Genomic DNA, 72,089 nt, shown 5'->3' with positions numbered 1-72,089 from the left:
CAGGCAATGTAAAACAGAGCTGGGAAACCGGCGTCGTACTTTGGTTCTGAATTGAAGTTTGTTTTGTAACATTGCCAAACCAACTGCATGAAGCAGAAGTGAACCACAAGCAAAAGCTTGACAGCAAGAACTCATGAAACTAATCTCCAGCTAATGTTGGCAAGGTAGAACTGAGTTTTTGTTTTACAGTTTGTGAGTTAAGTTTATGTGCACGCTTAGTCCTTAGGAATTTAGAAACTTCTAATGAGGTACAGGTCACTGGTCTCCACCAATTCATCCCTTGCCACCTCAGCAAGAGGCAAAACTTAATTAACGGATGGTTTGTGGGCAGGTAGGAGTGTTTTTTAGTAAGTTTTTTTCTTCTGTGTACCAGAAAATTAAAATAAGATCTTACCTGAAATACATTGACTTCATTATTTCCTTTCAGCCTTTTTTTTTAATACTTTTTTGTTGCTCAAGCTGTTTGTGTCGTTCTATAAGTGTGTGGAGTCAGCCATACTTGTTTCTCTGTTCGGTAGTTGGACTAATAATAATACGTTACATTTATATAGCGCTTTTCTCAGTACTCAAAGCGCTATCCACACAGGGAGGAACCGGGAAGCAAACCCACAATCTTCCACAGTCTCCTTACTGCAAAGCAGCAGCACTACCACTGTGCCACCTGTGAGGACTAGAAAGCATAAACATGAAGGTTTAAGTATGGAAGGTGTGTGGCCTAATCTCTGAGCAATGTGATCCTTTTACATTGATATCAGAAGTGGGTGGGAAATATAAGTGGGTAAGAATGTAACTGTGATTTGACAGACCACTTTAAAGAAATTATGGGCTTTTTTTTTAGAAAAATACTGAAAAGGAGTCAAAAGTTGCCTTGGTCAAAACCTGAAAAGTCAAGAGATTTCTCATCAGGCAAAAATAAAGTAAACTGATGCATGATCAAAAATAAAACTCAATATCAGAAAATGTTTCACTAAAAGGTCACTCAAAAAATTTCTTGCTAGGTCTTTCCTTGTCGACTATTTAATTTGCATTGCCATCTTCTGTAACATGCCCACAGTAATATCATTGGTCATGTGACACATGTATAGCAACCAGGTAGAATAACGGTGACAACACACACAAAATAATGGTGGTGCCAATGAAACATATTTTACAAATATCTAAAAAAAAATAATGTCCGAAATTTTGAAGGAATAATAAAAGTTCTAAAATGAAAATGGAATGTTATTTGCACAGTCTTGACAGTAACACAGTGAACAATTAAATGTTTTTTTGAGTGATGCAGCCATACCACCCCTCTGCAGTGAAGAAGACAGACTGTAGATTCCAGAGTTTCAGGAATTTTCGTTTGTCTGTATAGGCTGTCATTCATTTTCCTACATTGCAGCACAATGTCATGAGTTCAAGTCAAGCAGAATGTTGCTATCCTATTAAATTTTATAGGCAAACGATAGCTGGGATAGGGTTCACCTTCTCCAAGACCGTGTATGTGTATGTGTATGTATGTATGTATGTCTGTGAAACAGTATACAAAGATTACACAACACATGTTTCGCCTTTATTGGGGCTCGTCAGGTGCATACACTTTTGCATCCCCTTACAGGGATCAAACCTCGGATGTCAGCACCTGAAGCGAAGCCTCTAACGTCTGTGCCAAGGCAGCTGTTATGCTTATTTGATAGGTTGAAGATCGGAGTATTAAATTCTAAGATCTGAGTCACAATCTGATTATTTGGGTGGTTACCTAACAGGTGTGTGTATATATGTATATGTATATGTATGTATATGTATGTATGTATATGTATATATATGTTTATGTATATGTGTATATATGTATATATATGTTGTGGGATATGGCCGGCCATTCATCCTGGCCAGTACCCCCAGGCCGCTAGATGGAGCCCTCCTTGCAACGTGGAGATGCCCCGAATTCAAGCAGGGCATCATGGACTATGGAGTTTTAATACACAGCCCTGCTGGATAACGTAGGGGGTGCCAGGGGACGCTGCAGGGAGACGCAGAGATGTTTATTTTCCATACAGCCCAGAAGTAGATCCCAGTCACATGATTGGAAGAAATAAAGTGCTTCCGGGCTGATGAAGAAAAGGAGTTTTTATCTGACCGGGAAGTGTTAACAGTGATATGGACAGAGAGAGAAACACTTCCGGGTCAAGGACTATAAAAGGACTGTGGGAGATCCCAGACATTGAGCTGAGCTGGGTGGAAGGGTGGCAACGCATCTGGGAGTGGAGGATTGATTATTGTAGTGTTATTGTTATAGTTTATGAGTATTGTGGAGTGGAGGGTGTTTGGTGCACGTATTTATTATAATAAAGTCAATTATTGGACTTTTACCTGGTGTCTGGCATTTGATCCGAGGGTCCAAGGGAGCGAGAGCGCCCCCTATCTGTTACAATGTATATGTATATATATGTATATGTATATGTATGTATATATGTATATGTATGTATATATGTATATATATACTTGGGGGCTCTGCCGCCTGCTCGCTTCGCTCGCCAACCCCCAGGCGGGCACTACGCACTAGCCCCTTCACGGCTCTGCTACTCGCGTATGGGGAAGCGGATGTATAATTTAAATAGATTGTTATTTTCATGGGAATTGTTACATATGCATAATAGACCTAACTATTTTTCATTACAGCAAGTGATTAACCATAGTAAAAACTAGTAAAATGTAATAAATTGAAAGAAAATTATGTTTCATGTTGCTTTAGAGGTACTTGTTGCGTTATATGCTTTTGTTCTGTTTGGCTTTGAAAATAACGTGCAAATACTTTTTAAACTTACACTTTTACTGTAAAATTTCAGTACAAACAATATTTGGAATTAACTTTTCATCAATATTGCATTTAATTTTGATTCCGTGTTTGGAGTTACATCGTGACAAAGCAACATATAACTGCCCATGAGTGAATATCGTTTCTTTCTCTCTAATAAATAAACCGACTTTTTCGAATGTTTGTCCCTGTGATTTGTTAATTGTCACAGCTAAAGCTATTCTAAAAGGAAACTGTAAACATTTTAATACGAACAACATATCAAGATCTCCTTTGGTGTCTAATGTTGTCTGCGGAAGATGTACTACATTACCTTTCTTGTCGCCTGTTAAAATTTTACATTGTCATTTACCAATAAGCTCAATTATAAAATGTATGGGTGGGCTACTTATTTTTTAAAATGTATAAAATATGCTTCAATTTAGAATGCATTTTCATGTGCCACATCAATATATACCATGATTGTCGAGAAATACCTTTGACTTGAAAAATATCAAACTTATTCTTTAAGTAATTTTTTTTCTATGTAGCAATACTATTATAAGTACTTCCTCAAACTCTGCAAGTGGTATTGGTGGACATCTAATTTAGTGGAAAGTCAAATGCCCTGCATTTTGCTTTGATGGAGGCAGATTTTTTTCTTCTGGTGAGATAAAATTGAAACATAACTACATAAGAAATTTAACAAACAAGAGAAAAACTTTTGGTCCATTCAACTTATTTAGTTAGTTAACAGTTAAGTTATCCTAATATCTCATCTTGATACTTTTAGAACACTTCAGCTTCTGTACATGACTCATTAGTTTACTTCTCTGTGTGAAGAACAGTTTCTAGTTTTGTCTTAAATGCATTCTCTTAATTTTCACTAGTGTCCTTGAGTACATAATTCAGCATTTAATGAAAAGACTTCAGAGAATCAGCTTTATTGACACCTTTGGGAATTTTGAAGACCTGAATAAGTATCCCACACTGCTTTGTCTACTCGATGCTAAAGAGGTTACCTATTTCGTTTTGAGGGAGTCTGATTTTGAGCCATTCTGTTCTTTTTGATTTGGATGCCAATGTTTTTTTTTTTGCCTTCCAGTGTTTCCACCTTAGCTGTGTCCAAATTACTCTGTTTTGCCCAACAGTGCATCTGCCACACTCTAGTTTAAGCTCTCTGATCTGACCTTCATGGAAAAATCAAAACTGTTCCAACGCAGCGACAACATCGGGAGCGGCCTTTCCTCTTCGATGCAGCCCTGAGGATTTCCAAACATCTAAATTGTCGCAGGTGGCCTGAAAAAGTGCCACTTGTAATAATGTGCCCTTCACCACAGCATTCACGCATTCCTACTCTTAGATGGGAATCACACTTTATGTCAAACCTGAGGTGTCATAAGTGGGGAAAAAAAATGAGAGTGGAAAGCCTGAAATATAGTAGAGCAGATACTGGTGTGCACTGGAGATTAATGGTCCAAGGTTTTTTTTTTCTTTTGAGTTACATGTAGAGGCACTGTTATGTCAGCTTAGCAAGGCAGGAAATGAAGCTAGTAATTAGCATTGCCTAGGAACGATGCCAATTACGCAGTTGAGGTAGACTCTGGCAAGGCCAATGTGGTTTATTTTGTGGCTGACAAAGTCAGTTTCTTTGACACAGGCTATGTGCTTCTCTGTATTTAAAGTGACGTTCAGTTAGGTCCAGGACACACTATAGGCAAATATCTTCTTGTTGCTGGGTGGGGCCATTGACAACAATATCACATAAGTAAATTGATAAACCAGAGACGTTTTCAAGTGGAAGCATCAGGATCTACTGGAAGCAAAAAGCTCAGGCTGTAAGTCAAGAGTCTCAGGTGAATTAAATGATGGTGAATCTGCTGATTAAATTAGTTCCTTAAGCAATAAAACCTTCAACCCATTGATCATCGATAACTTAAGTGTCATTTGACCTATCAAGAACATGAAATACTGCGATTAAGACCATGGACAATGCAAAGTGATTAGTCTTTGCTGTAAAGTTTTATGTACAGGAGCAGAACAGAAATTTGAAGGATTGTATTACTGTGACAGCAATGTTTGTCCATTTTTGCTAGTTGATGCAGAGTAACATCCTTTGTAATGTGCTAACCCGAACTTTTAGACATTGATGCCATGACCAGGGTTACAATCTGCCAGTGAGCCTCGGGTTCAGCATTGTAGTCTTGAAAGGATGCACTGTACTTCTACTCTCATAAAGTGCCACTTCCTAGTATCCACCATTTCTTCCAAATATAACTCAGAAGAATTAATCCATCAACGCCATGGCATAGGCAGCTCCCCCAGGACCAACAGGAAAGGATTATAGAGTAGAAGGGCAAAGTCAGCCATGCCGGTCTGCCAAATGCTGAGTTCAAAAGGAAAAAGCGACTTTCGTATGTTTTCCCAACACACTTTCTTTTTTCTTCACACCTTATGGAAACTGCCATGTACCTGTCGTGTATATTCAAACTACTTAGGAAACACAGAATTCGTTGAAGGAACAGAGTGCCACTTGTCAGAAACCTACCAGCAGGGTTGTCAGTTTCTCAGCACACAAAAACCTTTGATTTCTTATGTGAATTAATATTGTTGGCAGGTTGGGAGATGATGCAGTACATTTTTGCAAATGCAGTTTTGTGCATCCCAGGAGGAGCATCTGGGTAGAGTGTAACGCTTTACAAAGTCAATGGCAATAAAGAAGGTGGTGATTTTTTTTAAGACTCTTGTATGTGCAGATGTTTTTAATTTTCACTTTTAAAAGCAAGTCTTGTTGTCAACCTTTGGGCAGGTCTGGGTCATCAAACCTCAGGCCCCTAGGCACATATGTATGGTAGGCCCCTAATTTGTAGCTATGCTGTACTGGTAAGAGAAAGTTCAAATATGTTGATAAATCATTTGTTTTAGTTAAGTAGGATAACTACGTAAAATAATCTGAAGAACAGTTATGGTGAAGAAAACTATTCTCACTTGTTGTGGGTCCTCTCTGACCTCAACCTATGTACTGTATTGCTAGTGAGAGTAGCTTGTTAAGTAGTACCCTCTCTTTTCTGTTTTGACTTAATTTCAGTCCATGTTCTCTTGCTTTTAACTGTTAATAACATCCACATAAAAATTTATATTAAATATAATACATAAGATTAATACTTTTTCTTAAATAAATTCAGTTTCTATTATTGACTAATTAGTATAGTCTGATTTATGAGAGGGACGAAATTCTCAAATACATTTTTCCTGTCCTTGCCCATTCGGCACCCCTAAGATGTTATTGTTATGGCTGCACAAATATTCCATTTTTGTTTTGTAATTTACTAGTCATTGCTGGCATTACTCATTCATATGAATATTTGTACAATAAGTTAATGGGTTAAGGAAAGAAAGCAAAGATGTATGTGTTTTTTAAATAGTGACCCTGTTGTTACTGCTTCCTGTCCCATCTGTCATCCACTCTACCTCTTTATCAGTGTTTCTGCTATCGTGAGTCAAGCGTTTGTTGTTTTGGGGTCTGATTGGTTTCCAGAATTCCAGAAACCCAGGTTTCCTTAAGGTTCTGCAACCATGAACAGTGTCTGAGTCATGCTCTTGGCTCAAGGTGGACAGTTCATAGAGCTTAAATGGAAGAGAAACACCCACAAAGCAGGAGTTAAACAACAACAGCAGCAAAATTTATTTCTATAGCATATTTTCATAAAAGGATGTAGCTCAAAGTGCTTTTTCAACATGTCAAAAGTAGTTACATGCAAAAGAAAAACAAACTTAGATAAGAATAATAATGAACAGTTTACAAAATATAAATAATGCACAAAACAACTACCCTTTGGTTTTCTTTTGTGTTGTGCTGCATTTCTACTCTCAATCAAGCTTCACTCAGCACCCCTCATAAAAGAGTATAATAGTCCTCTTTATATTACAGTAGATAGAAGCAGCATGTGATGTTGCCCAGTTAAGTAATGTTAAGCTCTGGTCATTTTGTCTGCTAGTCTGGCCTGTTCATATGTTTCACTTGCTCTGAACCAGCAGGTGGCACTGGCATGTAAACTGTAGCACATAGGGGGAAAAAAAATCCCACTGGGACCCCCAGGGTCGACAGTTTGGTTTCCATCTTGTTCACATAGTCATTGAGAGCAACTATGCAAAATTTGGTCCAAATCGGTCAAAGGGTGTAGGATTGCATAGAGAATATACACAGAGACAGACAGGCATTGTATTTTACAAAAACAATAATAAAATATAATTAAATAACACAAAACAAAAAACACAGCAAATACGATAATATGACCAGAGAAACTCCATCAGAGTTCAGAATTCAGAAAGCTAGAAGATAACATTGCCCTATCTAAAATGGTTCTTCATATAGAATTAAACGGCAAATAAATAAAAATAATAAAAATTCAGCACAAGCCATGGTTACTTTAGAATTACATTATTTTTTTAACCAAATACTACAAAAAATTCTAACAGGTCCTTACTGAAAGGATTATATGTTTATCCAATTTGAGCAAATATAGAGCATCGCTTTCCCATTGAGTGATAGAAGGGGGATTAGGATTCTTCCAGTTGAGCAAAGTCAGTCTTTGTGTAAGCATTGTAGTATAGGATATCACAATAGATTTAATAAAGTACAATGTTATCCCATTTTATTCCAAACACTGCAGTTAAAACATAAAGAGTGATTTTAGATGTAAAGGCCATCCAAGAGACATACAGCTATTTTGTCCAAAATACAAACTCCATTTCCAGAAAATGCAACAAAAACAAAAATCTGTGATTTGTTAATTCTCTTGATCAATTTTTTAACCACCAAAAGTACAAAGGAATGGTTTTCAATAACCAGCTTAATTTTATTGTGTAAATATAAACAACTTTTTAATTTGATACCCATAATACACTCAAAAACAGTTGGGACAGAGGCTTGTTTACCACTGCACAACATCACTTTTCCATTTAATTGTGCTTTTTTTTTATCATTATCGAACTGAAGATACTAATTGTTGTGGTTTTTCAAGTGGGATTTTTCCCCATTCTTGCTTGATGCAAGACTTCAGCTACTTAATATTCCGTGGTCACCATTGCCTGATTCTCCTCTTCATAATATGCCTTACTTTTTCCAATAGGAGACAAATCTTTACTACTGGCAGGCCAGCCAGGCACACTCACTCTGTGTCTACGAAGTCATGCTATTATAGGACATACAAAATTAGGCCAGGAAGTGTCCTGCTGAAATAACCATGGACTTCCCTGGAAAAGAGCTTACCTTGATGGAACCACAGGTCTCTCTAGAATCCAAATATGCCCCTCTGCATCAGTGGTACTTTCACACATATACAAGTCTTTCATGCCATCACAGATGCTGGCTTTTGTACCTTTGTTGATAAACTCTGGATGGTCTTTAATGTGTTTGGCGCAGAGAACTCAACATTTGTACTTTCCCAAAACAAACTGAAACATAGATTCATCTGACCACAGCACACGTTCACACTGTCTATTCTTCCATCTGAGATGTGCTCAGGCTAAGAGAACTCAACAACGTTTCTGCATAAAATTGATATATTAGTTCCCTCTTGCATAATAGAGCTTCAGAATGCATTTCCGCATGCAGCGGCGGACTGTGTTAAGTGACAGTAGTTCTCCAAAGTTTTCCCAAGCCCATGTGGCTATAATTATCACAGTACCCTGACAGTTTCTCACACAATGCAGCTTGAGGGCTTGAAGATCACATACATTCAGCAACCTACTTCTTCTGATTCCCTGAATCATTTCACAAAATTGCATATTGTAGATGGTGAAAGACCTAAAGTCTTTGCAATCTTTCATTATCTCACGAAGTATGGCACAAAGTGGTGACCCATGACCAATGTTCCCTCTAAGCTGAGCGCGTGAGCGATTGCTCACACGAATTCAGAGCGTTGCTCATACTTCCCACACGATCGCTCGTTCCGACGGCGTCGCTCGTACTTATCGCACGATCGCTCACTCCGACCGTCGGAATTGGTGCTCATAAATTTTTGGCTTAAACAAAATGTCGCTCATAAACAATGTTTTTTGCTCACTATATGCTACTCCTTAGAGGGAACATTGCCCATGACCCATCCTTGCTTGCAAAGGCTGAGCCTTTGATGGATACTCCTTTTATACCCAATTATGATAGCCTTACCTGTTAGCAGTTAACTGGCTTATTGTGGAACCTTCTTTGAAAATTCTTCTTCTTTGAAATTGAATAAATGAAATTCGGGACTCCCAAAACAATGATTTATCAAAGATATGATGCAACACAGCAGCCACATTATAAAAGATACCTGCATACATTTAACAGCGTTCAGACTTTGTTAAAAAAATAAATGAGTGCTTCCATGAAAAAAGCTACCTTTTGAGCTCTCTTCGAATGTAGAATTTTCTGATATTGTTTCTAGTTTTGCTTTTCATCATATAGTAGTTTGCTCTATTTTGACCTGAGAAATGATTGTGTTTTGACTAAAGCCATTTTTCTTTCTTTCTGTAACTTCCAAAAAATCTCTGAAACTCAATTAATTTAAAGTGACTTGTTAGACCTTTATGGAAAAATCTAGGCATTGACAACAGTTGGAGGTCCTTGGGCACATGCTTTTAAACCCTTCACATGAACCAGATCATTTGATGAATACAGGTTCTGTGTTCTAATCTATAATTTATTTATTTGAATCAGTAATATTTTTTCCATTTTTTTAGATAGATAGATAGATAGATAGATAGATAGATAGATAGATAGATAGATAGATAGATAGATAGATAGATAGATACTTTATTAATCCCAAGGGGTAAATCAGTTATTTACAGTTTATGGATAAAATTATTTCAGTTTTGCTTGTCTGTAGTTTGTGTTTCTCATTTCACTGATGGCCAGTCATGTAATATTGACATTATGTGTCAACAGCTTGTGAGTATGTAATTCTGTTAAGCTTTTGGTTGAGATTAAATATTTTACTCTAGGACATATACAGCCACTGCCATATTGAATAAGCTACCATATTATTGCACTATATATAATTTATACCAATAAAAAAATCGATAACAAAACAATAAAGCAGATAACACCTAATAGGACACCAACCACAAACTCTTAAGCTTTGAATCAAAACGAGTCCATGGCTAAAGCAAGCTAGTTAGTGATGAGTTAACACTGGACCACAGGAATTTGGGTTCTGTTTTAAGTAGGGCTGATGCAACTGGTGATTAGTGTACCGATGTGACTAGTAGTAAAACACTGCATGCAGTAATGTGTATAGTTAAGTTACTGCATTAATTAAGTAGATGCATCTAAAACACAAGATAAACATTTTTAAGAAAAGTAGAGATATGTACATAAGGGATGTCTACTACAGCAAGTATTGTTAGCTGCTCTGCTACCTCAAACTCGAAGTCGTTTATTCCTAGGAGACTGCTTACCTGCTATGCACTAAAGAAGCAGAGTTGCTCATTTGTGGGTAATTTAGACAGACAGTGTGCAATGAAAAATAAACGCATGTTTCTGTCCGCTTGTACAGTAATGGGATTGTGACACTGAAAAATGTGGTTTAGCAGAAAAACTGCAGAGTTCCCACATTCTCTGTTAAATGAAGGACAGACATGCAGGCTTTCACCAGTGTGTGTAACCTACAGCGTGTGAACAAGGTAGGGCTCAGAGCCAATGTGGACCAGCTTGTAATTGTCACACTGGAACAAATGACAAAGACAAAGATACGGTATCTTTCTGAGCCTATTATGTAACAAAGAAAAGGGAATTCAAAGAAAGGTCAAAATTAAGCAAAGGGCTTTTCTTTGAATTCTGACTTAATTTGTTATCAGCTTTTGATTTTCCTTTCAAGTTAATCCTTATTTGACATCTGCAGACCTATTTATTGCAGCTATCCTGGTTATACTAGTTTGTCAGCTCATCACTGAAAAACTTTTTATAAAAAAAAATGTGTGGTGAATGGATGTAGAAACTATAACTATTAAATGTAGCTTTATTTTTCATAAACCAAATCTTTATGATTTAAAAATTCTATTCTGGCTATCTCTACATTTCCAGTTACTGCAGTGACTTTTACATTTTTCCAGCTGACCACAGTGCCATGCAATTGATGTCCTTTAGTCAAATTAATTGACCTCAAAATGATAATTCCTTATCAGCCATGAGTGGTCTCTTCTGCAGTGCTGGTTTGTGTCTCAGTACTGTATATTAACTAATTAGATTTCCACATTAAGTTATTAACCTGTGCAGTCAAGCTCAAAATTTTACCATTGTGTGGGATTGTGCTCTATCATTTCAATGACTAATGTTTAGAAAAATACATTTGTAATTTTCTGCATCTGATGACAAATCCAGACAACAACATAGCCATGTGTGAACTGGTCATGAGCTATTCTAATGGACTAATCGGTGACATTCATTAGAGAAAGGGATAGAACTTTTTGTCCTCAGGTGGAAATTTGGCACCTTAAATAAATAAATATATTCACTGTAAAAGAGAAACAAAGGCAGAAAAAGTTTTGGGGGGATCCGCCCCATATATTGTGCTGGAAAACAACAAAATATGACGGCAACTCCGCAGAATAATCAATATAGACTGAGTCTCCAACAAAAGAAAGACTGAAAACAAAGGTTATGCAGGTGGTTTAAATAGCCCCGAAGAAGGAAGACGCGAGATAATGAGTAAATTCCAGGAAATTAGGTCATCATGTGTATGGTGAGGAACAGGAAGAGGAAGATTCGGTCTGGCTATTCTCTTCCGAGGATCTGAGAAAAGGGGAAGAAGAAGTGTTAGTCCACTCATTTAGCCCCTGTCCTAGCAATTTAATCCCCAAGCTGTCTCCGAAGTGCATGTGTGTGACAAGACACCCACATGCGTACACACATATACTATGGTCTGAACACACAACAGAATGATTAAAAAAAAGAAAGTTAAAATGAAAGAAAAACTTCAGACTTGGCTGTTGCAATCACAGTGAGGCATTACACAGGTGTATCACTTTTGGTATAATGAAGCCCAGTAGTGTTTCTTGACGCACTTCTGCTAAATGATTCGTTGGCTGAAAGTCCTCAGTGTTAGTGTTTCAGAGAAAGGATGTACAGCATTGTTCATAAAGGCACTTAGTTCTGTTTTAATCCTCTCCTTTGCTATGACCTCCAGGGGGTCCAGAGTGTGCCGAATAACTGAGCCTGCCCTTTTAATTAGCTTGTTGATTTAGTTGGCCTCTCCTGAAATGATGTTACTAGCCCAGCACATCACAGCCTAGAAAATTACACTAGCCATCACAGAGTTATAGAAGATGTGAAGGATGTCACTTCCCACATTAAAGGATCACGGTCTCCTAAGGGAAAAGAGCCCACTCTGCCCTTTCTTATACAGTTTGTCTGTGTTCCAAAATGAGTCCTACCTGTCATTGATGTTGACCCTCAAGTACTTGTAGGACTGGGCCACCTCTACATCCACTCCTTGAATAGTGACTGGACATAGAGGCTCTTTGGTGCAACAACAGGTAATAACCAGTTCCTTCATTTTGCTGATGTTAACCGCAGACAATTCTTTCTGCACCAAGATTCCAAGTTCTCCATCTGATTCCTATACTCTGTCTCATCCCCCTTATCAATTACACCCCATAAGTGCGGGAATCATCTGAGAATTTCTGCAAGTGGCATGACCTGCTGTTATATTTATATTCTGAGGTGTATAGAGTGAAGAGAAAAGGAGACAGGACTGTTCCTTGTGGTGCTCCAATGTTGCTCACATCCATATCAGAGACACTGTCCTTGAGTCTCACAAACTGCGGTTTGCCTAACAGATAGATTCATTGAGTTATTAATAAATTAATCAGGTGCTTTCTCAATAAAAATATAATCTCAGCCTTTGAAAGATGCCAATTTGAGTTCAAATGTTATTAAATTAAACATTTTGGAAAGACTCTAAATTAGAAACAGAAGCGCTTAATGACTTGTGCTTTCCATTAAACTTTCATTGTAAAAAACATACTAATATACTGAAGGTTTTCTAGAACTGCAGTGGGAGAATCAATGTAGTTTAGTTTATTCTTATAATTTTGCACTTACTAGCCCAGTGTGCATAACACTTTAAATTCTATTAGCAAGAAAGAGTGGATAAAAGAAAACTGAAAATTACAAGCAATGAAAACACAAAAAATACAATGTTAAACACACAAAACACCTTATAATATGCATATAGTAGCACACATATATACATAAATCTAGTAAATGCATATAGTAAACTACAGTCAGTCAGTATCCAACCGGCTATATCCTAACACAGGGGTCTGCTGGAGCCAATCCCAGCCAACACAGGAACAAATCCCGGGCAGGGCGCCAGCCCACCGCAGGGCACACACACACAGAGCACACACACCCACCCACACACACTAAGGACAATTTAGGATCACCAGTGCACCTAACCTGCATGTCTTTGGACTGTGGGAGGAAACCGGAGCACCCGGAGGAAACCCACACAGACACTGGGAGAACATACAAACTCCAAGCGAACCCAGGTCTCCTTACTGCGAAGCAGCAGCACTACCACTGCGCCACCGTGCCGCCATATAAACTAGAGTACATGGAATAAAATATTAAGTCATCATATTCATACATGTATTTCAACAAGTTTAATTAGTTGAGAAAATGGTAAATGTTATTTAATCCAAACTTTCTGATGATTTGTTGGCAGTTGATGGAGTGATCATTGGCTGTTGTAGAAAAACGCAAACAAATCCCCAAGAGGTATATATAACTGAGGTGCTTTCCTAGATGAAGCATATTTGCAGTTCTTATTTGAGTCTTCTGTAGGATTAAAGTGTCCTCCAGCCTTTTACTACTAGGCTCCCAAGTTTCAACTGGAATATCAAAGTGACCTTTGTTTCCATGTGCATTTTTAGTTTTACTTTTGTGTAATTGCTGTAATTCTGTACAGGATATATGTTTGCCTCTTCACTGTGCTTCACTGTGCTCACCTCCAGTATGCACGAAAAGCCAGCAACAAGTAATGTGTAGACGTGATATTGCAAAAGACATTTGAGAGCAAAAACAAAAGTAAAAATACAAGGGAAATTCAGTCTTGAATAGATAAATTAGATTAAATGTGCATGTTATAGGTGTAAAAAATGTTGAAGAAGACAGGAACATCCTGGTGTCTAATCTTAAAGAAGGATTAAATAAGACTTCACTGTTCTTTCTTTCCTTATTTGGAAGTCAAATTCAATTATTTGGCAAATTCGGGTATTCAATATAGGTATATAAAGCTCAATCAGGAAATATTAAAAAAATGTACTCATCTTTAGAGTGCTTCTAACAGGGTTTCATGGACATCTAAGACTTAATTCTGTATGGGCAAATCTATCAACCGTGTAGCAACCAGAATTTTTTTCAGTATATTTCTTAACACAATAATAGACATTAAAGGCTATTATAGACATTGATCATCCATAGAGATTTGGATATTTCCAGACTTGCTACTCCTTAACAGAACCTTGCTCATCATCACATCGTCAGGAGTCCTGCTTTGCCCACCTCTACCCCTGAAGCCAAGTGACTGCTGGTTTTAAGATGCCATGAAGTTTACAGAGCAATCAAAAACCCAGAGCCTGGCTGCACTCCTTTTTCTCTCTCCCACACACGTACGCACGCACGCACACATATACACACACACACACACACACACACACACACACACACACACACACACACACATACACACACACACACACACACACACACATACACACACGTCTGTAGCATAAGAACTACAGTAAAAGAAACAGAAACACAGTATGTCCCAGTTTTCCATCTGGCCCTTGTCACTTACATGTATAGGGTCTGTCAGAAATGGCAGCATGTGGCATGTACTTTCAAACATTAGCAACACCTGCACGCATAAATAGGTTACATTCAGGGGCAATGAGTGAAGTCATCGGTCCCCTGACAGTCTGTGTTGAGAGAACGTTTACCACAAGCTGACTTACCTTCCCAGCTCGAGAAAGGGGCTTTATGCTCACAATATTCTGACAGGGCATGCCATTGCATGGCAAATTCATTCTTGATGCAATCAGAATTTCCTTTGCTGCCGCCCAGGAAGATTTGTTCAGTTAATTAACTAGCTGTGCCAAGGGTAGAGGGAGAAGGAGACAATGCTTGAAAATCAGACTGCTGACACTTAAAATAAATAAAGCAGGCATACTGATTTACTGAAACTAGTGGACTGGTTTATTTCTTTCAATTGTCAGGAATTCTTAAGAAAACTCTACATATTTAGTGATACACATAGCTGAGTTAAGCCCTGCTTTAGGCTGCTAGAAGACAGTTTTTTTTTTAAATCCAATGCAAAAAGTCACTACTAACTCATACTATGCAGCATTTGGCCAGTAGATGATGCTGTTCTCAATAATACTGTAAGTGTCCACTTGAACTTCAAGTAACTAATCTGGTTGTGAGCATCTACTGAAATTAAATGATAGGTGAAAAACAAAAAATAATAACTAAAAGCAAAATAAAACAAATTGGAAAAGGAAAAGAAAACATTTTATCCACAGTGCCTGCCATTTGAAACACTTCCAGATGGTATGAGGAGAAGAGTTACTAATTGGAAGTTAAAGCTGCAGAAATCAAATTATATTTGGATGTGAGGGTGTATCACAGTTCAGAGCCTTACTTGGATATGATGCCAAGAAGAAAATTAAATTACATTAATAAAGCATTAAAAGCTGTATCAATCATAACAAACTGGAGAAATGGAAATGAAGGAACTGATTTATAAGTGTGAGCTTGGCTCCTTGCTGAGACATATTATTGTTATTGCTTAATTTTGATAATTATCCAAATTGGAGAGACTGTAACTTACATTAATGAGGAAGATTAATTGAAAGGGAAATCATTAGCTGAGCCGCCACATTTTTCTTACAACACATTTTGGCCTGTGATGCGGGTGTTTAGCTGAGTGTCCTTAGTGGATTTACTTACTCTGACCTTCGACCTTGAGGTGACTGTTGGAGAAGTCTGCTAGCAGTTATTAGGTGAGAACCCAAAGCAACTGTTGGTGTGAGTATAAGTAAGGGGAAACGTTCTCAGAAAAAATAAAGAGCCCAAGTGAAGCTTAATTATTGTAAGAACTCATTTACTTGACCTTCATAATTACTGCATTTCCAAAGTATATAAAACATTTAGTGGACTAGTGCACTGCAAATTCTGGACTCCTTTTAACATGATACATTTAGATTTAATATGATACATTTAGATTAGTATTTTTCAGGGCTATGTCTTTTAAACTTATGAGTTATTTTATGCCTTATAAAAGTCGATGAATTATGTATGGTATGTACTCATTAGTCAACTGGCACAGCTGGCATCTGTGCATTTATGTAATGGTGCCAAAATATCTCCTCCTAGGACTTCTTAAACATTATCAAAAAACCTTGGGAAAAAATCTGTAACATTGCTGTTATGATTTTTTTTGTTCTTTATTTCACTTTATACAATTTCTTGTATTAGGAATTTGGTAGTTTTTGCATACCCCTTGGGGTCAGAGCGCAGGGTCAGCCATTGTACAGCGCCCCTGGAGCAATTACAGGTTAAGGGCCTTGCTCAAGGGCCCAGCAGAGCAGGATCTCTTTTGGCAGTGACGGGGATTCGAACCGGCAACCAGCGCAGATCCTTAGCCTCAGAGCCACCACTCCTCCTTAAATTTTGGAATACAGAGGATTCATTTTGTTTTTAATTTGGTTAATTGAAGTTAATTTTATATCTCTTTATATTTTACTTTTTATTTTACATGACACCATTTCTATTCCTTATTTTGGTGATGTGTGTTGCCATTTTGTGAAGTTTATTGTTGGTTACGGTGCTCGTTGCCCTCACAGGACTTCTACAAGTTGATGTGTGTGATGTCAGTCGGCCCAGTTATAAGAAATGGCTGGCATTGCCTGTAATCATCCAAAATTGTGGATTTCAATTCTAAAAGATTTGGTAATGTTAGGTTGTGCTTCAGTGTATATGGTTATTGACTTAAAGCAATATTTTTGGGCAAGGATTTCTGGTTAATGTTTTGGTGACTTCAGTTTATTAGTGTGGGTCTCCTGGTCCATGTCATAATCTGGACTTTGTTTTTATTTTTAGTTTATTTTGTCCTTTTCCTAGGCTTGCTAAAATAATGGAGGTATTACTTTGAGAGTTTTAGAGCTCAAGAAATTTATTTTCATCAGTTTGTTGTGCTGCAATTTCTTGTTTGTTACTGAGGATTGTTAGGCTGTTTCCAGGCAAAACTTCCCAGAGTCTTCGATGCCTGACATGTATAAATGCACTCTTTTACTGATGGAGTTTGTGACTAATTCTATATGTGAAAGTCTAGCAGCATTATTTTAAAATTCTCATGGGCTCCAAGTTGTTTTCTGTTCTTTGACTCTGGTTTACCTCCTGCGTTTTAACTTGGGCTACGTGAAATATTCTGAAATTTGAGTTTCTCTCTACGACTGTCAACTTTCGATTTTGTCTCACGCCCTGACCGTTGTTTATTTTTATCATGTCCTCTCAGCTTTGATTTTGGCTCACGGTTACTATCATGTTATGTTTCCTGATTCCATCCTACTTGAAACTGCTGCCATCATGTGCAGTTTTTACAGTCCATTTTTGAAACGTACATCATGTTGCATCCTTTTCACAGAACAGCTATATGTCTTTTTGTTATTGAGCATCATCACAAGTGTACTGAGCATTATGTACTAAATGTTATGCCCAAATTAAGCACTTTTTCATCTAAATGATATCTGGATTGATTTTCTCAAGCCATTTGTGCTAAGCCATAAAACTTACACTTACCATGACAGCTCGACATTTTGGGTACATGGCACACCTGTTATCTTCTGAAATGGTTCTAGATTATATTGAATTTCTAAAAATTGTATTGAGTTTTCTGCACTGAAGCCATTGTTTATCTTATGTATGCAAATGCTATGAAACAAACTTTCCTAAATTAAATTTGTGATGGTGAGAAATAAATGCAGGTATATGTGTGTGTGTTATAGTGGAATATGTAACAGACCAGGAAAAAAGGAAAGATAAAAGAAAGGAGCAACATGAGTTAAATACCTGTTTAAAGAGGTAAATATCACAACCAGAGATATATTGTATATGGTGGCAATTATAAAAGAGAAACTATATCAAATCAAAGAAAAGACAAAAAGCAGTTAAATGACGACACGTGAACAACGTGAAACAGTGGTGAAAAATTAAAATTAACAGTAGGGCTTGCCTTTTAACTATAATTAAAGTGAAAGAGGAGAAAAATCACAGGTATAAAATCTAACTACAAGAATGGAAAACACAAAAATGAAACTAATAAACTAAAAGAAGGTAGATATAATGGTATGTTACAAAAGAGTGAAAATTACCAGAAAATGAGGTGATAAGTCCATAAGCCCAATGCCTCAGTGAGAGAGCACTAAGAATGTCGGAAGGTTTCATTTAAAGAACACAGGAGAAGTCTTTAATACCTCTACTGTGCATGTAACATCTGAAAAGAAATGATGTGCCTGGTTAATGTTTTAGTGACTTCATTTTATTAATACAGATCTCCTGGTCCATATCATTGCCTGGACTTTAAATCATAAAACTGGGTGTTTTTTAGTGATTGTGTTCTTAAAGTGTGAAAAGTTCTCCTAGTATATAATAATGAACAGGGGCATAATAAAACCTATATAACATCCTTAGTGCTGCAATTTGGTTCTGTGTCAAAGATATATATTGCCTTTCGGAGTCCGAATTTAGTGACCTCTGAGTGCATTGTTACAACAGCTGCAGTGACAGCAGGGAAATTGACCAAAATTGAGATGTTTGGAAATAGTACAAGGATGTTTTAGAAAAGAATTATGAATATGGCTTGCCACAAAATCTTTACTATTATGACACCAAGAATAAGTAAATATGGTGTTTAAAAAAAAACAGAATTCAGTGCCAATGAAGTATATGCCAATGTCTTAAAGTAATTAATTGTATCTGGCTGGCATATGTGGAATAAGTAAGACTGCAAGCAATCCTATTTTTTCTAGTGAATATACTGTGAGTATGACTAAGTCTCCATTAATAAATGTTGCACATTTAAAATCTTTTCCTATGTCTTTGTTTTGAATAGCCCTTTTCTAAAAGACAAAGTTTAAGATCAAGAGCTGTTTTATTGAAAACGTGTTCATCAGGACGAGTACATCCTACTCAGAAAAACTGAGAAACGGGAGGGTCATTAGCAAAAACTAATAGTGTGAAGTGAATTATCACTGTTCTTAGGTTTCCTGTACAGAGAAATTTGAAAGAATAATTTTTAATTATATTTAATTAAGAGTAAACATTAGATGAGGGCTACTTTTGTTAATAAATTCATGAAAACGAAGCAATGAGTCAGTCTCTGTTTAAAAAAGGAAAGACATATCTTTATTCAATCATATAAAATTATGCTAAAAAAATACTCTATCAGAAGGGTAATTTTTTTTTCTCAAATTTATAGACCTACACATTAAAACAATGAAGGAACTAAAGACAGCATTCATTGCTACACCTTTATGTTGATGATAAAAATGGTTGTTAAATACAAAAACATTCCAAGTAAGATCAATAACAGTGAGTTCACAAATCAATAAAGCGTGATTATTAAGCAGAAAATGTAACAACATATTCAAAACAATATTTTTAGCGGCACTTTGTGGGATGTTAGCCTATAATGATTTTATACCCATAGTTGCTATGATAAAACCATTATCATACATAATGTTTTGTAAGAAACTCAAATTATGTAAGTGGTGAAAGTATAAGTTATTAGTAGAAGCTATTGGCCTGTGAGGAGGAATATGGAAATTATTTTCTATCTTTTGTGGTGAAAAAAGAGCTATACAGGTGTGCAGATTATGTAAAAACATTTCTAACTTTGTATCAATTAATTCCACAGAACGTGGTTTGTGACAGGTGTAACATATTTATAAGCATTATAACTCTCCCTTTTTATGCAGATTGTATAGTGATACTGGAATCCTGGCGTAAAGAAAATAAAGCATTGCATTCATTGCAAGTAATATTTTAAAAAGTATTTTTTTTTCTTTTTCCTTTTATTCCCCCACACATTGTTAAACTAGTTGACATACCATTCCATTTTGGATCTTAAATACACGGTACTTGAAGTAGTGATATCACATGCCTGATGCTGTGGCTTCAATAACCTCCACCTCAGAAGAGGAGTCTCCTGGATTTGCTTTCTTTAAATTTCCATTTTCAAAATCCTTAGCGGACATCTGCTGAGGTACTGTATATGGCGTGCAGACTTATCATCTATAGGTATCTGTTAGGGTAAGATATTTGTGGTCATTTACACTATTTTGTAACATACAATTATAATTAAATTCTTTTAATTTGTTACTTTCACTTTCTGTTAAAGTCTTGTAGTTTGATTTTTAGACCTGTTGTTTCCTAATATTCTAAATTATAAGGTGAGTCCTAATCTCGCTTTTCATTTTTCACTACTGTTTTGGGTTGTTCATGTAACCCTTGATGTCTATCTTTTCTTTAATTTTGTATTTAGCATTTACCACCATCTTTAGTATAACTCTGGTTGTGATATTTACGTCTAATGAATTGTTATTTGGTGCCTATCACTTCTTTCTTTATTTCTCCTTTATATTTTCTGTCATGTTATATGTATATACATTTACATTTTTCTCAGTTTTACTTTCTTAGAGGACCATGCTCATTGACTGGATCAGCCTTGCCATCACAGGGCACTGGTATGCTGGTTTATGACTTAACTGTATGCCTGTCATTTCCCAAGAATACACCTAATCAGTCATCAGATTAATAAAGTATCTATCTATCTATCTATCTATCTATCTATCTATCTATCTATCTATCTATCTATCTATCTATCTATCTATCTATCTATCTGTCTGTCTGTCTGTCTGTCTGTCTGTCTGTCTGTCTGTCTGTCTGTCTGTCTGTCTGTGTGTGTGTGTGTGTGTGTGTGTGTGTGTGTGTGTGTGTGTGTGTGTGTGTGTGTGTGTGTGTGTGTGTGTGTGATTTTGCAGCTTTTGCTTAGCCTCCCTCTGGATCATATTCTCGAATGGTGCTAGTTATAACTTACCACTGTTGGCATTATTAATGAATTCTGATACAAATTATGGAAGAACTATACAAAAGAAAAGAAAAGCCTCAAACATTGCTTCCTTATAAGCACCAAATATTTCTTTCTCAAATGAAAATGTTATTACTGTCTTTTAGGACATTGATCTTTTAGGACATCAATCTAGCAAACTTGGTTTTCTATATATAGTACACACTTTCACGAGGCATTTTACAAAATAATCCCGAATTAAATAAATTGGGTATTGATTATGTTTTTCAGTCTTCATGTTCTTCTTAGTGATCTTCTAGAGTAGCAAAAGAATTGTTAGGCCATAAGGGGAAAAAAGGACCAGGAAATAAAAGTCATAACCAGAAAGACTAACAATAATGCTGATAAACGCAGTAAATACCCAAGACACAGTTAGAAGAACCTAGCCAAAGGTTGTAGTGCCTACATGTCTTTACAAAGCTACATTTATTTTTATATTCACAAACCTGGAAAACTACAAACATCCTAACTGTATACACTAGCAAGCCATTGATGTGACTTCTGGAGTTTATATGATGGCAATGTGTGTTACTATGAAGAATTTGCAAGATAAAGATAAGAGACCCACTGGACCATTGTAACAAGGTAACAGCTTTAACAAACACACTTCTAGAAGTGTACAGAGCTACTGGTGAACCTCTAATTAAATGCTCATGCACCTCTAAGTCATAATCCCCATTAACCCCAGGTTTACACCTTTTGCACTCTTGATGTTCTAGACTAATATACAGTTCATACTATTACAGTTACTATTAACAAAAGCTACAAAATGGCAGCTCACTTTACCAAAATATACAAAAAATAGAGGTGCTGTAAATAAGGCATGAAAATTCAATAAGTTCAAAATGGAGTACAAAATAATAATTGCCATCATGTTCAGCATATTTCCCAACTTTAAATCCATAAGAGGAAGGACAACAATGATAAGCTTAGGGACTTAGATAATACTATCATGAAAGCCAAGGATGTATAATAAAATTTAAAAAAGCATTCCCAAATTGCAAAACCTGCTTGCTCTAGATACCAGGTAAAATGTATGTTTGCCTGATGTGCTTGTGTTCCACTCTGAGTCTGTTGTTGCCAAGGGTCAGCTGGCACAGAAAATAAATAAATAAATGTACCTCTGACCTTTTTTTTTTAATTTGTAAAGTGATCGGGAAGAAAGCACTAATATTTGATGTTTCTACATTAAGCCCTAAAGCTGTGCCTAAAAGTGTAAAATGAAGTGGCCTACAACAAAGCCCATAAGGACTTAGGAACAGCAGACTCTCACTTTACCTCAAACAAACACACAACATTGTACTATGGTCAAACCTGACAGAAGCCTAAAACTGACATGAGAGAGAGAGAAAAAAAGGGCAAAAATCAGCAAATGAAATACTAGAGCAGAAGAAAACATGGATCCTTCCAATTACAGCAAATCTCACAAAACAAAAAACAGCAAACGAAATGATGGCCCTAAAAAATTTCTTTGCAAATTCTCCTTTGTTCTGTAGCACCCATCTTTACGTGCAATATACAGTAGCTGCCTTCTGCATGGCAGAGCTTATACTGTACATAAAGATGGCTCTTTTGGAGCAGTGCTCTACTTTACCCTCTATCAGGTCACTATGTTGGTACAGAACAAGAACTTGTAAGCAGGTGGGGACTGGGCACAAATACAGATTGACAAGCAGAGAGTGAGTAAACTGTAAGTTGGTTTTTAAAGGAGAAATTATCTGACAATTGGATCAAAACCTCGGGGACTTGCATGCACCTGGTTGTGTTCATCAGAGATGGCTAATATTCATTGTAGACACATAATTTATAGCGTTAAAACTTATTCTTTGTCTTGGCAAAATCTGAAGCAATATGACATCATCTTAATTAACAGAAAATTTAAAATGAAAGCTGTGCGTACGGCCCCTGTTATTATATGACAGCTCATGTAACTTTCAAGTCTTTTGTCTACTATTTTAATGCAGAAGAGACAGTAAAATGAAGAATGAAAGTATAACAGCCTTTTGAGCTAAAGTGGGCTCTGCATAGGAGGTCAGGTATGTCCTGTATCCCAAGTCTGTGTGTGTGTGTATACCACTGATGTTTAGAAAAAATGGAAATGTGAAATTGACTTGCTACTCTAAAATTTTGTCATTGGCATGGTGGGAAGGCTTGTGTGCCCTCAGTGATGCTTAGAATCATGCTCTTGAGCAATATGTGCTTTTGATAGTGCTATGCATGGCAAATTAATCAGAGGAGATAATGTGGACAAAAAAGCTACCAATTTGGCCCTTATGAATATTATAATAACTATTAGAATCTGCCAAAGAACAAAAATACCTGGACTCAGTCCTTGAGCTCAGCTTGGAATTTGGTGGCTGCTATTGTGATCCACTCACCTGAAATAACCACAGAGGTGTGAAGTCTCCAAAAATAGATAGGGATACATGCCTGAATCCTACCAGCCTGCCCAGAGGAGGTGCATCAAAAGGCAGGCTAGCTTCCAATTACACCAACCTAAAATGTTCCTCACTCTTAAAGTTCAAAAATATACTGTTAAGATGTCCCAAAATAGATGAAAAAATAATGCCCCAACAGGGTCAAACCGACAAAGCATCAACTCCTGGATAATACTGAGAAAGGCAACAAAAAATCCTTCTAAAAGGAGAACTTGATAACAAAAAATTAAAACAATAAAATGCTCAAAAAAGCAGAAAGAAGCAAAAGGAATTGCCAACAAGGCAATCATAGCAAACAACCCAAAATACAATCCAGAAATAAAACTCCCAAAAACAGAAGCAAAAAGACCAAAAAGTCATTAAATACAAGAAATAGGAGTAGCAAAACCGTAAAAATTCACCAAGTGCATACAATGTACTGCAGAGGGAATACAATCCCCTGAGCCTTTATAAGGCTTGGAGCAATCCCTCAACAGACATTAACAGGTGTCCCTGTCTCTTGTTGAAAACATATTGTCATACACAGAAACTAGATAGTAATCACATCTGACAAAAGAAATACAAATAATAAATAACATAATATTTAAAGAATAATACAGGAACAAAAAGGCATAAAAAAATTTTCAACATAAGCCATGGGTAACACTGCCTTAAACATAACAGACGCTATGTGACTTACATATAGTCTGATATAACTCAACCTAAGAAATCTGCCTGCATCAACCATGTGGGCTTACTACCCACAAGGCAAAGGGTGAGGATTAGGTCCAATGTCAGTGAGGTAATGGGCAAAAGTGGGAAGGACACATGCATACTAGACCTGGGCAATAAAACTGGCTTTTGCATATAAAATAGTAGTTCGCTCTGGGACGTTTAAGAATACAGACTAAATATACTGTAGCTCAGCTTACATCTACACACTGCATTGGCGCTAAAATCAAACTGCTTAAACAAGAGTGGTGTGTCTCTCCTAGTCGTGAGCTTCCTCACAGGACAGGCCATGGATGGGTGTGTAAATACCGTATTTACATGTGCCTATTTCACATAGTTGGAACTTACTTCTGAACAACAGGGTGGCTACAATAACACTTTGAGCTTTAATCGGGGAAAAGTCAAACTCTTGTCTGTGTCTATGCATGGAACAATTATTCAGAAGATCTGTGCTTTTTAGAGACACTGGATTTGCAGCATGAAAAGATAAAATCTACTGATTGTGTGATTCTATGTGCAGACTTTTTAATATTCACACTAGGGGGGACTTTCAGTGCTAGTCATGGCACATAATAAATACCACATTTGAATATAAAATCTTTAAAAGTGTACCTGGATCCAGATTACTTTGTTGTCAGATTTGAAAGTGTTTGTTCTAGACATTCAAATAAGATGATGTGCTTAGCTGTCAAGTGATGGAGTGCTTACCTAACAGACCTGGAAGACTCAAACTCTTATGCCCTGGGTACCATTACATTTAAAAATAGTTTTTCAATAACACAGTCCACAAGGAGCATTTGCCTTTATTGAATTATCTCACAATATTGACTACCACCATGCACATATCTTTGAACAGCAGTATAAAAAACACATTATGTCATCCGTGTAGTGCATTCCAAATAATAGTTGCATTCAGAGAATATTTTAAAATTCAGGTATCCCTTACAGTTTGAATTTTATTTTTTGAGTTACTATTATAATTTGGAAAAACAAATTGTAAAAGGTTCATATCTTTCAAAAAAGGCCTTAATCCTGCACACTTCTAAAATGCCAGAGCCCTAGAAAGAAAATCACAAAAGGGACAACAAATTTAACTAAAAGTAAAAAGATCCAAAGTTCAAAAACAAATTTAAAAAATACATTTTGAAACAAAGAACAAAATAAGGTACTAACAAAATTCTACAGCAAGACAAATGAACAATTAGAGATATCTCAAAGTGCATTTTAAGATATCTTAAAATAAATTAAAAATATACAAAAATACATTTATTTGAAAATATCTTCAAATTGTACTATATTTGTTAAGCTACCTCAAATGCATTTTACAATATCAGAAAAACAATTCATGATATCTTAAAATAACGCTGTTGTCTTATTGAGATACTATATCTGAAATACAATTCTTAAATGGCTTCCTGTAAAATTTCATTTTAAAATTGTGTCGCTTCAATGGGACTTCCTGTCTATTTTAAGATATCTTGAAATAAATTTGAGATATTTTAAAATGCATTCTGGTTTCTTTATACTGACTCACATTTCAGATATCTAAAACACTTTCTATCCTCCACTTCTCTGTGGGGTTGATGTGCTTAATCAGCCTTCTCCATTCTCCTCGGTCCTACACCTCCTTGCCAGTTAAACTCTTTTCCTTCAGATCCTTCTTTTACTTTATCTGTCCACCTCTACTTTGTTCTCCTTGTTTTCTCTTCCACTGTACTTCCATTCCCATCACTCCTTTGCCCACGTATTCATTGTCTCTCCTCATCACATGTCCATACTACTTCAACCTACTTTCCTGTACTTTCTTAGATAACTCTCCCACTTTTGTTGCACTTCTGATTGTCTCAGTGATGAATAAAACACATTTTTAAACATCTGAAATTCATTTCATAATACCTTAAAATTTGTCTGTGCTCTATTTCCGATGTCTTAAAATATTTTTCAAGACATCTCAAATACATTTTAAGATATTTTTTAAAAGACATGAACTTATTTCAAGATGTCTGAATCTGTTTGAGATATTAACAATAAAAATTACAAAGTAATTTTAAAAAAATTATTAAGACAAAACAATATCAGGGAAAAGAACCAACATTAACACAGAAGAACACCATAAAATTAACAAAAAAAAAACCTAAAGTTGAGACCAGAGATGGGTGCTTGTTACGACCATAACGGCTATGAGGCGTCGTCTTTATAGTTGTGAGAATCAACATGGCATTTGGTCTAAACTGCTATTAAAAGGTATGAGTAGCTGAGCAGACCAGCATCTTTTACCATTCTTCCATGCAGCCAATCACCCTGCTGCTGCTGCTGCTATACATCTGACTCCATACTATCAACTTCTGGTCTCTCCCGTCCTCTTATCACATTGGAAGAGAAGGTGGGAGAAAACATTGACAACACAGCAAATTAATTCTGGTCTTTCTTTCCTTCTCTATCATCCTTTCACTCAACACCGCAATCACCTAACAGTCTACAGTGATGATGTTGCCAACACCCCCACCTCTTCTATTCATTTTAAGTTAGTTTGGTGAGTGACATTGATAGCATTTATTTTTACTATACAGTGCAGCTCATCAAACCAGGGTGGCTGATTGGGTTACTTTTAGCCTGTTAGAACTGATGAACCAGTGAATTCGATGAAATTGAATTTCTGTTGAGACTTAGAATTTGACTTTTGTAAAAGAATCGTGAAACTATGCTGTTTTGTGACTACTAAACCTATTGATCCAGGAAAAAAAGGTTTTAAGTATATATAAAAGCACCCCTCTACCCCAAAATCCCCCACTAAATTTTAATTTTGTCTCCAAACTTGTGGCAGTGCTGACACAGGGACTACAATTGCCATCAGGTTCATGCAAAAGAAGTGGGCTAGGGTTGAAATGGGAGGATGCTCTGATCAGCACGCACAACCTTTAAATTGAAGAACCGGTTAAAGTGAGATCTCATCTGAGTTTGCAATGTCAATGTCAATTTATTTATATAGCACATTTAAAACAACATGGGAATGCTGTGACCAAAGTGCTTTACAATAAAAGAAGAAAAAAAAACATACAATTAACATAAATAACATAAATAGAAATAAAAATAAATTAACATAAAAAAATAATAAATAGAAGTAAGATTACATAATCACAATGAGGAAACCATCAATATTACTGAAGGTCACAGAAAGCAAGTGAATAGAAAACAGTTTTTAATCTTGTTTTGAACAGTTCAATTGTAGACGACTCCTTTATGTAATGAGCTAAAGAGTTCCCTAGGCGAGGAGCAGCAGCTGCAAAAGCCCTGTCCCCCTTAGTTTTACACTTGGTACAAGGGCCAACAAGAGACAACTGACCAGAAGATCTAAGCACTCTAGATGGCTGGTGTAAAGCACACAATTCAGATAAATAGGCAGGAGGAAGCCCATTTAAAGATTTAAAAACTAGCAACAAGATTTTAAAATCAATTCGAAAACTGACAGGCAGCCAGTGTAAGGAAGCTAATATTGGAGAAACAGAATCAAACTTTCTTGCCCCAACCAGAAAGCGAGCGGCAGCTAGTCCCAGAATACAGTGAGATGCAGTAATTAAGGAGAGAAAAGATAAAAGCATGAGTAGCTTTCTCAAGATCCCTAGAAGATAAAAAAGGCTTGATCTTACCTAAAAGATGAAGCTGGCAAAAGCAATTCTTGACTACAGAATTAATCTGTTTCTCAAAAGAGAGGTTACTGTCAAAAATAACACCAAGATTGCAGACTTGAGGTTTGCAAGAGACAGAGAAAGAGCCGAGAAGTCCAAGACCAATTTGGGCATTAGCTGATGGACCCACTATAAGCACCTCCGTTTTATTTTGATTCAGATCAAGAAAATTATTAGCCATCCAGAATCTTAGTTCAAAAAGACAGTTGATTCATTGCAGAGTTGCAGACGGGAATATAAACCTGTGTATCATCAGCATAGCAGTGAAAAGAAATGTTACATTTCCTAAAAATAGCTCAATAGGGTGAAGGTATATAGAGAATAAAATAGGATCCAAAATGGATCCCTGAGAAACACCACATTTAAGAGGAGCAGTAGACGAAAAAGGGGAATTTAAAGTCACTGAAAAGTGTCTACTAATTAGATATGACCTGAACCAGTTAAGAGCAGCCCCTTTAAGCCCAACAAGATGTTCAAGCCGCAACAGCAATATCTCATGGTCAATAGTGTCAAAGGCAGCGGACAGGTCAAGGAGGACAAGGACTGCAGCGCCACCTGAGTCAGTAATAATAGAGATGTCACTGAATACTTTATGGAGGGCCGTCTCAACACCATGATGCAGCTGCAGTGTTACTTTGTTGTTCTTTTTTTTTTTCTCCCTCAACCACTTTAGATCACAATTTAATTTCCTCACTGGATTTACAGCATTTGTCTAAGAGTAAATGTCTTTATCTCGTTATGGATTGTGTTGAGCCATCTTGCATTTCCAAAAGAAACTTCTCTCTCCCGTTAATTTTTTTTCGAGATCTTTTCTGAGAAATTTCTGTGTCTTAAAGGGGTGAATGTCTAATGGCTGTACAAGGTGGTAGCAGTTTTAAGTAGGTGGGGATCAGAAAATGCAGCAGGAAAGTATTAAGAGCCAAGGCTGAAACCAGGAAGATGATATTCAAATAAACAATGGCCAGGACATGAGATAAAATCATTAACTAGCGAGAGATGTAGCAAGAGAATCAAAAACCAGAATATATTCATGTAGCCTAAGCCAAAACAAAAGACGTAAGTCAAAGTTACAAAACAGAAAACAAGTTGAGAGATATTTAACAATGATGACATTGTAGTTTTAAGTTTTGAATTAGCCACAAATTTGGACACTAAAGGAGTATATGATGCCGAACTTTATATCATCGCAGTAATTATATAATGCGTCACACACTCCTGCACGTTTGGACAAGCAATAGGCAAGCAGCCCTGCATTAAAAACAGCAAACAATGGCACAAACAAAATAGCACTTCAAGAAGATGTATTTTAAAGTTAAGATCTCAAAAACATCCTAAAGAATACATTAAATTAGACCCGTAAAACCCCCAGAACACTGCCTTTTTAGAAGCTAAGGAAAAGGTTGTAAAAAAAAATAATTGAATAAAAACAAAAAAACAAGTCCAGATTAACATAACAGTATGGTGTTGCCAGATGTTTAGATGTGCAGTGATTTCTTTCAACTTCAATTAAAAACCTTTTAAAACTCCTCAAAAAACGTTTTAGTTTGAATTTTTTATTTACAAAATTACATGCAAAATTAATTTTACCATAAATTTTACATAACTGTATGAGAAAGGAAACTCAGCTGTTGAAAAAATCAATGCTATCATCAATCTGGACATTGTTGTTAAGTTTACAGTAGCAATCAATACTCAGCATTAAATGGTTTTTGTGACATGATGTGTGCATGCATGGAAAGAAAAGTCAATTGTGTCCAAGCTTTTGGATTGTGACTAAAAACTCTGCTGGGTTTAAAGTTTCTTTCAGGGACTTCTTGTGTGCTATTTTAACATAGAATTTTGGTATTCATTTTGAGCTTTAGTTATTTGGTATTTTATGACTTTCTTGTTTTTCACCACACCTTGTTTCTCAACAAGGATAACATTGCTTTCTTTCTAGCTTTTGTGGCCTGCCAGTTTCCAGTTCTGGTAGTACAATGGCCATGGGGTTACTGAGTCTGGATTTAGGAGTAGAGGTGGTTGTAAAGGTTCCGCTGGAAGAATTTAGGAGAAACAGAAAAGAGAGAGAGAGAGAGAAACAAGAGGTGCAAAAGAGAGTGCTGTAAGGCCACTGTCTACACTTTTATGTTTTTGTTTAAAAACTCTGACATTTGTCTCCGTTTTCTCCTTTTGTCTAAAATACCTTGACATTTTCACCCGACAAAACCAAATACTTCTCTAATACTTCTAATACTAATAATTTCTAATTCTAATAATTTCTAAATATGAAATGCTGTATATGTTCTATCAGAAAGTTGTTGCCAGTGTCCTCTTCATTGCTGCTGTGTGTTGGGGAGGCAGTATGACAGATATGTACACAAACAGGCTGCACATGTTGGTGAAGAAGGCTGCCTCAGTGCTGGGTAGGACTGCGGACTCACTGGGAACTGTGGTGGAAAGGTGCATAGGGAGGAAAATACAAGTATCTTTGACATTAGCAATCACCCTCTCCACAAAATTTTGACAGGTCAAAGAAGTAAAAGTAGTAGTCAACTTCTCTCACTGCATTGTAGAACAGAATGCTTTAGAAGATCATTTGTTTCTACTGCTGTAAGATTTTAAAACTCTGTTGTCAACACGAGTGATTCATGACCCAGTCAGTGCTCTACCTTCGACACTGTGACAACTAACCATGTGTACTTTATCTATCTATCTCTGTCTCTCTCTCTCCTCTCTCTCTTCTCTCTCTCTCTCTCTCTCTCTCTCTCTCTCTCTCTCTCTCTCTCTCTCTCTCTCTCTCTCTCTCTCTCTCTCTCTCTCTCTCTCTCTCTATATATATATATATATATATATTGTTTTCCTTGCCTCTCTTTTTACTCATGTGCTTGAGCTACAGGACACCTGAATTTCTCCAGAGCCAGAGACTTTTAAAAATGCTAGTGTGGTGTTTTCGATGCGGACAGGCAAAAACAAAGATTTTCCATCCTACTCTACTTATTATGTGGCTCTTCCCTGATCGGATCCTGCTCATTACAACACCTCATTCCCTGATTGGTCACCCTTCACGGGAGAAAGAAATATTGTAACATAGCAGGAATAGAAGAATCGCTTTCCGTGGCACTTGCTGTGTTGCTTTCCTGTATGCACCTAAATTGCATTTTGTGCAAATTTTAGAAATTGTGGCTAAGCAACTACTCACACTGCATGATACAGTCACCAGTTACATATATGCTCAAACTGCATGAGCAAGTTTGGTCTAAATGACATGCCATGATACACACTTGCTGTGGTCACTGAGCAATGAAATTGCAGGAAATTTGATGGTGGCATCAGTTTGTGAGACTGCTCACACTACAATACAGCCGATTGAAACTTTTGACATGACAGAAACTCTTCCAGTGTGAGAGGCACTTGTTAGAGGCAATCAGACATTACCCCCACTATCTTACTGTACATGAAATCACAACCAATGACCCTGAAATTTGGGCAGACTCAAAATATCACTGCAGATCATGCCAAAATCTCACAATGTATGACAGATTAAGATGTTTATGTTGTGCGTGTGCCTAGTTAGGGCGGTCAATTATGCCATATGCATTTTTTGGTAATTTTAGTATGGATGAAAAACTTATAAATTATGTTAAAATGCTAGTATGGATGTACATCATTTTGGTTTAAAAACACCACTTTTAAATGAAAACATAGTAGTATGGGTATAGCTCAAGGTAGGCAAGTGGGCAAATCACCTCACTTAATAGACAGTACATAAAAACTGTTTAGGCAAGCTCAGATAGGTCACAGGTGTTCTATTTGTGTTCTTCCTGTGTTTATGCCTCCATGTAGTTTGTTATGTTAATAAGCTTACCATTTTTACCTTCTTAGTGTTATTCTGTGTGGGGAGGTCCTTGATGGTTCCTGTTATATAAGTATAGACATTTGTTTTTATACTTAACATATTTATGGTCTTAAGGTATTCCATTTTTGCAGTTTGATAGAAAAGAGAGAGTGTGTGTGTGTTAATTTTAGTCCCTCATCAAAAGTGAATCTTTGGTTCAGTAGTGTATAAAAGAATCTTATTTTGAAACTAGAAATACATTTCCTATCTGTGAAAGTGTAAAGGCAGCAAGTTTGTGTAAACTTCCAAATAATAAAATGATTTGAAATCGAGGTTATGCAAAGAATCAATGCTGCCAGTGTTTTTTGAAAGTACTTGACTATGCTGAAGAAAGTAAAAGAAAAAATATGAAATGTGAATATATACATATTTAATCATATAATCATCATATTATAGATAATCATATTTGATAACTTTTATTTTTCTAACCTAATTAAAGTAATTACTGATAAAGAACACCTTGAACACTTTTCTTGTAAAGACGCAATTTAGCTATCATTTAGAAAAAACAATTACTTAAAATATTATTGCAAATTAGTAAGGAATGAGGAGTCAAGTGCAGAGTGAAAACCAAAAAATGCCTGCAGACTTTATTTGCTATAAGAGTCCCATTGGCACTCCTGTGCAGTGCACAGATGCCAGCAGGTGACGTCGACATGCAGGGCCTGATGGGCCTCCTGCCTGAGGAAGGTCTATAAATTGTCAGGTCTTTAGTGATGACTTGTGTTTAATTTGTTAGCACAACAAAAAGACGTTTACTTTAATTAGAAATGGCTATTTAATCACAATACATAATATACCCCCTTCTCTCCCTTTCCTGCTCTCTCTCTCTCTCTCTGTGCCTTTGTCTCTTTCCCATTCGCCCAATTGCTGGCCTGCTCCATTCTGAACAGTACATACATAAAGACATTACAATCATTTGGTTGTGACGGATGCTGGCAAGTCTCTCCCATTGGTGTCCAAATGGTAGGACATTATCTCCATTAATTTATTGCCACCAGCATGATAGCATTAGCGGTGTCCCATTCCATTTCCATTTTGAGAGCTTTAATGCCGCACAAGAATTATGACTGTGGGTCTGTGTGCGCACGGGCGCGCTTGTGTGTGAGCAAGCAGAGTACATTTCGCCCCCAGGCCCTGTTTTTGCTGGGTGACAATGTTCCTTTATTCATCTCTCCTTCCTCTGTTTTGATTTCTACTTAAAGTTTTATGTTCCTGCCCCCCTCCAGGGTACCATTACCTTGTATGCTAATAGAGCTATGCATATTCTATTAGCGCTGTCACTGCAAGATAAGAGACACATTCTGTAAGAAGCACTTGGGGGGCAATAAACACAGCAAGGGGTCCTGCTGTTCCTACATTATCAGTCATCTTCACATCTCACTGGAGCCTGCTTATGCTGATATTACTCGGGCCTAGAAATTAGGTTCTATGGCAGTGGTCCTGGCTGCTTCGGAGTTCATCTGTGAGCGTCTTTTTTTTTTTTCTGTAGGATACACTTCCACCACCTCATCTATAAACATATTTTATGTCTTTGTTTGCTTTATTTTTATTTATTGCTATTTCATTGTCCTTTTTTGTGTTAATAACACTTCATGCATGACAGACAAGATAAATCCCACACTTCTGTCACAAGGATCAATGTGGTGACCTAAATTTTTGATGCAGTGAGAAGCAACCATGCAAATGTAACTGAACTTGTCAAAGAGTTTGCCTGCATGTGGGACTTCACTGAAATGGATTAGTAAATGGCTGGTCTTAAGGCACTGTCTTTATTCAGTGTGCATAAATCAGAAGGATGTGCTCAGTTACTATGGCATGTGCTTCCCTTATGCTGTCAATGTGTAGAACCAGGTGTGGTCACATATTATTTATGAATGGTAATATTTTTCTAAGGACAAGAATGGAGGATGTTAACTATAATGCATTAAATCTGACTCCAAAACTAAATAAAAAGAAAATAGACTGGAGCCTTTAGGACAACAATTTTCAGGAGAATTTAGAATTGGGTAATGCAAAGGTAGTTCTCTTCCATAGAGTGATCTCTAGATCTGAAACAAATGGAGATTCAGGGACTTTGCTTCAACCTCAACAGGACTTAAGTGAGATGAGTGGGAGAGTCAAATGTGCATAATCCCAGGTCAAGACCTAGTATGGCTCCAGCGACTTTGTTGCCTCTACTTATGTGTGATCAAAGCTGATAATGTATTAAGTTAAATATACAAACCAACATACGTAGAATGAGTTGATGGTAATGTAAGTGAAACAACATTTAGAAAACGTCATATGCTTGTAAAAAAAGGGTTTTGTTGTGGGGACATGAAAGAGAGAAAAAGAGGTCTGCTGGGATCAAAGCATCTCACCATTACATCTGTAGTCTTTCAATAGGCACCCCTTACAAATGTTATATCAGCAAAAAATCTCTCAGTGCATAACTTTTGATTGACAGAACTCTACAAAATATGGGAAGTTTGGAACTTCCCAACTATCTAAAAGCATCCATTTTTTAAAAATTGTATTAATTTTAATTAAACAATTAACAATCCTTACAATCAAATCAAACTTAACAAAACCAAATTTAACCCACTGCCCAAAAGAAAGAAAGAGAGCCAGCCAGCAAAGCAATTCTTTGAAGCAGTAAGGAAGGAAGAGTATCCTTTTCCCTGATATAGAAGATTATTCTAAGATGTTATTGATTAAATCCTCTCATATTTTTAAAAAAAAGCTTTAAACAGATCCTCTGAGTGAAAATTAGATTTTTTCCAGGTTCAGATACTATAGGACATCAGTTACCCACTGACCTAAATGAGGTTTGCTGGGATTCTTCTATTTGAGCAAGATCATTCTACGTGTTAGTATTGAGGTAAAGGCTATTACAATGTGTTTGTCCTTCTCCATCTTAAGCCTGTCTGGGAGTACACCGAATACCACTGTTAATAGATTAGGAGGGATTGTGACACCAAGGCTGTCTGATAGGCATGCAAAGATTTTTGTCCAAAATGTTGTTAATTTGGTGCATGTCCAGAATGTGTGGCCCAGTGAGGCTGGAGCTCGATTGCAACATTCACAGGTTGAATTTTGCCCTGGAAACATTTTGGATAGTTTTAATCAAAATAAATGCACTTTATAGAATATTTTACATTGAATAACTGAGTGCTTTGTGCAAATGGAGCTAGGGTGTATTCTGTGCATGGCTGCCTTTCACTCCTTTTCTGAAATGTTAAGTGAAAGATCCTTTCCCCTTTGTGCCCTGGGATCTTTGAAAGGAAGAGGCAAACATTTTTGCAAATTTTGGTGATGCTATCTGAGTCTTCAAGAATGATCAATATTTCTTCTGGAATAGAAATAGGTGGAAGGTGAGGAAAATTGGGCAGGTTTAGTTTAGCAAAGTTTCTAGCTTCAAAGTAGTGGAAAATCTGTGTTGGTGAGAAGTTAAATTTGAAGCTTAATTGCTCTTAGAATTCAAAAACATGATCTACAGTATGTACAAGTTTCATAGCATTAAATACTATGTATGTTTGAGAGGGTGGAAAAGAGGGGTTGTCATGTTGAAGTACAACAGATAAGAGCTTCTTTGTCTTAAAGTGCTAAATGATGTGCATTTTTTTAACCTCAAGAGTCATGTGATAAAATACATCTAGTGAGTCTTCTACCAGCCTTGAGATTTTCACAAATGAGAGAAAGAGGGTGTTTTTTTGTTTTCAGAATTATATGTTAGAAAAGTTCATTAAAATTGAACCAAAAACTGAAATAAAAGAGCGACTTTCTATCTGAACCAAGAAGCAGACATGTCACAGTGCACAATACTGTATGTCTCCAAAATGACAAATCTCCATAAAGCCAACAAAGCAATAAAGAGCGGTGTGATAGAGCTTGCTAGAAACTGATGCCAGCAAAGAAACGACAAAATGAACATCCTATGGATACAAAGGATCTCCAGAGCACTGCACAAAAGGTTACATAGCTAATGCTTCTAAACAGAAAGTTTAAGTTGAGAACTAACTTATAGATGGATAATAAAGAAATGAAAGAGCATATGGATAATGTGAAGGACGAAGTTAAATGTTTAGGTGAAAGTTAAACAAAAAATTGGAGAGTATCTTAGTTTCTTAGTTAAATAAATAGGACTGGCACCCAGCTAAATGGTGTGAAATATATGTCATATATGTTAACATCCTGCATTGAACAAACTCCTTAGAATTAAATTAATAGATTCTGAAAAGACAGGTAAAATTGTGAGGAAAGTCAGAAATCTTTACCAATAGGCTAGGAGATGTCATTAAAAAATTTGGGAACAGTAAGAGCAGACTTGCTGTATATACTCTTGTCAAAAACATGAAATTCGTTTCTGAGAAATGTACACTTTGTCAAAGAAAGAGGAAAAAGAAGTAAATATTCTTCCAAATATTTTTGAAACCTGAATTTGGTGTGATTAAAAATTGGAAATGATCATACAAATGGACATAAGTAAGCAATGGACACCACTCGGCCATACGATAATGTGTGAGAAATATTTTAGCTGAAGTCTCACAAACTATTAATGATTGCCATAAGTAAAATGCATTTTGCATGACATGTAAATATTCTTAATCTCAGTCTTAATCTTCTTAATATGTCTGTGGTTGGTATATATATTTAGGGTAACCCAATTCTTTTTCTGGATAATTTTTGCATTCCTTTTCTGCATTGACTTCTCTCGTTTACGTTTTTTCCTTATTGTGTCTTCATTCAAATCATTACCACTGTTATCTTTTAATTTTTTACCATATTTTGTGCTTTACCTTGATCTAAATCTACAGTTTTGCTATGTTCTGCTCTGTTCCATCATTGAAGTCTTGTCATCTAAAGCATTTTATTCACATTTTACTCCCATATGGTCAATGTCTTTACTTATATAGAAAAATATTGCTTTTCACAAAATGTGATATTGTCTTTGTGCTGGATGCTGCAAGTCTTTTTCCAGCCTTGGGTTCTAAATCAAGTGGTTCTGCAATGTTCTCTATACCCTTGGGCTTTAGCAATGAGGTTTAAGTTCATTGCTTATATTAAAATGAGAACTGCTTGTTGCTTTTTTTAAATTACACTTCTAGTGTTTTTCCCAGTTTAGCCCATGCAGCAAATGCTAGCAAAGAGTTTTGAAAAATCCAGTTGCTCCTTTAAAAGTAGCCATGAAAATTTAAAAAAGCAAGTAGATCAATAGTAGGAAAGTATTGTTTTTGAGACATTATTATTGATTTTCACCCACTGCTGAGGAGAACTGAATATGTCACCAAGAATAAGTGTTTACTGCTTCAGCTTTGTGGAAAAGAAGCCTAAGGTATGATGGTCCAGTTTCAAAGAAATATAGAAGAATGGGTGTGTATGTAGAAAATCCTCAAACAACTGAATGTGTGGTAGTTGGTGCTAAGATCTGAGAAACATGTTAAGCCTTCTGATCTCCTCAGTCTTACCTGGACTTGCTCCTGGCACAGGCACAGCTTCAGTGAAGACCATATTGTCAGTTCTGCTCCTCATCTTAGCACTTTAAAGTTTGATGACAGAACTGGCAGAACTGTCATTTGTTCCAACATGCCCTAACCAGGGGCTTATCGAGCCTTTCAGGGTGGTGTCCAACTCTGCATGGGTGGTCTTGATTCCCCTGATAATTGAGTCCCCCATTATCACTACTTTCCTCTTTCTTGGGAAAGTTTGAGTTGTGTTGGGGCTTCTCATTCTTGTCTACCACAACAGGATTATCAGAGTCTCCATTCAGTGACCCTGAGCATAAGTACAGTAATTGGCTTAGCGGGCATCTACTGCATATGTAGGCCTTGTGGAGTCAAGTCTCACTGAAACAAGACTTGCATTTTTTTATCTTCATTTTTTAAGTTTGTATTGTGACATTAACTTTTATAATTACAAAAAAGTATTTCTTTACCAAGATGGCAGTAATTGCTTAATACTAGAACCACTCTAAGCATTTGTGTTAACTATTAATGATACTCTTACATGGCCTTTTCTTGCTGCTCTTCACTCGCTGTAAGTGACTTGCTAAATGTGTTTTTATTTGTATAGAACTTTGCTTTACTCCTATCTGAATTCTCTTGATTACTCTCTTATTTTTACTTCTGACAATACATATTTAAATACCCTACTTCTATGAATTAGTCTTTATACTCTCTTTTAGTCTAAGCATGAATGCTCACAGGGTTGTGCTTGGTGTAACAGACGTAAGTAGAATTCTTTTTCCTTTCCTTGAATTCCTTCCTTTCAGATAAACTTAATTACTTATTTGCTATTAACAGCAACAATGCTGGTTAAATATTTACTTACTGTCCGACTGCTTCTGCTTAATTCAATTCGCACTTCTCCTGTGCAACACTACACAGCTCCTCTCCTAAACTTCAAGCATGACAAATTTGCTCCTGTGCAAATGGAAAAAAAAAATTATAAAAAAACACACACACTTATGAAAGGGAAAAATTTAACAAGTACCAAAATTTTTTGGAACAAATGCCATAAATAAAACTTGCATCATTGCACCATACATCACACAAAAACCACGCACAAATGTCAGCTCAATTCACAGAGGATGATGTCCTTGTCATGTCAGCCAACTTAATTAAAAAGCCTGTCTTACTGCAATTATATCTTAATATCACTAATATGTTATACCATGTACTTGTTGCTAGATGGGGACAAAGTCACAATTCATATGTAGTTGGGACCAATGTTGCAAGTGAGTGCAATGAGGTGTCACTTGCGAAAAAGATGATAACCAGCAAAAATAATGCAACAAAGATATAAATATCAAAAATAAATGAACAAATCTACTCTTTAGAAAAAAAAAATGTACCTCTGATGGAAATATAGTTGCCTTACAGGAGGTCTTTGGAATCCAAGAAGACTCATCAATGCCAACAAGTAGACTATGTGAAAGAAAAAGCCTTGTTTTCCAGGATAAATAAACACAATTATTAAAAAGGAAAAAACTTGGAAGCAAAGGCAGAAAATATGCCACCTTCAACCACGGAAATCCTGGTATTTTGTATATAGCCACAGTATACACTGAATATGCAAATTAAGTATACCAAGTTATAACCAATTGTTTTTTGTTTAAAATCCATTACTTGGGACCAACACTTCAATTCTGGACACTTTCATGTTTTTTTGTTTTTTTTAAACAGATTTTCTATTGATTGTGGAGTATTTTTCCAAAATCCTTTGGTTTGCTCTGCCATTTAACTATTTACACCACTACCATTATCACCTTTTCATGCACTTTTTGTCCTTCACTTTCAGCCTTTGCTGTGCAATTCTGTTTTTCACTACAATACCATCTATCAATATTTAGTTATCTTATTCCTTGCCCACCACAGAACCTTCTTTACAATATTTATTACAACCCACATTTTTTCTTTATTTACAGTTATTTTTTTGCATTTTTACTCTGTACATCTCTCTATTTAGCTTTTGGTTCTCAAAAATGTCCACCTATTTTTCTTCTATTATTTTCCACTCTTTCTTTGGAAAATTGCAGTCCAAAAGCACATAAACTGATGTTTCTTCCTCCCTCTCTGCGACAATTTTTTTGTTTTCCTAATTTCCTCTTATATTGTGCTATTCTTGTAGGTAATACATATCATATACGGTGCCAATGTATACCCTTTTGTCTGTTCGTTAATCTTTTAGATGAAGCTTATTTCCATATCATTTTTATTGACACTTATTTTAGAAAAAAAAACACTTTGTTCTTGCCAATGGTGTTTCTTCCACAGTTTCTTAAATCGGTTTACTCCACCTTCCCCATATTTCTGCTTTATAATTCTCCCATCATATGCCACCGTTTTAGTGATCTGGTTTTTGTAAAGCTGACAGCTTTGTTAATGTATGTTTGAACAAGCCAACTTTCCTTAGTAGTGATCCTAACAAGTATTTGATCATGTCCAATGTTTTCCTTTCACTGTTTAGAGCTATATCTTCTACTGTAGCCATATATTTCAGAATAATCAACTTATGCAAATTGGATGAATCTGTTCCTCCTTTAAATGTTTCTCTCATTAATTCAATTCTTTTTGACTTTTTCGCATTTTAACCCCCCCCCCCCCCTCCCCCTTAAAAAAAAACAAACTAAGCTTTACTTATTTCCTTGGTGAACAGAAAGACTCATCCAACATATAGCAACATTGATAGTATTAATTTTCTTATTAAAAAAAACAATTACCCTCCATTGTGAGTTTCCACAGTAGCCATAGTCTAAACTTTCTTATTCTTACCTTTTTTCTTGCTTTATACAAAATTGTAAATGATGCCCCCAAAACCCCACCCCACCCCAAACCCAATCTTATGACCATTTCTATGACATAAGAGTTGTGTAAATGTAGAATTATTGCTATTGTACCCTTTGACTTGCAGTATTGCCTATGTAATATTTTGTTTATAATCTTGTAGTTTATATATATTATAAACTTTTTAAAAATTCACACTCATGTATGCCACTATAACTGGACTGTAAGTATGTATGGCTTTTATTGAATTTCATAATTCTAAGGTAAATGATACGAAAGAAAACTAGAAATTTACTACAGATATTAGGTAAATAAATGCAAAGACAATACTAAATGCTTGTCAGAATCTGTCATTAATGGTAGATGGGCCCCCATTATTTACTGTGAAAGCATTAGTATTCTTGCAAAAACTTCCCATGTTTGAAGTCAACTCTCTGTGATCCTCCTATGTTCTCCCTTGCCTGGTGATTTCTGTCTTAATCACGTTTGACTGAGCAACCACAGTGAAACTGACCAGCAGACCAAAGCCAAAGTGTCCAATCAGATTGCTCCAAGGGACCGGACACAGACGTACAGGCATTAGTCTTTTATTTTATAGATAGATATCTAGATAGATGTTAGTGTTTTCTCCATTTGTAAATAAAATATACTTGGTTCCATCTATCCATCTATTTTCCAAACCCATTTATCCAGGTTAGGGTCACAATAAAGGTGGAGCCTATCCCAGCAAACACTGGGTGCAAGGCAGGAGCAATCCTTGGACAGGGCACTGGCCCACCGCAGGGTGAACACACACATACATCATTGGCCGATTTAGTATTGACAAAATAGCTTCCAGATCACTTCCAGATTGACTTGCAACCAGCCTGTATATATACCCTATATATATATATATATATATATTTATTGTGGCAGGTGGCCAGGGTCCATGCCCAGCCAGGATGCCCCTGCACACTATATTCAGGAGGAGCAGCCCTGGACAGTGCAATACCTCCCCCTGGATGCTAGATGGCCACCCCCCTGGGTTGAAGCGGTGCCTCGGTTTCCCGCAGGGCTCCATGGGAATTGGAGTTGGGTGCAGCCCTGTTTGGTCCTGCAGGCACCGCCAGGGTGTGCTGTATTTGAGACTCCTGAGCCCATGTGGGCAGCATATTCATCACACCCAGAAGTGCACCCGGAACTCGGTGATCAAGTACCTGGAGCACTTCCAGGTGGAATATAAAAGGAGTCAGTGACCACCACTCAGCGGCCAGAGTCGGGTGGGAGGAGGACAAAGCTTGCTGAGGAGGAGTGGTGGTAGACGAGAGAAGAAGAGTGCGTGATTTGTTTGTGTCTGTGCTTTGGGACTGTGTATTGCCTGTGGGACACGGAGAAGACGTGCGCTCACAGGGGAAGAAAATAAATAGTTTTCTTCTTCTTTCGGCTGCTCCCGTTAGGGGTTGCCACAGCGGATCATCTTCTTCCATATCTTTCTGTCCTCTGAATCTTGTTCTGTTACACCCATCACCTGCATGTCCTCTCTGACCACATCCATACACCTTCTCTTAAGCCTTCGTCTTTTTCTCTTGCCTGGCAGCTCTATCCTTAGCATCCTTCGCCCAATATACTCAGCATCTCTCCACTGCACATGTCCAAACCAACGCAATCTCACCTCTCTGACTTTGTCTCCCAACCTGACCTGACCATCTAATGTACTCATTTCTAATCCTGTCCATCCTCATAACACCCAATGCAAATCTTAGCATCTTTAACTCTGCCACCTCCACCTCCTCTGTCTCTGCTTTCTGATCAGTGCCACCGTCTCCAACCCATATAACGTAGCTGGTCTCACTACCGTCCTGTAGACCTTCCCTTTCACTCTTGCTGATATCCGTCTGTCACAAATCACTCCTGACACTCTTCTCCACCCATTCCACCCTGCCTGCATGCTCTTTTTCAACTCTCTTTCACAATCCCCATTACTCTGTACTGTTGGTCCCAAGTATTTAAACTCATCCACCTTCACCAACTCTACTCCTTGCATCCTCACCATTCCACTGACCTCCCTCGTATTTATACACATGTATTCTGTCTTGTTCCTACTGACCTTCATTCCTCTCCTCTCTAGAGCATATCTCCACCTCTCCAGGGCCTCCTCAACCTACTCTCTACTATCGCTACAGCCCACAAAGTCATCAGCAAACATCATAGTCCATGGGGACTTCTAACTAATCTCGTCTGTTAACCTGTCCATCACTATTGCAAATAAGAAAGGGCTCAGAGCCAATCCCTGATGTAATCCCACTTCCACCTTGAATGCATCCATCACTCCTACCGCTGACCTCACTACAGTCGCACTTCCCTCATACATATCCTGTACAAGTCTTACATACTTCTCTGCCACTCCCAACTTCCTCATACAATACCATAACTCCTCTGGAGGCACTCTGTCATATGCTTTCTCCAGGTCCACAAAGACGCAATGCAACTCCTTCTGGCCTTTTCTATACTTCTCCATCAACACCCTCAGAGCATACATCGTATCTTTGGTGCTCTTTCTTGGCATGAAACCATACTGCTGCTCACTAATCATCACCTCACTTCGTAACCTAGCTTCCACTACTGTTTCCCGTAACCTCATGCTGTGGCTCATCAATTTTATCCCACTGTAGTTACTACAGTCATGCACATCCCCCTTATTTGTAAATATCGGCACCAGTACACTTCTTCTCCACTCCTCAGGCATCCTCTCACTTTCCATATTGCCATTAAACAATCTGGTTAAAAACTCCATTACCATCTCTCCTAAACACCTCCATGCTTCCACAGGTATGTCATCTTTACCAATGGCTTTTCCATTCTTCGTCATCTTCATAGCTGTCCTTACTTCCTCCTTGCTAATCCATTGCACTTCCCGATTCACTAGCTCCACATCATCCAACCTCTTCTCTCTCTCATTCTCTTCATTCATCAGCCTCTCAAAGTACTCTTTCCATCTGCTCAACACACTCTCCTCGCTTGTGAGTATGTTTCCATCTTTATCCTTTATTACCCTAACCTGCTGCACATCTTTCCCAGCTCAGTCCTTCTGTCAGCCAATCGGTACAGGTCCTTTTCTCCCTCCTTAGTGTCCAGCCTCTCATACAACTCATCATACGCTTTTTCTTTAGCCTTCGCCACCTCACTCTTCACCTTGTGCCTTATCTCCTTGTACTCTTGTCTACTTTCTGCATCTCTATGACTATGGGCTGCAAATCGCTGGATCCTGGTTCCAGCGCCCTGAACCACAAAGTTGGACTTGGTACTCCAATACTGGTGGTGCGGTGAAAGAGATCGATCACATCCTCATGGGCAAAACTGCAGGGTCTCCAGAAGTGCCCAGTTTGTGAATTTTGACCATGGACTTGCTGTTGCTACTCTTAGGATCCAGCTTAGGTCTAGTAGGTTACCACCTACTAGGAAAATGAGCCTGGACTTGGCTCATTGGTTTCTGAGTTTGCACGCAGTTTGTGTGAGGAACTTGCAGATTTGGGTACGACTGCCGATCCTAATGTGATGTGGGAGACCTTCCGAGACAAGACCCTGAAGGTTGCTAAGGGTTGTGTTGGTGTTACCGGTGTTCCCTGAAGGAGGTGTTTCATCTTGCAGGGCACCCTGGATATCATTGGGAGGAGTCGCAGCGCACAGCTCAATGGCAACTCTGGTCTGTACCGGGAACTGAGAGGGACAGCTGCGAGGGCTCTGAGGGCAGATAAAGAGGTGTTTGTTAGAGGAATCTGTGAGCAAGTGACACACCATCTGTGGTCTAGCGACCCACGTCCTGCTTACAGAGGAATCGAAGCATTACACACATCTGAATCTGTTCCTCAGAGAGTCGTAGTCAGGGCAGCTGATGGAACGGTCCTTACAGATGACACTACAGTTGTGACCCGTTGGGCTGGCTACTTTGAGCAGTTGTTCAAAGCTGATCCTCCGGCTAGAACGTTGGATATCTCTGGGTCCGCGTTTCTTGAGGCTGATCCTCCAATTAGCTGTGAACCACCCAATCTCACTGCAGGGATCTGTGGAATCCGGGGTGAACTTCTCCAGGCTGGTTATAAGGCTGTCCTTCTGGCATTGCAAGCAATCTTTGCTTCCATTTGGGAGACTGGCATCATCCCAACTGACTGGAAAATGGGACTTGTCGTCCCTATCTGGAAAGGGAAGGGTGATCGTCTGGATTGCAGCAACTACAGGGGGATAACACTGCTCTTTGTGCCGGGTAAGGTCCTTGCTAGGGTCGTCCTCAATAGGATCCGTGATCACTTGCTCACCTACCAGTGACCAGAACAGTCTGGTTTTACGCCTAAGAAGTCTACCATCGCCCGCATCCTGGCACTGAGGGTTCTCATGGAGCGCAAACGCAAATATCGGCAAAGTTTCTTTGCAGTCTTTGTTGATTTTCGCAAAGTGTTCAACTCAGTTGATTGAGCTGCCCTGAGGGACATCCTGAGGATTCGCGGGATCCCCTCGAGGTTGTTGGATATAATGACCGGCCTGTACACTGGTACTGTGAGTGCTGTGCAGAGTGAAGGCAGGACCTCTGCATTTTCCCAGTTGATTCTGGGGTTCATCAGGGGTGTGTTCTTGCTCCTACTCTGTTCAATGCTTGTATGGACTGGGTGTTGGGCAGGGTCGTGGGGTCCAGCGGCTGTGGGGCATCTATTGGTGAAGAAAGGTTCACGGATCTTGACTTTGCTGACGATGCTGTGATCTTTGTGGAGTCGATGGAGACTCTGATCGAGGCGCTCGAGAGACTGAGCGAGGAGTCTGAGTGTCTGGGATTGCAAGTGTCCTGGATAAAAACCAAGATCCAGGCCTTTAATGACCTCTTGGGCACAGCCATCAGCAGTGTGTCTGTTTGCGGAGAGAGTGTTGACCTTGTTGAGAGGTTTACTTACCTGGGCAGTGATATTCATGTCTCTGGTGACTCTTCCTATGAAGTCAGCAGACGGATTGTGAGAGCATGGGGGGTCATGAGGTCTCTGGAAAGGGGTGTGTGGTGCTCCCGATATCTATGTAAAAGGATGAAGGTCCAAGTCTTTAGAGTCCTGGTGCTTCCTGTCTTGTTATATGGTTGCGAGAAAAGGATGCTATCTAATGACCTGAGACGAAGACTGTACTCCTTTGGTACTGTGTCTCTCCGGAAAATCCTTGCGTACCGTTGGTTTGACTTTGTGTCAAATGAGCGGTTGCACATGGAGTCTCGATTGAGGCACATTACCTGCATTGTGAGGGAGTGTCAGTTACGGCAGTACGGCCATGTGGCGCGTTTCCCTGTGGGTGATCCAGTTTGTAAGATCCTCATTGTTGGGGACTCAAGTGGCTGGAAAAAAACCAATGGGTCACCTACGTAACACCTGGCTGCAGCAGATAGAGGGTCATTTACGGAGGGTGGGACTGGACCGCATGTCTGCCTGGGGGGTTGCAAACCGAGATCACGAGTTGTTTCATTGTCTAGTGGGTGCGGCAACGCACTGTACCAGTGCATGCTCTCCAACTTGACTTGACTTGACTTATGACTATCCCACTTCTTCTTTGCCATCCTCTTCCTCTGTATACTCTCCTGTAGTTCCCCATTCCACCACCAGGTTTCCTTTTCTTCCTTCCTCTGTCCAGATGTCATGCCAAACATCCTTCTTGCTGTCACCCTTACTACATCTGCTGTAGTTTCCCAACTGTCTGGTAATTGTTCACTACCACCCAGTGCCTGTCTCACCTTCTCCCTAAACTCAACCTTGCAGTCTTCCTTTTTCAACTTCCACCATTTGATCCTTGGCGCTGCCCCCACTCTCTTCCTCTTCTTGATCTCCAGCGTCATCCTAGAGACCACCACCCTATGCTGCTTAACTACACTTTCCCCTGCCACTACTTTGCATTCTTCAATCTCCTTCAGATTGACTCTTCTGCATAGGATGGAATCTACCCGTGTGCATCTTCCTCCACTCTTGTACGTCACCCTATGTTCCTCCCTCTTCCTAAAATACGTATTCACCACAGCCATGTCCATCCTTTTGGCAAAATCCACTATCTTCTGAAACTTCTTCATTCCTCTCCTTGACATCATACCCACCCATCACCTACTTGTCTCCTCTGTTCCCTTCACCAACATGTCCATTGAAATCCACTCCAATCACGACTTTCTGTCTCTTGGGTACACTGTTCATCACTTCATCCAATTCACTCCAAAAATCTTCTTTCTCATCCATTGCACACCCAACTTGCGGGCATATACTCTAACAACATTCATCATCACACCTCCAATTTCCAGTTTCATAATCATTACTCAGTCTGACACTCTTTTCACCTCCAGAACACTCTTGACATACTGTTCCTTCAGAGAAACCCCTACTCCATTTCTCCTCCTATCCACACCATGATAGAATAATTTGAATCCACCTCTGATCCACCTGGCCTTACTACCCTTCCATTTAGTCTCTTGCACACACAATATATCAACCTTCCTTCTCTCCATCATATCTGCTATCTCTCTCCCCTTACCAGTCATACTGCCAACATTCAAAGTTCCTACCCTCAGTTCCACTTTCTTTACCTTTCTCCTCTCCTCCAACCTCCAGACATGTCTCCCCCCTCTTCTTCTCCTTCTTCAGCCAACAGTAGCCCAATTTCCGCCATATATATATATACATATATATATATATATATATATATATATATATATACATATATATATATATATATATATATATATATATATATATATATATATATATATATATATATATATATATATATATATATATATATATTTATTGTCACACACGCGTGTTTAGGAGACAACTAAAGGGCTTGAGTACATATAATTCCACACCGGATCAGGGTTTGGCGAAGTGCACTTATTTCTCCCTCTCTGTCTTTTGCAGACCATTCTAGGGAAATCCCGCCCGGCTCTGGAGCAGCCAATGACGTCACTTCCGGTTCCGGTCCTGATGACATCACTTCGTCTACTGGCCTTTAAAGCTACCATCTTGTGTATAATGAATATGTCGAAAATGTCATTTGTGTCAGCATGTCAATGATTTTGCAACAGTTTTGCAACCGGAAAGAATTATACGGGTGGCTGCCCCTAACCTTCGCAATGTCTTATGGTGTTTCTTCTTACAATATATATAGTGGAGGTTGGCCTGGGCCCTTACCCAGCCAGGGTGCCTTCATAGTGGAAGGACCTGGGAAGAGTGTGTGCACAGGGCATTATCTCCTCTAGATCACTAGGTGGCAGCCCACCTGGATTGCTGTAGCACCCACAGGGCATGCTGAGACCATGTTGGGTTCCTGGGGTCCTGCAGGGATTGTCGAGCCCTACTTTGCCAGGCTCCCACCTCACCCAGAAGTGCTTCTGTACAATGCTAATGGGCCACTGATAGAACTTGCAGGTGCAGCATAAAAGGAGCAGCCTCACTTCGTTCTAGGGACCTGAATTGGAAGGAATAGAGGGATAAAGTTTGCTGGAAGGAGGAGGCAGAAAGAGAGAGAGTGTGAGAGAGAAAGACAAAGAAGAAGCAAGAGTGTGTTGCGCTTTTAAACTTTGAACTGTGCTGTGCAGGTGGGAAATGCTTAAGGAAGAGTTTTCCCAAAAATAAAGAGCCTGTGTGTTGTCTGTGTCAGGTTTGGGGAGCTGGAGTGTTCCCTTAGATAGATAGATAGATAGATAGATAGATAGATAGATAGATAGATAGATAGATAGATAGATAGATAGATAGATAGATAGATAGATAGATAGATAGATAGATAGATAGATAGATAGATAGATAGATAGATAGATAGATACTTTATTAATCCCAAGGGGAAATTCACTCCAGCAGCAGCATACTGATAAAAAACAATAAATTAAAGAGTGATAAAAATGCAGGTATAACAGACAATAACTTTGAATAATGTTAACGTTTACCCCCCTGGGTGGAATTGAAGAGTCGCATAGTTTGGGGGAGGAACGATCTCCTCAGTCTGTCAGTGGAGCAGGACAGTGACAGCAGTCTGTCGCTGAAACTGCTCCTCTGTCTGGAAATGATACTGTTTAGTGGATGCAGTGGATTCGCCATGATTGACAGGAGCCTGCTCAGCGCCCATCGCTCTGCCACGGATGTGAAACTGTCCAGCTCCATACCTACAATAGAGCCTACCTTCCTCACCAGTTTGTCCAGGCGTGAGGCATCCTTCTTCTTTATGCTGCCTCCCCAGCACACCACTGTGTAGAAGAGGGCACTCGCCACAACTGTCTGATAGAACATCTGCAGCATCTTATTGCAGATGTTGAAGGACGCCAGCTTCTAAGGAAGTATTGTCGGCTCTGTCCTCTCTTGCACAGAGTATCAGTATTGGCAGTCCAGTCCAATTTATCATCCAGCTGCACTCCCAGGTATTTATAGGTCTGCACCCTCTGCACACAGTCATCTCTGATGATCACGGGGTTCAGGAGGGGCCTGGGTCTCTTAAAAGCCACCACCAGCTCCTTGGTTTTGCTGGTGTTTAGGTGTAAGTGGTTTGAGTCGCACCATTTAACAAAGTCCTTGATTAGGTTCCTATACTCCTCCTCCTGCCAACTCCTGATGCAGCCCACGATAGCAGTGTCGTCAGCGAACTTTTGCACGTGGCAGAACTCCGAGTTGTATTGGAAGTCCAATGTATATAGGCTGAATAGGACCAGAGAAAGTACAGTCCCCTGCGTTGCTCCTGTGTTGCTGACCACAATGTCAGACCTGCAGTTCCCGAGACGCACATACTGAGGCCTGTCTGTAAGATAGTTCACGCTCCATGCCACCAGTTATGAATCTACTCCCATCTCTGTCAGTTTGTCCCTAAGGAGCGGAGGTTGGATGGTGTTGAAGGTGCTAGAGAAGTCTAGAAACATAATTCCTACTGCACCACTGCCGCTCTCCAAGTGGGAGAGGGATCAGTGTAGCATATAGATAATGGCATCCTCTGCTCCAACCTTCTCTTGGTATGCAAACTGCAGAGGGTCAAGGGCGTGGCTGCCCTGTGGGCTCAGGTGGTGAAGCAGCAGCCGCTCCATGGTCTTCATCACATGCAACATCAGAGCGACAGGCTGTAAGTCATTCAGCTCACTAGGACGTGATACCTTTGGGACTGGGGTGATGCAAGATGTTTTCCAAAGCCTGGGGACTCTCCCCTATTCCAGGCTCAGGTTGAAGATGCGCTGTAGAGGACTCCCCAGCTCCAGTGCACAGGCCTTCAGCAGTCGTGGCGATACTCCATCTGGACCTGCTGCTTTGCTGGCACGAAGTCTCCTCAGCTCTCTGCTTACCTGGGCTGCTGTAATTGTGGGTTGGGGGTAAACTCTCTCCTATTCTGGTATCAGCAGAAGGATGGGTGGAGGGTGCAGTATTCTGAGGTGAGAGTGGGTTAGGGTGGTCAAACCTGTTAAAGAAGTTGTTCATCTGGTTTGCTCTCTCCACGTCTCTCTCGATGGTGGGCCACAATATATATCCTTATATACAGTATGTGACTTATATACAGTATATTATATAAAAATCAGACAAGTGACTGCTACGTTGCATAAGAGGGTTTTTCTATAATTTCATTAATTTTTCACATTAACACTAATATAGAATAATAGAAATAATAGTCATAGTAATGTAAAACAGGCATACTATACACAGTTTTAAGTATACAACTCAAGAAATGACAAGGTTGTTAAGTTTATGCTCACCAGATTAGATAGAACTCCAGCCTTAATATTTTGCTACTCATAATGTCAGGATTCACAAAAGGCACATAAAAGATACCTCTAAAGACACTCATAAAGGCAATGCCCTGCCCTTGCAAAATAAGTGACGGAGAGAGAGAAAAATATGTACTGTTTATGTTTCCAAACTCTGAATCAACTGAATGTAGAAAATAAGATAAAGAACAAACTAGCTGAAAGGCAAACAGTCAGGTCAGGTCAGGATGGGGAGCATGCACTGGTACAACATGTTGCTGCACCCATAGCTCAGATCCTGGTTGGCAACTCCACAGGCAGACCAGTCCAGTCTCACCCTCCAGAAATGACCTTCTATCTGCCGCAGCCAGGTGTTATGTGGGCGTCCCCTTGACCTGGTCCAGCCACTCAGGCCCTCAACAATGAGGATCCTGCGAGCCGGATCACCCTCAGGGAAACGCCACATGGCCATATTGCTGTAACTGACGTTTTTTCACAGTGCAAGTAAATGTGCCTCATTCGGGACTCAGTGAGCAAAAACTCATTTGGCACAGAAGAGACACAGTACCAAAGGAGTCCAGTCTTCGTCTCAGGTCAATGGATAGTGTCCATGTCTTGCAACCATATACCAAGACAGGAAGCACCAGGACTCTAAGACTTAGACCTTTGTCCTTATGCAGAGATATCCAGAGTGCAACACACCCCTTTCCAGCGATCTCATGACCCCCCCATGCTCTCCCAATCCATCTACTGACTTCATAGGAAGAGTCACCAGAGACATGAATGTCATTGCCAAGGTAAGTAAACCTCTCGACAAGTACGACATTCTCTCCGCAGACAAACACACTGCTGATGGCTGTGCCTTAGAGGTCATTAAAGGCAAACAGTGCTAAAACAAATAGAAATCTACAAATTTGCAAAAAAATGAAAAAAGTACATTCAGCATAAAGAGAATCTCTGTGAAGCCAAGTACATTCAATCCTGGGATTTGGGAAACCACACATAAAGGGCTCATATATGGCATCCTGCTCAGTGCTTAAAGTTGAGTGAGAGTGGTAGTCATGACACATGAGAATTTGTAGCTAAGACAAAGTACATCTGTGTACACCTGCATTAAGATGGGTGACAATTGGAAGGCACCATATTACAAGCCGATAGCAGTCAAATTTAACATATAGAAAGAAAAAAGGACATTCAGTGCAAAAAGAGTCTCTGTGAAAGACAGTGTGGTGCATCGTGGGATTTGGAAGACCACCTGCAAAGGGCTTGTGTGGGTCATCACTAGTGGGCAAAATATTATAAAACAATATTATAGGGTTAATGGAAGTCAAACATTGGTAGTAAATCAGGGCTTAGAAACATGCCATCAGTAAATGTTGCCACCATAGGCGACTGCCTGCTTTGCCTAAATGGTAGAATCGGACCTGTTGAAAGCTAAGTTGTTGTATCCAGAGTACAAGTGAAATGAGGCTGTGCTTAAGCTATTAAACAGATGTGAGAGTACATCTGGAATTCTGTGCATAGTTTTTGCACTCCATATTGCAAAGAGAACATGCCAGTGGAAGAAGATATCCTTAGAATAGCCACTAGGCTTAGTATAGGACACCTGGCTATAAAAACAGGAGCTGCATCTTTTCATTTTTAGCAAATAAAGCTCAAGGAGGAGCATGATAGAATTGAATTATAAATGAATGACAGCAGCTGTTTTTTTTTTTTTTTAAACTTAATTTTTTTTAGTAAGCACAATGGACAAATGGAAATTGATCAAAAGAGAACTTTGTCTAAATTTTAAAAAAAGCACAGTGGCCATTACATAGAACATGTTTCCACAGTGTGTTACTGCAAGCAATATGTTGGAGATGTTCAATATCTTGATGAATAAAACCAATGTTTTAGAAACAGTAGGATTTTGTTTTAATTTATGTATCCCACATGAGTATAACTAAAAGAGAAAAATGGAAACCAAACATTAAAACTGGGAATAGTATTCCTGGGTATATCACTGTCAGTGTAAATTCTTCGTGTAGAGTTTAGTAAAACAGAGAGATTGTAATGAATGCAATGCAAGAATCTCAAATTTTGAAAGGTTACTACAGTATATATCAGGGATCCACAATCATGGTCCTGGAGGGCCGCAGTGGCTGCAGGTTTTTGCTCCAACCCAATGGCCTAATAAGAAGCACTTATTGCTCAAGTAACACTTCTGCTTCACCTTAGTAGTCTCGCTCATTAAGATTTTGAACCCTTATTGCTTATTTTAGTCTTAAACAGCTGCAATGATTTTTAATTGCTCCTTCTTAGCAATAACATGCAAATGACAAAAGAGACCAACATTTCTCCATTTAGCTTGTTACCATTTACACCTGTGTGTATTTATCATGCAGTATGTGGTTTAATTAAATACTTGGAAGGAAAGTGAATAGAAAAAAGTGAAGGACTGAGAATTACTCATCCATTTTTGCCTTCAAATCATTTGGATGATATCCTTAGAAAGGGGAAGAAAATCTAGGATATGTGAATTACCTGACATAGTAGAGTTAAAGCACTAAAAAGCCATGAAATGAAATTATTGGCAAGAATTGCTTTCTAATTAAGCAACTGGGTTAGAACAAAAACCTGCAGCAACTGCGGCCCTCCAGGACTGTGATTGAGGACTGCTATAGATGCTCACATATCTTAGTCACTTGACTCATGGTACTGAATAAAGTTGTCAAGTAATAATTAACAACATTATTTTTAAATAATGTTTTTCAAATGACCTCCACAATTGCTCTAAATACTTTAAGTTGACAAATTGCTCAATATATTCCAGTTTTTTATTTAAAAATGTAATAAATAAAGTACAAAACAAGTTATTACTAACAATGCATGCACTATTTATATTTTATACAAATAATGGGATGTTTCTTGATGAAGAATTCAGTGAACAGTCTAGTCTGAAATATTTAATGCTTCCTACTGACACCGTGCTGAAATCTGAAAGCTAAGGTCTATGGTCTCTCTCAACCATTTGATATTTTCTAGTGCGCTTAGTTCTAATTGGTTCAAGAAATAAATCCTTCACACTACCAGTAGACTGAGATTTATCAAACCACTATACAACTGTATTAGGAGAAGGAATTTGTTCTTGCCAAGGCATGATAAACTTAATGGAAAATCTTCTTTGTATATTAGTTACAGATTTACTGTAGATTCAACGTGTATCTTAAGAGCAAATGCACAATGAGGCACCAACTGGTTGAACCTGATCACTCAAACTGCATTTAGCGTTCAAAACTGCCGAAGCTCTGTATATGCTCCACCATACTGTCTCACCCCCCACCCTGAAAATCATCACATTCTGGTCCTCACTAGCTCTTTCATTTACTTTCTCAACTAGTGTGTTAGTCCCTTCAACTCATACACCTGCCTGTCATTGCCTCCTTTCTCTCCCTTTCTTTGCTGTCTTTGCTTGTCAGCCACAGTTTGACAGTTTCACAGAATGAATGTTGGGGGTAATATTATTAATATTGTCCTACCATAGAAATGAAACTTTTCTGCAAGGTGTCAACAGGATTAGAAAAATCTAGATGAGAACAGGCCATTCAGCCAGAACAAAGTTAGCCAGTCCTATCCACTTAATTCTTTTAAAATAACATCAAGTCTAGTTTTAAAAGTTCCTAAAGTCCTACTGTCTACCACACTAACGCATTTAATTTGTCTATGGTTCCCTGTGTAAAGAAAAACTTCCTAATGTTTGTGCAAAATGTACCGTTAAGGAGATTCCAAATGTGTACCCGTGTTCTTGATGAGCTCATTTCAAAGTAATTGTCTTGATCCATTGTAATAATTTCCTTAATAATTTTAAACGCTTCAATCATATCACCTCTTAATCTTCTTTTGCTTTAACTGAAAAGGCTCAGCTCTTTTAATCTTTCCTCATAATTCATCCCCTGTAGCCCCGGAATCAGCCTAGTTGCTCTTCTCTGGACTTTTTTCCTTTTTGTAGCCTGGAGACCAAAACTGCACACAATACTCCAGATGAGGCCTCACCAGTGCATTATAAAGGTTGAGCATAACCTCCTTGGACTTGTACTTCACACATTGTGTTACATAACCTAACATTCTGTTAGCCTTCTTAATGGCTTCTGGACACTATCGGGAAGTTCAGTGTCGAGTCCATGAGTTCTAAATCCTTCTCTTAAGGTGTATTTCCGATTTTCAGATCTCTCATTGTGTACTGAAACCTAACATTTTTACTTCTTATGTGTAATACTTTATATTTACTTAGATTAAATGTTATCTTCCACAAATCTGCCCAAGCCTGTATGTTGTCCAAGTCCCTCTGTAATGATTCAATGGATTGTGAATATTTGCCAATCCACCTAACTCGTTATCATCTGCAAAGTTGACCAGCTTGTTACTTGTATTCCTATCCAAATCATTTATATATATGAAAAATAGCAGTATCCCTAGCGCTGACCCCTGTGGGATACCACTCATTGTTTATAGGCTAATCTCAGATTGCATACTGCAACAATAAACAGTACATTAAACAAAGGGCTTCATACTACTCACCATAGAATTGGACTACTTTTATTGCACAACCATGTGGTGGCCCATCACAAACATATCCGTGACAAAAGATTAAAGGACAATGATTTAGGTAAATGCATTGATGCATACTATTGCATGGGCAACTTATAATAGACTGATTTTAAACTGAAAAAATACATCTGATTATGAAATTTAATTATTAAAAGCACAGACTATTTTATTTGTTTTGCTTTCTTCTTCAATGCTGATTTTTTTATTATTCAGATTCCATCCCTTGTAATCTTCTGTGGTGCAGGCTTTTCAATATTTATATGAATATTTGATTTGTTGCTACAATGTAATTCATAGCTGAAGATCATAATTACTGCAAATTAACAGAAACATTCCTGTCAATAGTCTCATGTGTTTTATTTAATAATCAATTATGAGCGCTAACTGATAGATAAACTGAAATTACGGTGGCAGTTGAATGAATACTGAACACATGATTAAGAAAAAGAGTTTTTGGAGGGTGGATGCAGAAATGCATAAAACAAATTCAGATACCACATGATAAATTGATTGAAAAACAAATAATGAACTATCTTCTTGTGCATGTGCAATGGCAGCAGAAAAAGCAAAACTAATGCAGCCTTGAATATCTCTTAAACAAATTTGAGAGAACCTGCCCCTTCATATCAGACCCCCAGTATGAATCTCATATTTTTTAGGTTAGTGCAGAACTCAGCGGTGTCCTTTAAAGAAAGTTGAATTTCAAATTCATCTTACCTGTACTAAATACTATTTATCAAATTGTCTTGTTTTAAAGCTGCACAAATACAACATTTTCTCGTATGCATCCTCCTTTAAGAGTATATTGAGTAATCTTTCTAATAATGTGTCTGGAACTAATGAATTCTTTGCTGGATCTTATTCCAGGCTGTTTGCTACTGACTCATCCTCTCTGTCCTGAAGTGATAGATGCCTCTGTGTAACTTCTGAAACTCCCTCATAGTGACGCCGATTTCTTAAATTCTCATACAACAGCAGAAGACAGCTATATCCTCTTTCCTAAAGGTAAAGTCTCCATTCATTTATGGTACTGTATTAAAAGACAATTAATTTGGCCATCATTTCAACTTCCACATGTAGTACTAGGGTGTTGTACCGTGTTAGCTATTATGAATGTAGAGAAAAGCCAAGCAAAATGACACCTTTTATTGGCTAACTAAAAAGATTACAATATGCAAGCTTTCGAGGCAAGATCTTGCCTGAAGAAGGGGCCTGAGTTGCCTCGAAAGCTTGCATATTGTAATCTTTTTAGTTAGCCAATAAAAGGTGTCATTTTGCTTGGCTTTTCCCAACTTCCACATGCAAATGTATTATTATTATTATTATTAATATTATTAACTGACAACTGATTGGTCATATCATTAGGACTTCAAAGCAAGTATAATTCAGGTATTTTTTTTATTTTTCACTCAACTCTATTAACGGATTAAAGTGTTAATTATGAGTAATAATAAGTTCTTTTCCTTGAAAGCACAACAGGATTTTTTGCTTCTTGAGGTAAAACTGCAACAGGTTGTTTATCTCCTTGCGCTTTGCGGTTCCTTCTCTCTCTCTCCCTCTCTGCTCGCACTTACCACTCCCTAGTGGTGCATGTACAATATCGTATATGTAGTGATATATAGTGTTGCTACAGAATTTTAGCTTTGGTTACAGAAGCTGGCCAGCCGAAAGAACAGCATTAATCACCATGAACATTCTGTACTCCCTTTGATGTGAAAAACATACTATAGGACTTTGCAAACAGAACTTAATTTATTGACCACAAGAGAAAGTGACAAACAGTAATAAAATTCCAGCCCATCAAGTAGACAAGGTGGTTATTCAGAAAGCTATCAGGGAAAGAAGTTGGAACCAGATTTGCTAAACAGGCAGACATACGTATGATGTGTAAAGAATACTGTAAGATGCTTTACTTTTCAGAATGTAATAAAAACGATTCTGTAAATAAACTCCTTCTTCTTCTGTGGCTATTCTCATTTTTATATGGGTTGCTATCTATTTTTGTCTGGATTTCTGACTATCTAACTTAATTTCATCTGAAAGAAAAAGTCTGTTCATTGTACTTCATTAATATTGGCTATGTTTGTGAAAATGGGAGAAGAAAAGCGTCTACCTGAAATGCTACGCCAGATTTAAATTTAAATTTTCCAAGAAAAGTAAATATAATATGCATCCTAAAAGCCTATTTTCCTATTCAATAATGATTTTAGGATTTTATGCAAAGTTCATGCAAACAGAATAAAGAAAGTACATTTTTATAGTACCTTCATGGTCCAAATCATTTTATGTTCAGCTCCACTAGCAGGAGTGCTTGATGAGGTCTTGTCAATTCTGGATGCTGGTAAAGATTCTCAATAGTTTAAATAGTTTTGTAGAATTACTTCAGTGGTGGTTTGCATTGCAGGGTGCTGGGGCAACAACCCCCCCACCCCCCCAATATTTTAAAAACTGTTTAAATTAGGTAGTGCAAAATAATCATGAAATTAATTTTATTTGCACAATATATCTGTTGTCAATGCATGTCAGCATCCATTAAAAATTGGTTCCAACCTGTACTTGTTTAATTTCTGTATGAATACTGATATTTCCTTAGTGAAGGCCATTGACCAAAGGAAATTGTATGTAAGTCCTTGATCTTCTGGCAAGCAGCCTGACCTGAGGCTGCTTTTTAATTGGTTGCTTTCTGATTTTTCCAGGGCCACAGCTCTCTATGCTCCGGACACTGCCACATTTATTGGCAGCAAATCAGTATTGTTAGTTTTTTTTTTTTTTAATCTAGTTTGACTGGACAATGTTGGTGCATTATTTCAGGTTCATAGTTCACACCCACCATTTTACATAAGCGAGCGTAACTTTAGGGAGATTACAACTTCAAGTGGAACTTCAGAAATTAAAGAAAATTTGGTTATTTCCTTAATGAAACACCCCTTCATAAATTATTCAGTTAAAGAAGATAAAGGAGCTTGCACTGGACTGACGTGACTTAAGAATTCAGCAGCAGTCAAGTGATCAAGGGCGAGCATATATGCAGACTTTTTCCCACACAAGCTCTGCAGTTGGTTCAGACTTTTTTGAAGAGAATAGGTCTACCTGGAGAAGCTGGCATAAAAGCAGTTCTGCGATCACCAAGTTAGAGCATTTCGAACCTGCCTCCTGGCTGCTAGAGTCCATTTGCCCTGAGTGTGTGGTCACCAATGAGCCTCACACGGTTGTTGGTTAGTGGCCACCTGAGTTGCCTCTGAGGCAGAGAGGAGCAGGCAAAAGGGTGAAGCAACTTGAAGATGCCACCAAAGTTTCCACTAAGTGCCATGTCTGTAAGTGATGCCTTTGGAGCTCACTTTTTATTGGCTTCTCTGGTATTCCCACCCTCGGGCAGTTGAGCACATACAGTATATGGGATATACAGAATACATGTTTGTGGATAGTAAGATAGTGGTGTGCCTTGGGATGATTTGGGTTACAAAAAGTGTGCCACTACAGAGAAAAAGTTTGGGAAGCACTGATCTAGACAAAAGTTTGAGGCTATATTTTTTGGCAGGCTTAGTGAAATGACTCAATTTTAATCATGTAAATGCAGAATAAGATTTAGGTTGGACTTGTCCTGTGGGCATAGTACAAGATAGGTTGGAGTGCATTTATGGGGGGGGGGGGGGGGGGGGGGGGTTCGGTGAGTTATGTTTTAAGATGTGGGGGTCTGTGGTTCTTACACTGTGAATTTGTGTCCAGGTGAAATAAGCCTGACACACTTGCATAGGACTGGGCAGACTGGCAGTAAGAGTAGAATAAGAGTGGGAATGACTCTGTGGGTGTGGTAGATGATAAACTGGGATGCAAGACCTCAGAAAAATCAGAGGACTAGTCATTGTATGATGTGGATTTATAGAATACAGTGGAAATGGCCAAGGACTGTGCACTCTATCAGCAGAGGCATAATAAAATTTCGATTGGATTTATGCTCTGGATGTTTTATAGGACAGATAGAAGTTTTATTGGAATATTACAGAAATGGTGGTGCAGACATTATGGTGTGTTTTTTGGCAGAATGGGGAACTGGGCAAGTTTGCAGAGGACTGGACAATTTAGACACACCTGTTCATTTCCACATCTATAGGGCAAGTTATGGGAAGAATAAGGGGACTGTGGATGTCAAGGACTGAAGTTTTGGAGCACAGTAGAAATGTGAAAGCTTGCATCAGGTTGGACAGCATGGTGGAAACGTTATAATACATTTTAGCCTGAATTTGTCCAAAGGGTGTGGTAATGGACAGGCCAAGAGTTGCATTGATACTATGATGAAGACGACAACAGCATGTGGAATGACTCAAACTATTCAAAATGTGCCCAGGTCAAGACCCAACACATAACCAAAGTCATAAGGCACCTGCTTCATTGGGTCTCAGGTTTTGAAAATGTCCTCTGTTCAGACCTTATTGGAATTAAAATGCTTGTGTTTTGTCAGAGACACTTGAACCTCCAGTAGACTTGAATCCGGTAGCAGCAATCTTTGGATAATTCTTGATAGGTCATTACTGCTTATCAACAGTATATTGTGATAGCTTATGCTATGCTGTTAGTAAGATGCCTAATTTTGCTCAATCTGAAGAATCAAAAACTAGTCACTATGAGAAGAGAATATTGAATTTTGCTAAAAACTGGGAAACAAAATCCAATTCACTTACAAGGAACAGTTGAAAAATTCTTTTGAATCTGGCAGTTACTGATTAATGCTATCCTCAATTACTAACGTATGCTGAACCTGAGCTAACCTTTTGGATGCCTCAATGTCTTAGAGTGATTACTTTATATTAAATCTGCTCTCCAGGGGAGCATAGGGGAGGGATATCTAATCTAATTTGAATAAGATGTAGCATTATATGTTTGAATAACTTGTAACTTTCGCATTATAAATTCAATTTAAAAAGTCATGTGTGACGGGATTGCATCTCCATTAAAATATTTAGTGTAAGTAAAAATGCAATTCAAAACCTAGCTGTCTGTTTTAACAAACAAGTATGAAATGAGTGGTACATTGTGGACAAAACTCCTATCTTGGCCCTTGACTTTTAAGGCACAAACCAATGTCTGGGTGGAGTGCCACACACACTCGGTCATAAGACAAGCTCCATAATATACCTGTTTTCACTGATATTGATCAGTCAACATGTACCTCTGGTGAACCAGACCTGCACATTTTTGGAATATATTGGGTAACTGAAATACAGGGGAAAAGTACATGCAGACAAGGGGAGGACTCCCCATCAACCGTGACCTTCTAAGGTAAATGTGTTTGAATCTTGTGTTTTATCAATGATAAAATAATGAAAAGTCTGAAAGTGTCTATAGTACTCTTGTCATGATGTTACAGGCACGTAAGGTCACTTGATGAACTCCCTGGGGCAGTATCAATAAAGGAACCTAACATACCTAAGAAGGAAATTCAGAGACAGAGACAAAGGAAGAAAAGGATAATGCTGACATAAGACTATTTTAAAACATGAGGCAGAATTTATTATCCTGTTATTAAGAGCACATGGCCATTTTAGTGTGGCTGCCAATATGATGAACAGACAGCATTTCATATATTCTTTCCCTGGAAATCGGCGAGTCCAGTGCCGCCTGCTCACACCCCACTACAGCAGGCATTGATAGCGTAATGAGCTGCTGAGACAGCGAACAGCTGCATATGACATTCCCAAATAAAGTTCTCTATTAGCCCGTCGGCAGCTTTATGACAGCCCAGAGTGCAAGGATCTGCAGCTTTACTATAACTCCATGGTGTCTAAGCCTCTCAGGCCTCACTGCACTCTTTGAAAAGAGATCTTGCCAGATCCCTAGCGTTTTAATGAGTAAGACCCTCAAAAGCTGATGTTTTCAGGCAAGGCTGGACTATAGTTTTAAAACATTCTTGCTTAATTCTGGTGCACAGCAAACTTCAGTGGCATTTCCTCTGTGTTTCTTAATGTTTTCACACCTCTGCATCGCTTTAGGGCCTGATGATGGCATCCTTGAGAACTTTGATCCAAGTGTCCACTCGTTGCAGTTTGATCCCATCAGCATCACCCTTCATCATCCTGCTTTGTCTCCTCATCATAATCCTTCATTTGGTCAGTAGTGCAATGCTTATACTTCAATCAAATACAGATGCCTCAGGTCCTGGTAATGGAGGCTCTGTCTTTGACACAGTCATCATTTCCAATTCCTGAGGCAATGTTTGCGGGAGGTCATTTGCGTTTTTCAGACTGGACATTTAACAGAAGTCCTGGCGTCTCTTCCTGTGTAGGTTAAAGATGACAGAAGACTGGGTAAAGCAAGACGGGATGAAATAAATCACAAGTAGCAGACACAAAGGCAGGGACAAGACCAAAATTGTTTGTTTGTTCCTAAAATAGTTAGTCAGTAAGTATCCAACTTCTGAACAACTCGGTTGATTCCCCTTACAAAAATTTAAAGCAGAAAATGGAGAGCAGAAGAAAACACAGATGGGATTCATGAGCTGCCCCCTCACAGCTGGTAAGAGTGATATGAAACAATGTGACTGGATGCGGCCTCCATAAAAGATCTTTAAAGTGTTATTTGCTCTAAGTGGCAGGTGTGTTTATGGTGGAGGGGGGACTGTTTGAGTAATGGAGGGGCATTACTCTGCAGTGCAAACAGCCTGGCAGCTGTACTAGAGAAGGGGGGTGGTGGTGGTGTGGAGGGCATTATGAAGTGATAAATCACACAGCAAGAGAATCAAGGACCTAAATTATGTGCTATTTGCAAGAAAAAATGTTCCCCTGTTCTTGTTGCGTACCTAAAACAGATGAACCTTTTATGGAAATATGGAAACGATTAGTTTAAAGGGTCGTCTTTTAGGGTAATTCCCAAATGAAACTAGCAGGCCCTGTATTTATGAAGCACGTTGCAAAGGGTCTTAATGAGGCAATTAAGCAAAGGCTCAGCAGACTTTGATCTAAATGTGGTGATTTTTACAAAAACATCTCAGAGTGATAGATACTCATAACTCAGAGGCCTTAATTGTGCTTAATTTGTTTAGAATAGGAATGTGCTTTCAATTAGAGCTGGGCTTCAGCCCTCATGTTTAAAGAAGTCTGTCAGGGAAAATTAAGAGCCAGTTGGCTTTTGGGGACACTGCTTTTTATCACAATAAGATGAAACTAAAAAAAAATCTGAAGGCATGCTGTAATTTGGCTTAAAGTAAGGGGGTTGTAAGAGAGGAAACAAGGAAAAGGGGAATGTACATGACGTGGTGCTGAGGGTAGGCATTATGAAGAGTGCTGCTGCTGCTGCTCACCGTCATGATGACCATGCCCCACTCCTGTGCCTGCTGAAATATGTGCTGTGTATTTGAACTACAAGACCCCTGGCTGTCTCCTATAAACGTACCAATACTTCCATCTTATAGTACAACTAGAAGCACTAGCAAAGGTCCATTATACAACATCTTACTCAGATCTAAACAAACTTTTTTTTTGTTCTTATTTTGCCTTATACAATTTATTGTATTAGGAATTTGTTAGTTTTTGCATACCCCTTGGGGTCAGAGCACAGGGCCATTGTACAATGCTCCTGGAGCAATTACAGGTTAAGGGTCTTGCTCAAGGGCCCAGCAGAGTAGGATCTCTTTTGGCAGTGACGGGGATTCGAACCGGCAACCTTCTGGATACCAGCGCAGATCCTTAGCCTCAGAGCCATCACTCCGCCCCATTATTATTATTCAGGTTACTGGTTATACTCAAAATGACTACTATAGAAATGCATTATTCTCACATTCTAAAAACTGGTGCTGTTTACCAAAAAGAAGTTCATGAGCTCAATAGATCACTTACTAGGATCCATGCCTATATTTCATTTTTACTTACTATTTCTCTTCCAGTGATTTTTATTGTATTCTTTACTACAAAAATGCTCATTTAAAAAAAATCTAAAGTGCCCACATATCTTAATGATATTCTATGGTGTTAACATTGTATGAAATATCAGCATTACAGACAGTAAATGCCTCTCTTCTGATGGATAGCAAAAATGTTTAAACTACTACTTACCTAAGCATACCCCCAGTACAATCTGTATACAGGCATTGCGTAAAACATTTCAAACACTTTCTTTACTTCAGTCAAAATTAGAAAGACATGTTTGTTACCTGTTCTGTGGTTATTTTGTCCTGCTTGCTTTAGGATATTCAAATGTGTGTTCATGGTGGGTTCCATAAACCCTTACCATTAATGACAATAACAGAAGTCAGATTTGCTCTACTTTTTACCAGTTTATGGGTAAAAGCCTTTTGTCTTAGATTAACTTTGGGGAAGAAGTATGGATCCATCACTTCAAACCAGAGATCAGAAGTCATTGGAACAGCATCATTCAAGTACTTCTTAGAAGAAGAACTTTAAAGTTACCACTTCAGCAGGTAAAGTCAAGGCCACTGTTTTTAGGGATGCAGAAGGGGTGATTTTGCAAGACATGGTCCAACTGTTAATTAGGATGTGCACATTTATACATAAAAACACCTCAGGGATTTAAGACTACTCTCCCATCTACTAAGGAACTTTTTACACATCCACCATTGAAAGTATCCTGACAGGAAATATTACTGACTAGTTTGGGAACAGCACTCAACTAGACCATAAGGCTCTAGAGTGAATAATAATAATAATAATAATAATAATAATAATAATAATAATAATAATAATAATAATACATGAATCACTGGGTATGCACTCCCAAACCTCCAGATATCTACACCAAGCGATATTGAACCAGGGCAATAAAAATGATGAAAGATACCAGCCATCCTAACAATGGCCTCTTCTCTGTGCTGAGGTCTCGTAATTAGCACAGCTGCCTGAAGACCAGTTCAGAGACTGAGGAGGAGCTGTACACATCTTGAATGAGGAAAGAGTCCAGGACTGTATGATGCCCCATTCCTCACTCTCTTACATTAAGTTGTTTATTTATTTAGTTATTATTTATTTATAATTCTATTATAATGGACACTATTGCACTATATTTAGCATAATGATTTTAATTCATATTTATAAAATCAGGTATTTTTGTTTTTGTCCTTTATATTCCTTTAAAATGCACAGTTTTGCAGTTTACCAATTAAGCATTTCACTGCATATTGTACTGAATGGATAATCTATTTATGACAAATAAAATTTTTCCTTCACTTGGCTTAATGTGATCATGGACCTTAATGCAACTAAGTACAACCCCAAATCAGAATAATATGGGATGGTATGGAAAATGCAAAAAAAAAAAAAAATGCAGTGAATCTTAAATTTACTTTGACATTGATTTCATTGCAGATAGTATGAACCAAAGATAGTTCATGTTTTGTCTGGCCAGCTTAATTTTATTTGTAAATATACATCCATTCCTGCATTTCAGGCCAACAACACATTACAAAAAAAGTTGGGATGGTAGAGTATTCACCACTTTGTGATCTCGCCATTCCTTCTCATAAAATTTAAAGACATTTTAGCACCAAGGATTCCAAGCGATGAAGCCTTTCAGGTGTTATTTTGTCCCATTCTTCCTGCGAACACATCTTAATGTGAACAACAGTACAGGGTCATCGTTGTTGCATTTTTTGTTTCAAAATTCTCCACGCATTCTCTATTGGGGACAAGTCAGAACGGCAGGCAGGCCAGTCCAGTCTCCATAACCCTTTTCTTCCACAGCCATGCCCACAAGGGTTGCCATGCCACAGCCATTCCCACGATGTGTGTAGAATGTGGTTTGCATTGTCTTGTTGAAAAATGTATGGATGTCCTTGGAAAAGATAAATATATAAATGACCTTCGCTGCAGGCACTAATACAACTTCATACCATGACAGACCTTAGCTTTTGGACTTGTTGCTGATAATATTCTGGAAGGTCCTTTTCATCTTTGGTCCGGAGCGCATGGTGTCCATTTCTTCCAAACAAATGTCTAGAATACTAATTCATCTGACCACACTACACCTTTCCATGTATGGTGACAAATGTTTGCCAAAGTAATTCCTTGCCCATGTGATTATATTAGCTATTGATTAGTGACAGTTCTTGATAAAATACTATCTGAGGGATCAGAGATCACAGTGGTTCAGCTTAGGCTTGCACCCTTGCCCGTTTACACACAAAAATTCCTCCTGATTCCTTCAATCATTTAATGAGATTATGCAATATTGAGGGAGACATTTGCAATTCCCATTCAGTCTTTATTTGAGTAACATTGTTTTTAAACATTTCAATAATTTTCTCATACATTTGTTGACTATCTGGAGATCCTCTGCCCATCATTTCTCTCCATTATTTAATTATTTTACCTCATTACTGGTCCTAATCTGCCCAACTGTCCCAACTTTTTTTGGAATGTGTTGCGGGCCTGAAATGCAGGAATGGATGTATATTAACAAATGAAATGAAGTTAACAAGACAAAAAATGAAATATCTTGGGTTCATACTGTCTCCAATGAAATAGAAGTCAAAGGAAATTTAAGAATCACTGTTTTTTTTTTTATGAAGTAAAATTCAGGTCCAAAATTGACATGGTGACATGAGTGGAACTGCATGGTATTATAAAGTCATTATAGTTTAAATTCAGACAGGAATGTTTCCATTACTTTGCTGAATAGTTGTTTTAAAGAATTCATTCTGATCCTGTGGTAAAAGGGGATCATATTGAATAGTAGGTAGGTGTTAGGTAATTAAGTGGCTGCTGTGTGTATACTTACTGCTGTTTTTATTAAGTTTAGGCTTAGATGGCGAAGGTTCTCACTACCTACATAAAAGTAAATATTAAAAAATAATAAATGTGTTTCAATAAAAACACATTTAATTATATAGTTTTAGTAACACCCAGAATGACAAGGAATAATAACACAATAGTAAATAATACCTGACAATCAACCACTTCAATTATCCAGTATTAGAAGTCAGTAGTAAGCATATCTTAAGTAGTACAGATATGTGACGACTAAATACAGACATAGATCTCCAAACTGGCCTATCAGAGAAACCCTCATAAAAAAATAAATCAACTGAGTCTCAGATGCTGAACTCGGGTGCAGTGCTAATGTTTTTGGGGCCCCTGAATTTCTTCTTTGGCTGTTTTTTCTACTGTATTTAATCCTGGTGATAGGTGTTGGCCTGCATTGGTTGGTTGATTAAGTTAGAATATGAAACTAATTCTGTGTACAGAATCAGTGAGGTAGACTTCTCTGAAGTCTAAAACGCTGAATATTTAAAGTGATGAGTGTCAGTAGCTGCAGTCGTCGTATGATGTATATAAGTAAAATCCAGTGCTGCACCACTCATTTAACTTAGAAAAGACCGTTTCAATTCCACCAAAATGGTACATGTGATGTTTTTAATCACACATGAAGAAGAAATGCAGCTATGCGATGATCACTTTATTTCCCAAATTGTATTATTGCAGAGCATTTTTAATTGTGCGACTTTGTATTCAATTTATTATGGATTTTGAGATCAGTCCTTGACTAAATATGTAATCTGTGTCAAGCTTAACACCCAAGTTTCATTTGATTAGTTCCTGACTAATAATAAAGATATCCAGAATAAGGTTTGACAGTATTATCTTATTTTTTGAATAAGATAATACCAAAGCTTAACAATGTTCAATATTCCTCCACTTGAGCTTTGTAAGGTACAAGTAGTTAATTAATCCTGTAATAGAAAAAATATTATTTGGTTTTATTACTAAATAAGAAAGGCTGCCATTAATATACAGTTAGGTCCATAAATATTTGGACAGAGACAACTTTTTTCTAATTTTGGTTCTGTACATTACCACAATGAATTTTAAATGAAACAACTCAGATGCAGTTGAAGTGCAGACTTTCAGCTTTAATTCAGTGGGGTGAACAAAACGATTGCATAAAAATGTGAGGCAACTAAAGCATTTTTTTTAACACAATCCCTTCATTTCAGGGGCTCAAAACTAATTGGACAATTGATTCAAAGGCTATTTCATGGGCAGGTGTGGGCAAGTCCGTCGTTATGTCATGATTAATTAAGCAGATAAATGGCCTGGAGTTGATTTGAGGTGTGGTGTTTGCATGTGGAAGATTTTGCTGTGAACAGACAACATGTGGTCAAAGGAGCTCTCCATGCAGATGAAAGAAGCCATCCTTAAGCTGCGAAAACAGAAAAAACCTATCCGAGAAATTGCTATAATATTACGAGTGGCAAAATCTACAGTTTGGTACATCCTGAAAAAGAAAGCAAGCACTGGTGAGCTCAGCAACGCAAAAAGACCTGGACGTCCACGGAAGACAACAGTGGTGGATGATCGCAGAATCATTTCCATGGTGAAGAGAAACCCCTTCACAATAGCCAACCAAGTGAACAACACTTTCCAGGAGATAGGTGTATCAATATCCAAGTCTACCATAAAGAGAAGACTGCATGAAAGTAAATACAGAGGGTGCACTGCAAGGTGCAAGCCACTCATAAGCCTCAAGAATAGAAAGGCTAGATTGGACTTTGCTAAAGAACATCTAAAAAAGCCAGCATAGTTCTGGAAAAACATTCTTTGGACAGATGAAACCAAGATCAAACTCTACCAGAATTATGGCAAGAAAAAAGTATGGAGAATGTGTGGAACAGTTCATTATCCAAAGCATACCACATCTGTAAAACACGGTGGAGGCAGTGTGATGGCTTGGGCGTGCATGGTTGCCAGTGGCACTGGGACACTAGTGTTTATTGATGATGTGACACAGGACAGAAGCAGCCGAATGAATTCTGAGGTGTTCAGAGACATACTGTCTGCTCAAATCCAGGCAAATGCAGTCAAATTGATTGGGTGGTATTTCATGATACAGATGGACAATGACCCAAAACATACAGCCAAAGCAACCCAGGATTTTATTAAAGCAAAGAAGTGGAAAATTCTTGAATGGCCAAGTCAGTCACCTGATCTTAACCCAATTGAGCATGCATTTCACTTGTTGAAGACTAAACTTCAGACAGAAAGGACCACAAACAAACAGCAACTGAAAGCCGCTGCAGTAAAGGCCTGGCAGAGCATTAAAAAGGAGGAAACCCTCGTGATGTCCACGAGTTCAAGATTTCAGGCTGTCATTGCCAGCAAAGGGTTTTCAACCAAGTATTAGAAATGAACATTTTATTTCCAGTTATTTATTTGTCCAATTACTTTTGAGCCCCTGAAATGAAGGGATTGTGTTAAAAAATGCTTTAGTTGCCTCACATTTTTATGCAATCGTTTTGTTCACCCCACTGAATTAAAGCTGAAAGTCTGCACTTCAACTGCATCTGAGTTGTTTCATTTAAAATTCATTGTGGTAATGTACAGAACCAAAATTAGAAAAAAGTTGTCTCTGTCCAAATATTTATGGATCTAACTGTATATGGTTGCGAGACATGGACGCTATCCAGTGACCTGAGACGAAGACTGGACTCCTTTAGTACTGTGTCTCTTCAGAGAATCCTTGGGTACCACTGGTTTGACTTTGTGACGAATGAGCAGTGCTCATGGAGTACTGAATGAGGCACATTACCTGCATTCTGAGGGAGCATCAGTTACGGTACTACGGCCATGTGGCGAGATTCCCTGATGGTGATTCAGCTCACAGGGTCCTCATCGTTGAGGACCTGAGTGGCTGGACCAGGCCAAGGGGACACCCACGTAACACCTGGCTTGGGTAGATAGAGGGTCATTTCTGGAGAGTGGGACTGGACCGCATGTCTGCCCCTTGAGGTTGCCAACCAGGATCTCAAACTGTTTCACCATGTGGTGGGTGTGGCAACATGATGTACCAGTGCTTGCTCGCCGACCTGCCCTGAGTGCAAAAACATTATAATTGACAGCTAGAAATGTATTTTCTAAAAAAAGTTACATGATGGAGAAAAATGCTTTTCATTTTTTAAGTCAGTGCCCAAAAATATATAAAAATGAAATGAAATAATCAGAACAACTTTTTCAATGCATACATGTGAAAAAGATAGGAGCTATTTTATCCACCAGTGTGCGTCTGGAGTTGAAATAGTTCAGAGGCTAAAGGACAGTAGATGTTTCACAAATCACAGTAAATTACTTTATGCTTGTTTGCTTTATACACACACATGTTTCCTGTACAGAACCAAAATTAGAAAAAAGTTGTCTCTGTCCAAATATTTTTGGACCTAACTATACAAATGAAAGTTCCAGGTCAAGTTCAAGTTTGTTGTACTAAAATTCTCATGACAGTAAAAGTATTACTTCCATGTCTCCCACAGGTTTGTGGCAGTAGTACAATACCAAAAGCAGAAAATTAATGCAAAACTTTACTTTGAATATAAGCACTAATAACATATCCTAACAAAAACATATGAACAGAAAAAAGGTTAAAGCTCTGAACCATGTGGAGCTCTACATTTATTATCAGACTGGAGTTCTGCCATTAGATTTCTGCAAGTCATCCAAGTAAGAGCAGTGTCTATCAGTCCAGCTAAATGTGTGTGTGTGATTTAGTTTAATTGGTGTCTGTAAACTGACCAGATGTTTGTGTGTGATGGTAAATGTCACAACTCAGCACAAAGGGGACGGCTTAATCATTACAAATGAGGTGAGTGTATGAGAACATAGCCAATGGTGACAAATCCTACATGACACTAAACCTCCTTGAAAAACAGAAGCTCAAGGAGTGTCTTAATTAACAGGACAACCAGAAAACAGCTTGTGCAAAAAGCAGCAAACAGATAGAGGCTATCTATAAAATGGCCATGTTACTCTCTGCACAGCCCAGTAGACAGTTTTACTTTTGAGTATATTGCTCAGTATATTTAAAAATGGTGCTGGCATTCTACGTTTATGTACTCTCACTTAGTGACAGGCATTATATTGAGGTCAAGGGATCTGCAATAGAATTCTTTCCTCAGCTCATCTACAGTTTTAGTTTTCTTCTCTTGTCCAGCTAACTGGGCATATTTTCTGTGAGCTTGCCTTTGTCTAAATGAGTGATAAAAACATATTGATCATATGGACTATTTTTTCTTTTAGTTAATGTTTAAATGTATATTTCAAAATATTTGTGTGTAAAATTTACATTTCTTCGTGTTACTGTTTTATATTTGCAAATGTGAGTGATTGGATCTTGTAAGATAAAAAGACAATTTGAAGGAAATTCAAGACAGTTGCCAACTTTACCAGAAATGGTCACTTCTAGCCTCTGCCCCTATTGTAAATATCAGAATCTTTAATCTAACGTGTGAATTTTGTCCATGCAAATGATCGACTGGAGACCCCCTATTGTCCTAAAACAGGTTTGTTGCACGATTTTTGCTTAATATAAAAGAATCAGAATGATATGTTAGGGCTGAGTTCAGTGGGAGTTTGTCTCTGCTCAGCTGCCTCTGCTCAGACTTGCATGCCTTGCTACCATTGAGTACAGTAGATAATACATTTCACATTAGACCATTGTACTGTATAGAAAAATCTGACGCAATTTGTGTGGAGCTTAAAGCTGGACCCAAATTGGAAAGAGTAACCATCCAAAACACAAACATGAACATATATAGCAGAATAGTTGGAATAGAAGAAATGTATGATTTTAGAACAACTAAAATGCAGGCATTTGATCTACAGAGTGGTGTTGCTATGTATGGAAATGTGTGTAAATAAGATGTTAAATAACACAAAGCAAAAAGTTTTTTTCTGTAAGGAGGAGTGGATTAGGACAACAATGGAATCACCAATCTGCTGTTACTGGAAAGTTTAAACCAAGTAATTGCTAGCAATAGGTCAGTGGAGCAAGACACCAATTCAGAAATTGATCTGAGTTTTTGGATTAAAAGTGACATTCAATTTATATCAAGTTAATTTCATCTATTATATATATTTTGGAGAGGAGAAGGTGAATGTCAGATATGAATAAATCATTTAAATTATAAAATCTGAAAGTGTGCACTCATCTTTTCACCACATGTGATATTGTATGATTGTGTTGTCTCATTTATGAATTGTCAACTGAAAGGGATGCTTTGTTACTGTACAGTGGTGCCATACAACACTCCTGCCCAAACAGACAGGGGCAGATCAGAATCATACGTTAGTTCAGCTGTATCTGTAAGTTGCACATGACACTGTTTGCAGCTCCTCCCAGTGCTGGATAGCAATTCTGAAACATCTGAGGTCATTAGTATAATAGTGTCTCATATATAATGTGTTGGTGATGAGATAATGCAAATTCTGTGTGCAGAATTTGTCTCCATGTTAGGGTGACCAAGCGTCCTGGTGAGGCTCACCAGATGTCCTGTTTTTTTTTTTTTTAGGACAGTCCAGTTTTGTGCATCGTATCCCATTTTATCCCTAGCATCCCGAAATTAAATAAAATGTCCAGATTGTCCTGTTTTTAGGCAGCCGAAACACAAATGGCGACCCCTCTCTTTTCCCGGGCTTCAATTTGAAGTGCAGTTTTACAAGGTGCACAATAATCCATGGGTGACTTGCTCCCTGGGTCTTTTAGTCATGTTAAATGTATTTGTGTCTAGCACACTCACGGGATTAATGTGATTTGTCCCATTTTGTAACCATGACAATCTGCCTAGTTAACACCCAAAAATACATGTTATACAAGTGTCACCCTACTCCATGTACCTGTACTCAAACTGAGAAGTTTATGATAGTTCTACAAAAAGTCTAAAGAAGACTTATTCTGTACATTCATGGAATAAACAGTAAGGAAACATGACAAAAAGGTTGATTGAAATTAATGAAGGAAATCAATAAGGATGACGCCAATTGTGACATCTTGAACAAGAACAATAGTGATGCAGGTGGTAGTTGACTATGGCAAATTATTCACAGATGTTAAGTGAGCTATTCTGGAGTTAAGACTGAGAAGAAATAGTCTTATACTAGATAGCCCCCAGGTCAATGGCTATGCCTGCATTGTCACTCCTATATGGCTTCTTTTGCTTGCTGCTATTTCCACAAAATGTAATATTTGTATGTCTTTTTGGTTTTGGGTATGTGTATTCCTATATAGTTACCTGGATTGATAAATCAGGGGTTGCAGAGGTGGAATTGGAATGCGTAGGGCTTCATAGTTTCATAAGTTAATTGTTAGTTGAACTATTTTCTTTGTTTACATGGTTGTCTATATGGAGATGGGGATACCCTGAGGTATTGGCTGTTTCTGTCACTGTTTGGATGGATGACTTATTGTTGTAAGGTTTCTTTTTATGCTTTTGACTTAGAATTAACATTTATCAACATTTTCCAATGAAAGAACACTTATCTAATGTCAATTACATTTTTTTACAGTAGTATATTAACACAAAATCATCTAATCATAATAACTTCAAAGCTATTAATTTTCAAAGCAGACAGAAATTAAGTATAAGTAAATGGAGAATAAGAGGTGATATAACCAAAGTTTTTAAAAGTTCAGTGATCCCAGCTGCAATAAATTATGCAATAAAAACATAACACGTCTGCACGCTTACGAGTATATTTTGCACAATTGTTAGAATGTTTTTCTTCATCTAAAGAATGATTGACACATAAGATAAACTAGTAAGTAGTGTGGCAGAGAGTAGGATTAAGGACCTCCAAATATGAACTGATTTCTAATGTAGATGAACAGGATGGACAGGCTTGTTGGGCTGAATGACCTGTTCTTGTCACAATTGCTCTAATGGTCTGACTAGACTGTTTCTGGTATGTTGGGTATAATTGACATCTTTGTTTATCTTGTCTATACAGTAATGCAATATTTGTAGAGTACCTGAGTTTCTTAATGTGTTATCAGTCCCACAGTCTTCAGTTCCAAGTAATCAGAGATTGATTAGAAATTTTCGATATTTTCTTAAAAGCAACCTCTTCAGTGTTATTATGACAGAATTTTTAGAACATGTGTGTATTTCTG

This window comes from Erpetoichthys calabaricus, chromosome 8 (assembly GCF_900747795.2).
Source record: "Erpetoichthys calabaricus chromosome 8, fErpCal1.3, whole genome shotgun sequence".
Lineage (NCBI taxonomy): Eukaryota > Metazoa > Chordata > Cladistia > Polypteriformes > Polypteridae > Erpetoichthys > Erpetoichthys calabaricus.
The sequence above is the reverse complement of the archived record's forward strand: the minus strand, read 5'-3'. Positions refer to the sequence as shown.